At 43.0% G+C, this 71,900-nt stretch overlaps 1 protein-coding gene across 1 annotated transcript; it reads right to left on the reverse strand.

Moving 5' to 3' along the window:
* Positions 1-19,083: 19,083 nt before the first annotated feature.
* Positions 19,084-45,709, reverse strand: DPT (dermatopontin). Its single transcript, XM_009956222.2, has 4 exons — positions 45,408-45,709; positions 34,763-34,888; positions 24,927-25,034; positions 19,084-19,150 (listed from the first exon to the last, which is right to left on the reverse strand). Exons 1-4 carry the CDS (start codon positions 45,707-45,709, stop codon positions 19,084-19,086), a joined length of 603 nt encoding a protein of 200 aa, XP_009954524.1.
* Between the last annotated feature and the right edge of the window lie 26,191 nt (positions 45,710-71,900).

Below are 71,900 nucleotides of genomic sequence, written 5' to 3' on the forward strand. Positions count from 1 at the left end.
AAGTGACAAGGTTTAGTGGCTGACTAAGCCATTAGCTATTTTTAATGACCTGCTTGGCCTGTAACGGTACCTAAGGTACGAGTAATTGCTTTTCTCCACAGCAGAAGTCTGGGAACAGCTTCCCCTGGCGAGACCCTGTAGAATATTTTGAAAGTCCGTATGGTTTTGAGAGGTCATGTGACTGCAACACAGTTTTTCCAGACAGGGATTTTCCCAGTGTGATGAGGCTGAAGCCCGCCCTCCTCAGCAAGCATTGTGGGAAGGTGTTTTCACAAACTAGATTGCAGGTTTGGCTCCCAAAATGCAGGAGTGTCAAAATACGGGAGTTCAACATGTAAAAATAAGAAAATATCAGAAAGCTACACATTCTTTATCTTCATTATCAACACCTGTAGCTAGATAGCTTTCTTGGCCACCCAAGAAAGGAAGAAGAGAGGATCTCAGTGATATTCACTGCCAGGTGACTGACCTACTACTATCTGAGAGATCCCTTGACATTGGCCCTGGGTAATGCTGCCTTGTCTTTAAAACCTAAATCTGCAGTTCATCTGTTCCAGATACTGCTTCGTTTGAGAAAGTTATCTGAAACTGCTACCTTGTAAGGTGTCAGCTTTGTTAAGTAAAGCTGCTTTGATCTGAAATAAGTAGGTAAACTGCTCTGTAGGCGATTAGATTAAGAAGAAGATACATGATAAGAAGACAGTTATTCTTTCTGTTGCTAGCTGCATGATCTGCTCTGGCTGTTAATAACCAAACCGGATAGCTGTAATGTCATTGTCAACCAATCTGCTGTGCTGCAAGGTGAGGTTCAGTTGTGAGCAAGGTTTTGTCAGTTGGTGCTAATGAAACCAGGGAAATGTTAACAGTTTTCACCTGTATAGTGGGTTTCTTTTAAATTAATGTCACCTTGCTTATTTATTTTATTCAGGCCTGTAAAAATTAAGAAGCGCTGATTTATTCCTTCTGAAAGCCTCATGGGCTGGAAATGTGTAATGAGGTGATGTGGTTGAGTTTATAGGAGTTTACACTGGGTTTATGTATTGTTTTCTACACACTATAAAGTGTTATTCTTGCAGCCTTTTAGGAAAAAAGTATCATCAATGTTAAGTGCTACATTTTGGAAATAAATCAACCTTGCAATTGAATATGATGCCACCAAATGTGCTAAGCAAATCTCTATGCTGATTGTTTCTAAATGGACTGTGGTCACTCCTTGCAGACCTGAGAGGAATTAGTCATGGTTTGGACTAGGAACAGGTAAATAAATGAAAGACAAGAATATTGAAAAGGAAATTCCTGTGTTGGAGAGCTTGTAGCATTTGCATAAGAACAGATGCTAAAGGTAGAGATTCTGGTAAAGTTCAGACATATGGGTCTATTGGGTTCTGCAGAATGAGAGCTTTTCTTTCCCAGAGCTTTGCATTGGGTGCTAGATGGGCTTGTAACTTAAATTTAAATTCAGGAGTGGTAGCCAATTTTCAGATCACTTATGTGCTGCCTTTCCGTAAATCCCAGACTTCCTGTAAACTCGAATAGGGTTGGCTGTTTGCTGTATCATTTGTCTTTGAAAGTGCAAGAGAGACCATCCATTGAAACAGCTGCAAGATATCATGTCACATAGCTTCTCTAAGAGATCCCCCCCAGACAATCCAATACCTGCCCTCCCCTGTTCGCCACTCCTTTTCTGGGAAATAACACACTAGATCAGTTAGATTCAATATCTCATGAGAAAATGAAGTGCATTGCATATTGATAAGTAATGAGATTTCTTTTTGTATAAACTCACTTTTAGTAGAAACAAGGAATAAATTGTAATTGCAGGCCAGAGCTTTATAATTGATTTGGAGATATCAGGCTTTTTTTGAAAGTTTTTTTTTATCCCAATAAAGAGTTGTAACAGGTGACATGAGTTTTCATTTTGGTTTACATTTGTCATAATTTCTTGATGTTTGTTGAAAATTTTTTTTAAAAAAAAAAAAAAAAAAGGAAGAAAAACTAACTCCTTTGGTGGCCAAAACCAAATGGGTGAGTTCTGCTCTGGAAGACGTGCCATCCCATGGTACACGGGATAGCAGGGCCTCGGTTTGTGGAATACATAGTCTGTAAGCAAGTGGTGTTCCTGGTTGTGTGAATACAGCACTTGTGCAGCTCTATACTCTGTCCGTAGCTACTATTATACATCTCCTTTTTTTGTGTGAATTAATGGACAATTATGCTTGTAAAGACCTATAGCTGGGAGACAAGTGCCTCTCGGGGATCAGCTGATGGCCTGCTGGTGTCACCGTCAGCCTTGCCCAGGTGCTTTGCTCTTTCTGAAAACTGGAAAAGGTGCTCTGATGGTGTGTTAGAGGGCAACATGTGAGAACCACCCTCAGGAATATGCCATGAGAAACAGGGATGGTGTTCGTTGCATGTTGCTATCACAGTCTTTTCAAAATAAATCTGATATGCAAATAGAGGAAACATGCCTTAGGGCAGAGAGAGTGGGATTCCTGTTGCACTAACTCAGTATGATCCTGGCTAAATCCTCTCCCCTCACTTAGACTCATTTTCAGGAGCCATAGAATCAGCCGTTGAATAATATTTACTTCTGTTATCATGAGCTGTTAATGACTGGGAAATGCTTTGAGGTCTGTAGGCAAATGGCACCCGATTTATTGAATACAATGTGCTGCATAAAATGCCCCAGTGTTTGAAAGTGATAGATGAAAAAGGGCTGATTATAGAGACCTTTGAAGTCTGTGTTAAAGTTTTCACAGATTTCTGTGGGCTCTGGATCAGATAATCAGTGTGGAGGGAGGGGTGGGAGAGAAAAATTTATGCAAGGTCATCATCGACTTTTTTTTTTTTTTTAACAAGGAAGCAAGCTGGTGAACTTGTGATTAACTGCCCTTTCTCCTGGTCCTTAGAAAAAAGGAAGGTGAGGGAAATGTTATTAAGATCCCATTGATGTCCAGCCAGTTTTGGAACGGATCATGGAGCTCTCTGCGTCACAACTGTCTGAATTTCTGTCTGCAAATGGTGATCCACTGATGAACACACTCATAAAAATGGAAAGAACACTATGCTGCAGCCCCGCCTGGCAAATCCTCGCAAATAGACCCTCCAGCTACTCGGAGTCACGTTGCCTGGATTATTTCAAGGGTCAGTGCCCGGGTGAGGAATGTGACACCTTGGGCCATTTATGTAACCACCTAATCATATAACAGGTGAACAGGGAGCCCATGTACAGTGTAAACAAATCCCTTTGCCATTTTCCCCTGCATTGTCAGGCTAATTCTGATGAAAATATGCAAAGCCGAAGCCAGGGAATCAAGGCTTGGAGCTTGCTCAGAGCTTCAAGAGGAAGTGCTTCAGTAAGGGCACTTTCCAGCATGTTTCAGGTGAAGACTAAAATATTTCCCCCGCCTCCTCTGCCTCATTCATTAGTTCACTTCTGCGCCACCTCAGCTGGGTGCTCTGAGGGGAGGAGAGAGGGTGATTGACTCTGCAGCACGTGGCTTGGCACCAGGAGCTGTGGTCTGCCTGCAAATCATTATTTGGTCCCTGCTCAAGTTACAGTGTCTTGGTTTCTTATCTTTGAGCGGTGCATTATAGAGGAGGCTGTGTTCATTTCGTGCTTCCCGAAGGAGGAGCTGGGCATCTCCCTTGTCTCCACTACAGGCTTCTCTTTACCTGGGAGCCAGTTAAGCACTGGCTGCAGACATGGGAAGGGTGCCCCTGACTACACTTAGTCCCTGATGAGTGTGCACAGCAGCTGGTAATCAACAGCTTTTCTCTCCCAATGAAAAAAGAATGCAAAAGAAGAGCTCCTGCAACTACTTCCCATCATCAAAAAAGAACGTTTACAATGGGCACCTCTTAATTGTTCAAGACCATCAGTTTATTCAGCTGGTACTCACCATAGATCCCGGCATGTAGTTTACATCTTTTGCAGCTTCCTGTCCATTTAAGTGCAGCATACTGTTATACGTAGAAAACTCAACCTGATCTTTAAAAAAGAAAGACATTTCTCCAGGTTTACCAGGGCTCTACTGTAGTTATCGTCAATAAGAATGTTTAATAACTATTTGCACTTTCTTGAGGGAAATATGTATGTGTATGGAGAGGAACTGATTGATGCCAGCTGAATATTTTTTAGCCCAGTTTCATAAGTTGCTTGATTTCTTTTATGTGTGATTTCTCAGGCAAGCATTATTAGTCAGGTTAAAGGGAAAGAATAGAGAATTAATAGCTTAGGTTAAGCTGATCTCAGAAGGCATATAACTCTTACAGCTAATGTATTTGCCACATTTCCTAGTTGGCAACCAAAATGTCTTGTATCTGCACAGCACTTTGTCACTCTGCTGGGCTGTTTCCCTCTGTGCATGTAGTATTTATCATTGTGTTCATTAAATCAGCATCCTTTAATGGATCTTCACGTTGCTTGGGTTTTCCCTGTGTAATGAGTATCTTATGTCTTGTCTGCCTGGGTGCTATTTTTATATTAGGGGAAGATAAAGAACAAAACAAGCATCGGTGCCCTGATGCTGAATCACAGTGAGCAGGAGGTCTTGCTCAATATGTGCGTGTGTGTCTGCGAGTGTGTCTTCACGCTGCATCCCGAAGTCAAGCAAGAACTCGTCTTACACTCTGTACACGTATGCATCAGAATCATAGCGACTCCCTTAGATTAACACAGCTTCGTATTCTGTCTACATGTGGACACCAACCTAAAGCCTGCTGAATTCCTGGGGAGCTGGTTTGTCAGCTGAGATAGTCTTTATTATCTAGGACAGAGGCAGGAGAAGGGGAGTATCAGAAGCAAGTAGATGTGTAGGAGGAGTTTCTCCCAGCTAGTCTCAAGCAGTCAGTACTCCTGGAGGCCACACATGACCAAGGCAGAGGGAGAGAGACAGAAGTATTTTGGACCTCTAGGAGATCTGGGGGTGGATCTTCTTTATGTTACTGAAAATGCCCGTGGAAATCTCAGAAGGAGAGATACTCCATTGAGAATCAGTGACAATCATAGAGAATTGGGAAGATTTTCTCTTGTCCAGTCCTTTTTGAAGCACCCCGGGTACAGGCCTTCAGCACTCAAGCGCTCAAAACATCCAAGCTGTTTGCAGAAGCTGCCTGTATGTTTTACTGCTAAGCAACTGAGACTTTCTTTTTGCGTCCTTTGGTCTGTGCTAACCCGCCTTTACTGGAAACAGTGGTGAGAGAGTGGAAACAATTTGACAGGATTTGCAGAGAAGCGAGTGATGCTGTACTAAACCTGACTCTCAGTAAACCCACTAAGCCCTGTGGAAAGCCTTAGTTACAGCTTTGGAACCTTAGCTTTGGTGTTGAAAACTATGCCCATAATAGCTCAAAAATGAGGCAGTTTCTGCCTTAATGAGGATTTTCCATTGAGAATTCCTGTGCAAGGTCTGCCAGTGTCTGATGTGCTTAGCCTACTGTATGAAGGCTGCCTGGATCACCACTTGCTGTGCTTTTTATTTGCTCACTTCTGGGCCCAGTCCAGTGTCCCTGATGTCCCTCCATTGATTTCACGCTGCATTGGATTAAGCCCAGCAGTCGCCTAAGCATATTCATTTCATGGTTGTTTGTGGGTTTTGTTTTGGAGGTTATAAAGGTACTGACTGTTATAAATATCTTTATAGTTTGGCCTTATAAAAATGCAGTGCCTTTATCGTGTTCTTATGCCTTTATTATTATCAAGTTACCCCTTTTAAACACTCCATGGTTTAAAAGTGGAAAAACCTTCCATTACAAAAACATAGCAACCTCCTCCGTAGAAGTATATAATTTAATGTTAAGACATCAGCTGTGGAGCATTTTGGCTTGGTTTGTGAGCATTTACCCTAATCCATTAGCCAATGCCAGTTCCAGCGGGTGGGTCTTAGTTCGCACTACTCCACACCCAAAGTTTCTTTAGGCTCTGTGAAAAGCTGTGCTAACTAGAACAGTGACTATGCCCACATGTCACTAGCTGTCTATGGAGGCAAGTTTCAAGAACACGGAGCTAAAAAGGGTTCACATTTTCTTGGCTAAAGTATCAAGCAGTTTCATAGCAACATCTTCAAGTTACATCTAGCCTTGACCTTCAGTGTCTGGCTTGGGACTTTCCGGAGTGAGATTCTTTAAATGAACAGTACCAAGAGCTTGGAGCCCAGAGTCAGATCTCTTTCGTATGGGCTACCACAGGAGATGCACGTACAGTTGCACTATGTTTTTTAAGAGCCAGTTCCACAAAGAAGACTAAGTGCCCAGTTAGGTGCCTCGACACTTTCTTTCAAACACCACCCAGCAGCTGTTTTAGTTGGACATACCTGATTTCTGTATGTGTATAAATCTTCCAGGAAAATCCTGACTAACTTATGGTGCTGTGCACAAACCCATCTGCTTCGTTTCAGTTGGCTCCAACCTTAAAACCCAACAGGGTTCTCGGGCATCTTTCACCTGCAGAGCCCAATTATGTAGACATTCCCTGGGCTGTCGGTCTGGTTCACACTGTGCACAAGATAGCAGTGGTTAAGCTTACCTAGGGTGCACGTTGAACCAGCTGAAGGTCCCTCCGCTGCCCCATTTAGGGTAAGAATTTGCCCTCAGATTTTCCAGTTGCTGGAAACTATTAGGCTGCCTTATCTTCTGGCCTGCATTGCTTGTTTCGCTGAAGCCCCTCTCCTCTGCATGAAAAACTTGATGTTTGTTAAAGGAATTGCTTTTCGCACTGGATAATGTGGGTTGATCAAGTTACTCTCTCCTTCTTTGGGGGCCCAGTGGATGGTAACAGCATATATGGTGTTGTGGCTTGCACAAGAAGATTTTTTTTTTCTGAGATGAGTAAAAGCAATAGGCAAAACATTCCTGGGTCTGGGAGGAGGTTAAGCAGTGGTTAACCTTACCCAGTATCATAACCATGGAAGGCTCCCTGTGTTGAACAGGGCAAAACCAGGTGCACACACGTGCATGTGAAGTTCGCTACTTCCCAATAGCCTTCCCCGCCTGGGAGACCTTTCTTCCTTTACACGAAGAGCGACATGTGGGGCTGTATATGAATGCGCAAGAAACAGTTTTTCATCCACCAAATCAGCACTAGTAAGAAACTGTAATTAAGCATCTGCATCCTGTAGCATCCTTCCCTGATGGAGGGACTTGTTTTTTCCCTTCTGAGTAAAAACAGTGTGTTGTTGACTTTTTAAAGCATGCGTATGTGATCTCTTACTCCCTGGAATGAAAGGTGCAAGGTAAGCCAGAATAAAACAAAGGAAAATAACAGTGATTTATTATGGTGTTTTCAAGTTACAGGAATCTATTCTTACACCCTCTGAAGAGTGCAAAATGAAGTACATGAAATTACTTGGGTTACTAATAACAGCAATGCAAGTGGATCACAGCTTGCACTCTTCCTAAATACAAAGTGTATGTCTTATGTTCTAATACAAACTGGTGGATCTGGTCAGGGGGGATATGCCTGGCAGCATTTTAGATCAGTGTCTGTAAACCATTTTAATCCAAGTCTCACTTTGACCTTTAAGAACCTTTACCCTCCTTGGAGCCGTGGTTGTGTGGTGATGGCTGGGGAAAGTGTCCTTTGTACCATGTGTGTTACCTGCAGCACTTTAACAGCTGGTATCCCATGGATGAGATGTGCAGCCCTACTAATTCAGAGGCAGCCGAGTAGCTCCACAGCTCTGTCCTGAAAGACTCTAGCCCAGAAAATAGGTAAATGGCATGGCTGAAAAAGATGACACCTGCCTAGACCATTGGCATACCTTATCTCTTCAGCAAGTGATTCCTCAAGGGTGTAGACAGCCAAGTCCAGTTCATGACTGGCTCTGACACCATCTGCATGTGGTAGCTGGCCTAGCAGCAAAAGGCAAAGTAGGTGGGGTGTTGGTTGCTGGCCATATGTGAGTTGTTATACACCATCACTCCCAGAAGCAGTAGCCATATTTGATGTGTTAGAAATGGTCACCCAAACGGGGAACTTAGTGATGTTTGGTGCGTTGTGATGACTGTGCTGACTGGGAAGCTGCCATGCTGCTGTGGTAGCCCTGGAGGGACCTGTGGGGCAGCAGAGCCACAAGGAGCCAGGCACGATCCTCTTGGCATCAGTACTCTAGGCAAGCACAAAATGCCAGAGCATGGAGCCAGCACTACCACACTGTGATTCATCTGATCTGTCGTATTTAGTGGTATCTCTCTGCCTTCTCCTCATCATAGTATCTTAAAGCCTCACTGTTGTCATTGCATTTATTTGTGCACAATGCCAGCGATGATTACTATCCCTGATTTATGGAAGGAGAGATGAGATGCAAAGAGACACGGGGCATGTTTCATATGTCTAAGTTACACATGAAACAAAGCACAGCCTTAATGTTAACTGAGCTCTCCTGGAATCAAGCAAGCCGTGTTAGCTGAAGTATGTGCTTGGTTTAGTTAGCAGCCTGGGCACAATGGAAGTTTTCCTTTGAAAATACATGTTAGTATCTCTGTGTGGGGCTTTTAGGAGTATCATCCTGCTCAAAGCTTACAGAGTGATCTTTAGCCTTGTTCTGCAGTGTGGCATGGGAGCATAACACAAGTGACCTACTCAGCTTACATGGAGAGTGGGTGGCCAAGCAGAAGAGCTGGGCTTGAACCTCTAAAGTCCCTGGCTAGCACTTAAACCACCGGCTGCTCTTTCCATGGAGACTATTCAGAGTGGGACTGTTCATGGGGACATTCAAGAGGGTTTTTTGTGGGACTAATCACATCTCAATCCTGCTGTGGGTGCTTATTCCCCAGGACTCCCTTATTTTGTGGAGGTTTCTTTCTTACAACTATTCCTTCCCCTCTTTCTTTTCACTGTGAAACAGTCTGGCCTGACTCAGACATCTTTTTACCTTGCACAGCATTCAAGACACAAATTGCAGCTTGAACAGCTTCTTGGAGCATGGTTTTCTAAACAGGATAATGGATATGTTCCCTCAGTTGAAGAACTTAGAAGGAATCATTAAGGGCCTTTGCCCAGGAGGAGCCTAGATGATGATGCAAGTGTTTCTGCACTGTACGTTCAACCTGAACCCCCCCTAAGAAAGAGGCAGTTATAATTATTTTTGGTGGAATTATCTTCAGGTTTGTTATCCCGTACTCACACAAGCACTCTTCAGTTTTTAAGATTTCAGACAATTGACTGCTTCACTGGCAAAGCCTCATGATGAATATTCCTTCTTAATTTGTTTTTAATTGGAGTTTTCACACTTCATCAGTGTAACATTTAAAGAAAACATTAGCTTTCTTCCTACTGTCAAGTTGACTGCACATGGTTTTAGGGTATATATTTCTTCTCTCCTTCTCCCTGGCAGAGCTTACGCTATTTTAGGCATGTGCCTGGCTCTAGCATTCAAAGCTATGGCTGAGCTTGGCAGGGGGCATGGGGGAACCATGTCCATTGTACCAAGCTGATGCTTATAACGAGGCAGATGTCACCTTCTTATCCTTTCCCACCACCTATCAATATCAATCTCAATCTCAGTTTTTTTCATTGTCCATGCAGAAATCCGGGAAGTGCAGTATCTCGTTACAGGTGAGGAGTGACGAACACTGGGCATTTGTCTGCATTGTACACTGCACGGAGTACCACCTAGCAATGTGCAAGCGAATGCTAAGGAAACTAGCCGGGATACAGAAATACATCTAATAATGACACGATGGGCCGCAGTGGGCCAATTTACCTTCCTCCTCTGAAGCGTGTCAAACAGCATTAGGCTTTGTGTCAGGAAGAAGCAGGTCTCAGCGGAAAGGAAGACCCGATAATAGAAAATAGTCTGATGACAGCTATCTCTGAAGCACTAGCTGTTTTTTTATACTTTTTAATCAACTCAACAGGAGAAGCATGATGAAATGCATAATGCCAAGCTCTGGCCAACTGGAATTAGACTGCTCTAGCAAGTTCATTTCAAGATGCTCCAGTGTGTCAGCGCCACACTGCAGTCCGCGCTCTGTTATGTCTAAGACCCTTGGTGACAAATGGAGATGAAGGAAAACTCAGAACCAGCGTGGGAATTGAGGCATATCTTCCATGGCCTGTCCTTTTGGCTCTGAAAACATTTATATCTTGGTTTTCTTTAGTTCTGCACATCACACATTGCATCATTACCTTCTTTGCTTATTTGGCATGGTCCTCCAAGCAACAGACTGAAGGCTGAGTCAAATTTTTAATAGAGCAGGCAGGGCAATAATATATATTAGTCACTTGCTCTTTCTTTCTTTTTGATTGATCAAAAGAGTTAATTAATTGCTGCTGTAAACTTTCAGCTTGCAAAGATGTAACAGCAGCTCATTATTTTTGCAGGTATTCATACAGCACATTATGGAAATACGTTATTAGCTCTATTGAATATGTATATAGAATTTGAGTGTTGTGGTAAAAGTGAATGTATTTGACTTTGCAGAACCAGAGTTGTTTAAATCTAACTCAAGTAATGAGATCAACAGGCACAACAAATGGAGAACAAGTGCACACATATACTGTTTAACTAATTTGGTATCCTTCTATGATAAGGTCCCCTGCCCAGTGGTTGACAGCAGGCTCAGTAAGAGTCAGCAGTGTGTCCTGGCAGCCAAGAGGACAAACTGCATCCTGGGGTGCATTGAAGCATAACCAGCCAGTCAAAAGAGGTGAGTACACACCCTGTACTCAGCATTGGTGTGACTTCACTTTGAGTATCATGTGCAGTTCTGGGCCCCACAATTTAAGAAGGATGTTAAGGTACCTGAATGCATCCAGAGGAGGGCAACAAAGCTGGTCAAAGGGCTGGAAGGCATCTCCTATGAGGAGCAGCTAAGGACCTTATGCTCTCTACAGCTTCCTAGGGAGGGGAAGTGGAGAGGGAGGTGCGGAGCTCTTGTCCCTGATATCCTCTGACAGGACGTTTGGGAATGGTTCAGAGCTGTGCCAGACTGGGCATTAGGAAGCATTTCTTTACCGAGAGTGTGGTCAGACACTGGAACAGGCTTCCTAAAGAGGTGGTTGATGCCCCAAGCCTGGTAGGATTTATTGGGAATGGGAGTTGAGGCATGTCTTCCACGGCCTGTCCTTTTCACTCAGTGGTTTTGCCTCTGAAAGTCATACGTCTTGATTTCCATTTGGACAACGCCCTTAACAACACGCTTTAACTTTTGGTCAGGCAGTTGGGCAAGATGATCGTTGTAGGTCACTTCCAACTGAAACAGTCTATTCTGCTCTGTTACGTTCTGTTCCATTCTGTTCTGTTCTATTTTTTTCTCCATCCCTGAATTTCTCAGCTAAGTTTGCGAAATCTCTGCCAACCTATTAAGCCACTGGGTGTAGATGGCTGCTAGTATAAGGAAGGTCCGATAAAAGTAGAGTCAACCCAACTGTCAATTTAGAGAAGAACTCTTGGTATTAGAGAAAGGTTTGTTCAAAGGCACCGGAATTTTAATAATAAATAACACCAGTTATATGTTAAGCTTGTTTTTCAAGAACACATGGAGGTCCCACTGGATTGTGTTTAAATACCTGAAATTCCATATGGTGTCAATTTTTTCCCTGTTGATGTTAATGATTTTTGTTGTTTAGTCGTTACAATTGTTACTATGGTGTGAGGGGAAGAGGGTGAAATGGGCACCTCGGCAGGAGCCAGGTCAAACTAGTTATGTTGTGGAGCAGCTCATGGCATGCAGTGCTGTTTGGGCAGAGCACAGAGGCTGGATGGAGATAGTGGTGAGATTGGCCCTGAGCGAGCAGTGCGGGCATGTGCTCAGCTCATACCAAGCAGGTGAAGTTCCACTATTGCTGAGGAATCCAGCCCATTTGTACTAGCCAGGGCACCAGCTGGCAAATTCAGTTTAACAGGGGAAAATAATGACCTCAAGTCATGACAAACATTTCTTGCTTGTAATCCTGTGAATGTGCCATGTCTATATGAATTGGGTGCATAGCACTGATGCTGCCTCAGTCACCATTTCAGATTAATGCCATGGTGATCTATGTGTTTACTGTATCTGCTGAACAGCACTTCCTTACTCAAAGCCCCTTTTTCTCCTGTCTGCTTTGTTAAATAACGCAGAGAGTAACTGCAAATGATAGCTCAGGTTGTGGGCCTGTGAAGTCAGCGTTTGCTGTGCTGCAGTGTTAAGTGCAGAGTCTGTGACATGTATGCAGTAGTTCCCACTTGCATCAAAGGCAGATGTCAGACAGAGGCATCTGTAAAGCAGGTAAAGCTGAACCAGCAAAAGAGCAAACTGCAGACTGTGCTGCTAAAAAGGTTCAGATTTAGCATTTCTACATGGTAGAGAAGGATGTTTGCATCAGTCTTGTCTCATCTCATTCTCTTCCTGGACTGTAGTTCAAGAAATTGGAGTAGGTGACTACTTCCAACCTAGTGCAGCACCTTCAGCAAATAAAATCCTTGGAAAAATCTCCTCTTTGTGATACAGTCCAGCCTGTGAGCTGTAAAAATTGCAAGCCTCTTACAATTTTATAACTATTTGATTGCTGATCTTGAATTAATGTTATGATGACAAGTCAGTTTCTAGTAGAGAAGCGACGGCAACTAGCATTGCTTATGCCCTTTGTTACTTGCCTCGGCAGTACAGCTGTTGGTGAATAAGCCACAGACACTCAAGTATTCTCCTAGACCCCAAAGAGGTCCATCCAGGGAAGGTCAGAAATATGTGGCAGGAAAGAACTGTCTGTTGTTTGGGTAAGAGTTTTTCCAAGGCCACTTCAGATTTTCCATCAGTGCCGAATTTACTCTGAATAGGTAAAATCAAGATAAAGGAAGAAAGGAACTTTCCTTGTAAGATCGTGATCGGCATTCGTTTATCTGTTACAGCAGTACTACTTCACATCTTATTAAACCTGCTCCCCTGGATGGTGCCAGCTTAGGACTGGGAAAGATATGTGAGCTTTCTCCATGTGAGATGTCTCTATTTCCTTACACCAGGAACAGTGCAAACCTTATAAAAATTGGTGGAGAGGCTTCTGCTGTTATCAATGGGCTTTGGACCAAGACGCTGGGCAGTGGGGATATGCATCTGAAACTACACTATGATATGCTGGTTTAAGCTGTTGTCTTTTATTATTTTTATGGTGTTGCTTGTGGCTTGTTTGTATGTGACTTGACAGGCCAGGCAGGGAGAGAAGATTGCTGTCCCAAAATCTTTCAGTAGCTGTAATAATAACATGAGCACAGGAGAGAGATAGTGAAAGCACAGGAACAGACAACTTCAGTGCAAAATCACATGAAACTAAAGGAAAAGCAGCTTGACCATGAAAATGACAGAGGAGAAGCTAGCTGCTTGCCTCCCATGTTATAGTACCGTGGCTTGGGGCTACCAAGGTGACACCAACAAAAGGCCATTTTAGATGCTTTACAAGGCCATGTTCCCTGCCTTCTGAATGCAAACAGTAGTAAGGATTGAAGAGGAAAAAATACAGTGAGCTTGCCTAGATGGAAACCACTGGATGGGGATCACATTCACCCCTGGACATAGCTGTGGCATCTGTTAGATTGCAGTGGAAGGCAAAAGCACTTAATTTTGGAAGAGTTGTGTAATTACGGCAGTGTTTTTGCTGATGAATATATCCATTTCCAAGTCAAAGCTTGTTCACTTTAAGATGGGTCTGAACCTAAGCCAGGATCTTAAGTAACTCCAAACTTCTAAGTAGCTTGAGCAATGTGTTTATGTTAGCGGGAGCAAAACCTTGGATGCAGCTTCACACAACATGGTAAGCTAAAAGTTCAGCTTTGGGGCCAGATGTTGTGCTGAAGGTCCGTTTTCTTTAGTTTGTTGAGAATTTATTTGCTTTTGTTTTTGTTCTTGTCTTTTTCTTCATCTGTGATCACACCTCCTCCTTCTACTCACACTTCATTGTTAGCTTATTCCTTCTGTTCTCATCTCTGTTTTCTTTGGTCAGGAGTTAAAAGCTCCCAACGCAGATTACAAGAATTATATCAACATTATCAGTGGGTTCTGCTTCACTTGGCAAATCCTCTGCTTTTCAAGGACGCTATTTGATATACTGTGCTGGCTTTTTTCTTTGCAAAGTTATTTGGGGAGCTTTCTCCAAATTCTTGAAGTTTTGCTGGTATTAAATTATCCTAGTCATCTCATCTCCTAAGATAGAGGAGCATGCATTTATTTTAAGAAATTACATAATGGCATATTCTTCAGGTGGCTTCATGTCTCTCTTTTACTGTTTTTGCTTCAGTTCTTGTCATTCCCCTTAGTTTTCTCTCAGATAGAACCATCTCTTGTGCATTTCTGTCTTCTGTGTTTCCTACAACTTGGCCTGATCTTTTTAGGAACAGGTTCTGCAATGTGGTGACTCGTTTGATTCAGGCAAGACCTGGAGAATTTGATCCTGCGTGTAAACTAAAGCTCATGTCCTGCAGAAATGTAGCTGTGCCTTTTTTTACTTATGGGGTTTATCCCATTGACATGGCTTTAATGCTTAGCTCAGACTTGTAAATATGGGGTGTAACACAGCACAAGGGAAAAGCTCTCATTGAAGTCAGTGAGATAACGGCTGTTGTGAAGCTGATATATAGGTAGGAAATCTAGGTTTTATTCCTACAGCAAAACTACTTGATAAGAAGATAACTGAAGGTGGAGTGTGTCCTGATCTTCATGAGTTTAAGTCAGTTAGATTTTTATGTCTGAGAAAGCACGAACAGAATATGCAGTGCCTCATCCATTCCTATGTATCTTGGCACACTCTTTGATTGATTCCTTCTAACTCAAGGTCCAGTTTTTCCAGTCTTCCTTGTAGAGATGCACCAGCTAAGCTAAGATGCCTGACTGCATTGATTTTGGCCAAAGTTCACGAGCAGGCCCGTTGGTTTTGGTGGATAAAACTGAAATCAATGCTGTTCAGGTATGGAGCTTGGAAAGGCAGGCAGTTGTGCATGCCTTTCATTTTCAGCATGTGGGCGGCCCTGCTGCTTTTCTAAGCTCCTCGATGCATAGGTCCAGATTACTATGCAAGGCATCAGCTGCACACATACCAGTATCCTGAAACAGCGAGAAATAGGGTAGCAGTCCTCTGTGTAACTACTGTGTCTTGAAATGTACATCTAGGCACAAGTAGTGTTTTATGTTTGATAATGTGTTATTAGCAGAACTCCTCCTGTCTGCAGTTCACGCCAACAACTCTGGCACAAAGTGCCACTGCCAGTGATGTTCATACTCTCCGCTTGCAAACAGTGCTGTGGCCTCAAAGATGCAGGCCAGTACAGTAACATGCTGGTGCGATAAACATGGGCTTGGAATAAAGTTTAAAACCAAAAAAGGATTCAATGGCTGTGAGTCAAGGGTCAAGTGTAAGCAAGTTTTCCTAGGAGCCAGCTGGTCTTCTGCCAGGTCTTCTGCTTCATCCACAGACTAGTTTCCCTTCAGCTGTGTTGGCATCTCTCTGCTTGGGTGATGCCATGACTCTGTGCCAGGCTTATCATATATTACAAAGTCCTGAACACTGCACTGGAAGAGGTTGAAAGGTCTCTCTTGATTTTTCAGGAAATATGCCTTATTTCAACATGGCTATGAGTTTGCTATTTCTTTTTTTAATCAGTGCTGTGTGGCTAGGTCTGATATATTTATCATTAGTCTCATAGTATTTGATATCCTGTAAAACTAATCCCAGCTCTTGTTCTCAGGTGATTAAACAAGAATCTCAGTCTTCACTTTAAAAACACATTTCTAGACTCAGAGTTGTTGAGATGTAATTGAAAAATACTGTTTGAAGCACTTGAAAAATACTGAAAGTGAAAAATGTTGAAAAATATTTGAAGTGCTTATATACTCTGCAAACTTAGAAATCAGAATATGTGAAAAAAAAGAGCGCTTTTTTTTTTTTTTTCTACAGAAGTCTCATGTTTTTTAAGTTAATCTGGAGATTTGGAAGGAAGAGCAGTCAAGTCCTCCTCTTTGACTGTTTGGGGTTGATATAATTGTCTGTGTTTTCCCCAATTACTTATGGTGTTCACTTACTTGAACCTCACTTCAAGAGGAGTGAATCAAATGGAGGATATGGGTTTGGCTTAGCACCAGCCTTCACTGAGTTTCAGGTAAAAGCAGACCCACAAAGGTAGTCAGTGTTGATATTTCTCTTGCCCAGCTAGCCCACCCCACTTTTTCTTCTTCACCTTTTTATTTAGAGAAGCTCAAAAGGTTCTCCTTGTTTTTTGAAGTTTGCTGCATTTCCCTTTCTGAATGCAAAGATTACCCTGCCCTAGTTTATCTAAAAAAATCACTGACAATGGTGACAGTATGCCATCTGCAGCCCTTGTAGCATGACTGGGACAATGCTCAGCATTTATGAGAGTGCTTTTCTCTCAGATGTTTGAATTCAATCCATACTGTTGTTATTAAATAAATAAATAAGATTTTATTTCCTGATGTTTTATTTATTAAAAAATAAGGGTTTATTTAAAATGTTAGGCTTATATGGGACTTCAGTAATGAGTAGACTGTGTGTTGGCTCTCAGATCAGGGGTGGCTTTTACTCCATATAGTGTAGGTGGGGTGCTTCTGTGCCACGGGACACATGAGAATGAAGAAGTGCTGTGGGCTCCCTGTACCGGGTTTCTGCACTCAGTTGCACTTGATCTGAATAGGCACAGCTCTGTTCATTTCACTGCAGTGGCATCTGGTTTGTTAGCAGTGAAAGGTGGTTCAGGTTCGGTAAGGTGTCCTAAGCAGGTTTTGAAAGGCTCTCTTTTCCAGAATGGCTTTAATAAAGTCAAAGCAGGCTTGATCAAGTTTTGAAGCCAGAAAACTTTTGCAAGGCATGCTCATCGTCACCTTGCTCTGTGCTGAGGAATTTGGGATGGAACCTTATCAGCTTTGGAGCAATGTCTTCCCACATGCAGAGATTACCTAAACATTAGAAGTGGATGCTGCAACTTAGACAAAACTTAGATAAAGACCAAGTTCTGTTTGTAGCTTTGCTAACTAGGTGTCCTAGGACTTCACAGGAATCACTCTTTCTCTGCCTGTGTTCTGCTTTTTGGGTTGTTTTTTTTTTTTGGTCCACATCCCATTTCTGCCTTCCCCCAAGATACATTCTGTTTCCCGCCCACGCCTTTCCTCATCTGAGAATTACTTAACTTTCTGAAGAGGAGTCCTGTGAAATATATCCTACACAAATGCACTGCTGGGGTGGAGCTGGGAATAGAGCATGGGTGGAAGGAAGTGGCTGGGACAGGGATGAGGGAGAAAGGTGGTATATGGGACAATGTGACACTGCAGCTCCAGCGGACAACAGAGCAGAACTGCTTTGCCACTCCATGGCACTGTGGATCTAAATCAGCTTAAGCTGTCACCTCAGAGGCATCCCTGAGCCCATGGTGTGCACACAGAATTGAGAGCACCCTAAGTAGTCAAGATAAAGTTGTGTGGGAGGTGGGTGTCCATCTAGAGCAGGTGTTCCCAGAGATGAAACTTCTATACCTAATTATAGTGCCTGGCCTTTTCCATCAGCTCCCTAGCATGAGTGCCTTCTCCTGTGGTGCTCTCCTGTTTGGAGCTCCCTTGGCTTCCTTTGCCTGTCTACAGTGTCAGCTAACAAGCTTCTCCAGCTTCCCTAGGTCTCTTGATTTCTCTTTCCCACTGTTACTTGGATGTCTCAGCAGCTGGCTCTCACAGAAACTCCCTAATGGTCTCTGAGAATGACAGAGAGTTTCTTTGTGTGCAAATTAATTAGCTGGTGTAAGCAAAATCAAGAAAGGACAAGGCTACAGCAATGCAAAACTATTATTCTTTTATTGGACAAATGTAGTTTTGATGCTCACGCTTGAGGGTATGCTAGTAAATATGTTAAAATTGCTTGGAACATGGAAACTGACTGATTGACACCGCTGTTTCCTATGAAGCTTTAGAACCTTAAATTGGTACATGGGGTCATTGTGGCCCCTGAGCCAGCACCGCCAAAGCCACTGCTAAGTTTGCCATTGACTTCATCAGCTAAGAAACCAAGCCCTAAATTCTGGTTTTTCAAGAGTAAAAATCCTACCTCATATCTTCCTGGAAGAGATCAATAGTCTTTCTTGTGGGATTACAGCTGCACAAGTGCTGTGCAGTGTTGAAACATGGTCAGCTTATCCTTTACAGGGCATGAGATCTGCAAGTTGAAGGAACTGAGGTCACCTAAGTCATTAGCTTTATTTGTCTGTTCTAAGCCAAGAATATATTACGAAGGGCAGATGTATGTTGTACAGGCACCCATAGTGGAAACCCAATCCACCTGAAAAGTAGACTCCTGACTAGTGCAGTACACATATTTAGTGAGAGTGTGAGTGGCCTGACCTACTCCTGGGTTTGCCCAGAACAGAGCTCCTGTCTAGTTATATCATTAGAGACTTTCAAGACAATATGAAAGAGGCTCTCAGTAAAGCTGGGTTAGGCTTCTGTTTTTATTGACAGATCTACTCTAATTTTAATCAGGTATTGATGTCTTCCAGTGTTGTAAATACCTGGCTTTCCCCTGTGCAGGCAGACCTTTGTTGCAATGGAGTTACTCTGAGGGCTGTAACAGGTAACGCCAGATGCATTACATCAGAGACCTCCTGATGCCTCTTTCAGCACACTTTCCTCTACTAAACACTGAGAAGCTGGTAGGGATCTCTGTGTTGGTTTGAAGTACGAAGTAGAAGACAGGAAAGTCTAGTGGATGTTGGAAAGCTTATAGTATGTTTCCACCTCATTTGGAGTGACTGTGCTGGGATTATACGAAGTTACTATGTGAAAGGAAGTTGTATGTGTTCAGAATGGCTATATATATATAAAAAAAAGGTAACTGTGCACATACCATAGACTTGTGTATCATAAACTTGTATGTCATAAGCAGTTTTAGTTGGGGGATACAGCTGCTAGTGCAGCTTGAAGGAATCCTCCAAATTGCTGTTGCAAGCGCATGGGCTGGCAATTTATTTATTAGCTCCAGAGGGAAAGAATTATATCTTCAGCAGACAGCTGATGAGCCTTGGTACTTTTTCTGTGAGCCTAATTGCCCTTCTTCTGTAATCACTAACCCTCATTCTACACTGTCCGTCCCCAAGCTTTCCAAGTGGGGTATGCTCAATCTTTTTAAACATTTTGAAATGGGCAGTCATACTCTGTCATCCTGCAGACAATGAATTTCCACTGACGATCCCTGTGTGAAAGAGAGAGGAGAGAGATATTAGTGAGCCAGAACTGCAGAAGATAAGATTATGCAAGTAAGAATAACTTTATACCAGGTATTGTGGCAACAAAAAACATCTCTCTGCCATTAGCTGACTTTCATCTGAGTGCTTTGTGTTTTTATGGGCAGGAAGGAGATTAAGCATGTCTGATAGTTATAATTCCTTCACATTCCCTTACAAGGTAAGAAAATCAGCTCTTTGAATAATTAGGTCTCTGAGTATCCTTTAGAAGACAATGACTCTTGATGGTGATCAATCCTAAATTGACTTTGAATCAGTCACCAAGAGAAAAAAGATGGTTCTGTCAGAAGTTATTGTTGTGAGATATATTGCTCAGGAATGTGTACAAAGTAAAATACATGGGTGATTTTCAAGACATTTCTAAGTGGGGTGTTACCCACAGAGCCAAATTCACTCTTTTGTCTTTTTTTCTTTCCACTACCAGGTCTTCTAGCTAATGTCCTTTATTAAAGATGTGGAGTAGTCGATAGTGAAATTAAATTCACTTCTCATCCTTGATCTCCACAAGTCACATGTGAGTCAGAGTAATGTTTATGAGTGTAAGGAGAGTTTATGCTCTTCCTGGTTTGTAATTGGATGTCTGTATTCTCTATCAGGAGAGTGATACAGTACCTGCTAACAATTGTTAGTAGGAAGCATGGCTGGAGCAGCAGGATTCAACAGTGGAGGCCAGCCAGGAATTTAATGTAGAATAGCTGCAACAGGCTGCAAATTTCCACCTTAGCTTATTGTGCATTAAATTTTCCCTTGACAAAAAGGCATGAGTTCAGAGGATCAAAAGCTCCTGCTGTGGAGCAAATGTTCAATTTTGGCTGCTTGGTACTGGCCAACAGGAGTTTAGATCTAAAATACAGTCCTTGCAGACCACAGCCATTGTTTAAGTTGGTAATGGGTAGTACCCTGAGGTGTCTGAAAGGTTGGATTCTGCTGATAGTGATCTCCTAAACCTGAGGCATGGGACAGGTAATGCTGCTGGGGAGGTTCAATAGGAGCTTCCTTTACAAGACCTCTGCACAGTCCTGGTTTTCTGGTGGCTGCTCCAAACAGTGAGGGAACTGGTGCAGAACCTGCTGCCTCTCAGGGATGTGTGGAGGCACCTGAGTCCAGATTTCAGTGTTAACTGCTCTTACATGGTTTCGTTGACTGGGTGACTCTATCCTGGAATAAGATTAATTTTACTTTTGAGGTGTCTCATTTCAGATTTCATTAACTGAGTTCTTTTAATTGGAAATTTGCTATGCTACTTCACCAGTTTATGCTGAGTGTTGTTTGAAACCGAGTCTATCTCATACTCATCAGCAGGTCTGTGTTTAGTTATATAGTGTTTATTTTTTTGTTTCTTTAGGCCTTTCCTAGATTTTTTAAAATTGTGATTTCCTCATAAAACTGTTACCAAAGGTTAATGAAATGCAAGATTAATTTTTCAGTTTATTTTAGGAAGTCCTCATTTGGACTACATGTATGCTCTGCAAAGACAGTTATTACTCTTTTGGTCAGTAAGCTACCCAGAGAGACCAAAAAACCAGATGACTCATCTGTGGATTAACAGGTTTATATGGGTCAAAATTAAGGTCTGCTAAACTGGCACCCATTGTCCGAGAGACTTTTAGCTCAAAAGCTGAAGTCAAGTAATTTTTCTAATCAGGGTATTGTAAAGTTGAAAGTCACGTTCTTTAAAATAAATATATTTTATTTACCTGAATTAAGAACATGTTTTAAAATATTAGAATTATTTCCGAAGTTGTAATTTAAGCTTGAACTTGCAGATACTTTAGCATATATGCACATGATTGATGGCCAATAGGTTTATGCATTTAATTAATGTGTTAATTGATCTTTTTTTGCATTACTTGTGTTTGAAGCTAAGCATATACATCCACCTTTTCAGGATGCAGGCAATTACTTTGCACCACTGGTGCTGTGTGTTTAATTCAGCAGTTATCGGCCAGTTTGTAGATGGCTTACAAGTTTTTCAACGGGGGGGTGCATATCCTGTCAAGAATTGCTGTATGTGGCGTACTCTGGAATACAGATCCTTTACAGTTCCTTAACACCAGTTTATAGGTCCCCCTCAAATTGCTAATTTCATGCATTTTCTTTGGCTTGGGGAGTCGCTATTGAGTTGTCACTTTTACTCTCCAGCTGCCGTGTGCTGTCAGATTTGAATTTTTGACACTATAGGGAAAATATCTTTTATCTCCAACTATCGCCAAATAATCTGTTTCAAATTCAGTTAAAAAAATTCTAGGAATTCCTATTCATATTGAGTTTGACAAAATCCTCTTTCTTTGGTCATATGAAACTTATCAAGGACCTAAAATACCTTATAATTTAGCTCAGCTGAGGTCGGTAGATACCCAGCTTGTCCAGGCATTTCAAATGTACTTACTGCTGGGATATCTGGGTGTTGATCTGTCTTTCAGTGATGTCTGAACAGTTAAGAAATTACCAGCTATTCAGATCACCCAAATAAATGGAGCAGAGAATGGTTTTGTAAAAGTAATGAGCTTATGACAGTCTGCCTGTGCTATTTTTATACTGTGCAGTGAAGGGCAAGCTGTGGCACCCACCAAGCACGTCGGTAATCCCCACATCCCTGTCCAAGCTACTCACTGCAGGTTGGGCTGTGAATGCTCTGGTGGTGCTCTCTGGACTTGAGAGCCTGACCCAACCAGACCACAGCCCCATAACAAGGCTCCATGAGGGAACCATGCCATCATCACTTGGCATGTTTCAGATCTCAGGCTGAAGCTATTTTGAACCTATGTTGGTTTTTGGGTTAGGGTTTTTTTTTGGTTGTTTGGGGGCTTTATTTAAATTTTGGAATCTGTTTTGCCAAGGGTTTACAATGTCTATGTGGGCAGTTTCAGTCATCGTCTCCTTCTCTGAAATTTGACTGTATCAGTCTGTCTAACAAAAGATACTGCCTTTCCCTGCAGATATTCCCTTACTTACAACCATAGGTCATCCTGTCTGCACCACCACACTCCTGAATGTGCTCACAGAGATACTTCAGGCCTCTCCTAATTCTTTCCAGCTGCTTTGGTCTTGCTTTATAGACAATTGTTTCCTCCTTTTGATCCATTTAAAATGGGACTGAAAAATGTAAGTATTATCCACTTCTAAAGTCTGTTCTCCACAGATAAGCAGTTAAAACCTCTGATGATGGCCAGCAACTTCTTCATTCATTACTGGTACACAGGCAGGGAAACTCACAGAGTGATTTCAGAAAAGGAGGTGGGGATACCACCTTTCTAAACTTTCTACAGCTTTTCCCAGAGGCATTATGTGCTCTCTCAAATATCTGTGTATCACCAGTGACCTCAGTGATACAATGTCTTAGGGAATAGGAAGGGGAGATATGGTTTCTGCAAGTCTATTCAAAAAGTCTAAAAATACCTGTTTGAAGTGATTAGGAAAGCTTAAACCAAAATACCTTCAGAGGCTTTTTTTGTGCCTCTCATTAGCTCAAGAACATTGCCCATCTTGGGCTAAATAGTGTGGACACAAGTTCAATGTGGTTGAAAATGAAAAGCGGTCTCAAATCATCAGCATGTTTACACAGACGAGCTGCATGTGTGCGTGCTCCTGGTAGGCTGAGACTCAGAATAGCTTTTTCTGCTTGTATTCTGCCTCATTCAGCTGCAAAGAACCGTTTAGGATGACAATCTTTGCTGACATTTGAGAATATACCACTGAGGGGAGTTACAGCATGAATCTGAATTGTGAACTGGTATAGCAGGAATTTTTTTCACTTCATATGCTAGGCAGCAGAAGTTGGTTTTAGTCATTCTGGAAGCTGGGGGCCATAAAGTTCATTGGCACAGAAAAGTTTCCTAGATTGCAATTCATAAAATGTTTTCTCTGTAACACCTGCTACTATTGCAGGTTAATCTTTGCTGTGACAGCAGCGGTAGGACAAAAGTGTTGGTGACTTCTTCCCTTTCCAACCACTGTGGTCCCATGACCTGTGAAGATTTGTACTCCTGATGTACATCCCCATGATGCTGCCTCTGCTCCTGGCCAGTCCCCCCACTGCCACCCCGTTCTGAAGACTCTGTTAAGCCTTCAGCAGTCACAGACCAAAATCTGCTCAGAGGCATCTGTTACCTCAACTGCTCTGTTTTCCAGGCTCATCCTTGTGATTCCTGTCTTTTACCCTGGTCCACATCCGATGGAGGCTGGAATCCAGCTGCAAGGGAGCGCACTGTCTGCATTACCGCCCCTAATCTCTGCCATGGCCATGAGGAACAAGGATTAAGAACAGTACTGGGGAATATTTAAGAGAAAAAACCCACAACAGGGATGTCCCTTGCAATCTTGTAAATTCTTTATCTAAAGAGTTAAATAGATACCTTTGAGTCGATTAACTATGAAAGTTACTCTTCCACTTGTAGGAACAATTTGCAGACATGGCTTCCATTTGGTAATAAACAGGCTAAAGAATATTAGCCAGAAAATTACTTATGGACCTGCAGCAGTCTGACAATATGTTATCATTTCTGGAAAAGCCTCCTTATTTTAGGTAATCTTTTGGCTGAGGGATCCCTAGTGAACTATGGCAAGCTGAGTGCATCACAATGACAAACAAAAGCACCTTGGGTCCTTTGAGTGTTATTAGAGGCAACTTGAAATGTTGATGTTTAAACTCCCACTTTTGTCTTCTCTCCCTCCTTCTCCTGTAGCCAGTCTTGGCAGCGATAGGCCAGTGCAGCACACCTTGCCTTGCTGTCTGCGCGGTGTTTGACAAAAAATGCTCTAATATACTGGACTGAGATGTCTGATGAAAAACATCAGCAAAGAAATAGCTCACAGTTGATGCATTAGAGGTCAGCTGGAGAAGAAAGAATCATGGTTGCTCACCCACAGTCAGGTTTCAGTGACTGCTTAAGTCTCCTTAAACCTGCTCTGTTAGGATCTCTGTAGCTCTAGGCAGACAGCACTGTGGGGATTATGTTAAGTCCAAATTTTAAAACTTTGCAGTTCTGAGTAGTAAAGAGGGAGAGATGCTTCTTTTTAACTGAGCAAAGCAATTATGAATCCATTTGCATGACTGCAACTTCGCTAGCCATAGGGCATCACTCAAGCATATTAGCAAATGTTAAGTAATGACCAAGACTGATCAAGAAAATGTAGTTAACTCATTTTCTGGAAATGGGTCAAGGTGCCCTGCATTGCCTTAATTCCTGGTGTGGCCTCAAATCTGTTAGAATTGTGTTGCAATGGATTGGTCAGTTTACAGCATTCACATTGCAGTTTGTATGGTCTTATCTTTGCATGCTGGCAGATTCCCCCCTTCTCTGCAAAGAAAAGTGGGCCAAAGTAAGGCCCTAATTGCCTGAAAGGACAGAGTGTTCAGGCTCAGTTCTTACTTAGTTAGAGGAAACATGCTCCAGCTAGAGGTAGGCGAGAAACTGTGCTGAAGACCTATTACACTTTGCAGAGCTCAGATTTAGCCAAGCCTACCATTGCTGTATTTTTCACTACTCAGATGGACATGGCTGTGCATGAAGATGCCCTGTTCCTGGTACACCACCCTGCACAATTAGCCACATGCACTGTGAACTTTGGTCCTTGGAAGTACTGACTTGATGCTGAGTGCCACAGCAGATGATGTGTAGCCAATGCACTGTTTGGGGGAAATAGAAAAGGGAAAGGAAGACCTTTTACCTTCCCTTTTTTTTTTTTTTTTTTGAAAATAGTTGAAATAGATGAAAATCAAACCTGTCCACAGCAGAGAAAGTTGTGGTTGCCCCACGGATGTAATAGTCATAAGTGTACATCATCATGTCCATATCTTCTCCATAGTGTCCTGGATATTCTGTTGTTAACCTTTACATTAAGGAAAAAGAATAGAAAGTCTGGTTGACTGAATGCAACTCAAATAGTAGATTTTTCCTGCTTCTTTGAAAGTTCTTGTTCCTTCACAGCACCACAACATGTATTCTTGCCTAAGAGACTGCCTTTCTCTTCTACACAACTAATTCGTGTAGCTATTTCAATAAATTTCAGTAAGTTTAGAACAGTTAAGAGCAAGTTGGAGTATTATATGTATATACGTCTGCAGCTCTGGGATAAAAGTAGCCTGAACAAGAATGTAAAGCTTGTCTTCTGCTTACTTTTTATTGCAGGGATTTGCTTTGGCCTCTTGTGAGTCTGTTTGGTTTGCTGCTGTAGACTGCTGTAAATTTTGCCAAGTCAAATAACTAAAAGCATTTATCCATTTATGAATTATATTAAATATATGTAGCAATTATTACATTCCTCTTTGTTGTTTCCACTTTCTGTCTAATTTATAATGTACAAATATGGGCCTGGGCAATATTTGTGCAGTGTGTTTTATCTAAGAAGCTCAAAGTGCTTCTGCACTTACTAATCAAATTATGGTTGCTGCTTCCCTGGGAAATAGGGAAGTAATACTGTACTTGGTTTTACAGATAATGAACAGATGCAGGAAGGGGCTGGGACCTTGACCAGTACTTTATGTCAGCATTATGTCAGAGGTCAGGAATGGAAACCTGGCACTCAGTCTTTCCTGTATTACACCATTTTATGTGGGAGATGCTAGTGGAGTTGTGTCAGCTTCACTCCAAAACAGCACAGGGAAGCATTAGGTTCCTGGTAAGGGAGATGCTGTTCCCCGTGGAAATGGATGGCTAAGCTGCTATTGAGACTAGCAGGGTTAAGATGCCTTTACAGAAATCCTGACAGCTATTTTTCTGACTTAATTCATCCCAGCAGCAGTACTTGAATGACACTTGAAGGTGATCCTAGCACATCCCAGCCAAGCACTCATGTATGTTGACATTTTGTTAACTCAGTGGAGTGTGAGCACAAGCTTAAGTATTTTACTCACTAGGAATTGTTGGGGTGGTTTTAAGTTTTTAAAATGAGATGCTTTGGGGATATTTGGAGCCCAAACCTGTAACTGATGGAGTACTCAGAAACTGAAAGTTTACCTGAGAACTGAGGGACTCTGAAATATTACACAGAAATCAAGGCCTCAAGGAGATTTTTTTGCGTACATGAGTCTCCCATCAGTGAATATATGGATCTGAATCTGGGAACTTGAGAATATTTCTGGATCAATAGCCAGAGGCCAAGAGAAACTGGGGCTACATCTGTGCTATTAAATTAAACAACACCAGAGAATGTGTCTGGGCATTATAACTTGATTGCCTAGACATGTAAATTATTAAAACAGCCCCTGGGACAGTTTTAGCCCAGACCAACTAGCACAGTCTCAGCAGATACCTCAAAGACACAGTTTGTAAGTTAACACACGGTAGGTACCATTCCCAACAGACAGAATGTGGACACCCTGTTTTGGAAGCTAAGAAAGCTTAATGGCATGTCTGCTCCCTCTGCCAGAAGACAGTCCCCATATTTAGTTTACTAATTTGGAGCCTGAGTGTCTGATAGCACATCTTCAAAGATTCCTGGGTCATAACAAGTTTTTAAAATGTGGCATGAAGACCAGCTATAGACCAGGATTTCATTTTGCATTGCTCCATCAGCTCCAGGTTTTGGGACTTCTTTGGGCTACTATTATGAGGAAAACACTAAGATGTGTGTTTATATATGTTCCACCAAATGTGTTTCATAACATCTGTTTGGCATTCAGCAAGGAAAATGTTCTGTAATCTTCACAAGCAGTATGTGCTGGGCAGATGAGACTGTGCAAAACACAAGGTTAAAAAGCTGCTTTCAGCTCTACTCAGAGACAGAACTGAGAGTCAGTTCTTTGAACTTGTTTCATGAGCCTTTCAGTTGAAAAGTAAATCTGATGACAAGCTCCTGAACTACTGTGAAGGGTCTTGCAGACCTTTTGCAGAAGCAGGGAGTGTTATTCTGAAGTGAATGGATACAGTAGGGAGCCTTCATTTAGCTTCCCTCTCTTTTCTTTCTGCCTGCTGTCAGGCAGGCAGACTCCTCCCTCTCTACTATCTTCTCCACATTACCATTCAGCCTCTTAAGGCTCCTCCACTAAGAAATGTTCAAAAATAAAATATATGCAATTACTGAAAGGAAATTATTTGGGGACTTGAGCCGCTCTGAAGTTTGTCTTGTTACATAGACAAATGCCTACTGACTCCTTTTGTTCTGAAGAGAAAAATTATAAATAGTGGTGTGACAGCAGTGTTCAAGTTCACTTGGGTCTGTATGGTCTGTCTGTCTAATTCAGTTTTCTTGGATGTTTGCTGTACTCATTTATGAAACTGTTCCCTTAAGCCCAAGCATCTCAAGGTCATCTGGATTGCCTTGTATCCTTTAGAAGGAAATGCAATCGGTTGTCCGTATAGCAGAGCTCTGTGATGTTACCCAGGTCTTCTCTATTACCCCCAGTTTTGGAATCCTGGGGGTAAGTCGCACAAAATGTACCTGCACTGCAAGATGCTCTAGTGTTGAATGAGTAGGCGTGTTTGCTACGTGATTTTCTCATTATGGAGAAGGGTCTTTTAACTCAGCCATTAAGGGTCTTCTCAAAGTGGTCTGCCCAGCACAGGACAGTGGTTCCCTCAGCATTTGTTGTAGCTTGGTGTGTAACGTTATTATCAAGTGCTTAACTGAAAATATTAGATGTTTTACTCTCTAATGCGTAGCAACTGTGTGCCAACTGTGAACCAGCTATGAGGTCCCTACAGACAGGTAATTTATTTACAAACGTATGGCAACGTATGGTTTATACCTGAGAGGAGTCATGAAACAAGTGAGAGACACTTTTTGCCCTAGTTGGTGAGGGTTTGTCTGCCCACACAACTCTGGACTCCCAAGCAATCCAAGCCCAAGGGCAAGAGCCATTTGGGAAGAGCCGTCCACAGTAACCTGTATGAGGGCCCTGTAAGCACTTTTGGCATTGACCTCTTAGCTGGGGCTAAAACTGGGCTAGGGGAGCAGTGAGACTCTTGGGAATTGCCAAGTGCTGAGACAAAGTTGCTGCTGCTGTTTGGGATGATCTAAGGCCTCTAGGACCAAACTGTGGTGCTTGTGGTGCCTGAGAAAGGGAAAGTCCTGGAACATATAAGGGAAGGCCCTAGAAGAGAGGCTTGCAAAGCAGCTGTGAGAGGACCTGTGTTATACTGTTTGTAGGACCTAGGCACTGGAGAAATTTGGTACCAAACAAAACCTGAGGAGGCAGAGGATCTGTGTAAGGGCTAGCAGGGTGCATTTAGTGGGATCGTTTACTAAACCCAGATGTACACATAGGTGTTAAATTTTGGGAAGGACTCATAGGGAAGAAAATAGTAATGTGAGACCTTTAGCAAGAGGTAGTCTTTTCAGTCCATATGGTCCATTTGCAAGAATGAATACAGAAAACAGAGGAATTCTGGTTCAGCTTTGCAAATCCATTTCGGGTTAGTATCAGGTGTATGATATTTGGACACAAGAGACTTTGAGCACTAGTGGCATGTCAAGAGAGGAGAAAGCAGGTAATTCTACATTAAAGACTGGGAAAGAAAAGCTTGTGAGAAGGTTTGTAAGTGGTTTGGCATGTGTATGGGAGAACAGGAAAACCTGACAGAAAAAGCTGTTTTCATAATGAAGTTTTTAGCTGGTATAGAGTTGATGTGGGATGGTTTATCTTCTGACTGGTTTGCATCACTCCACCCATCCCCGTGTTTTTCTAATATACTTTACTATAATCCTATAAATCTTGCTCAGGGTAGGACATGTATTGAAAAAAGGCATTAAATCTTTAACAGGATTACTGTTGTTATTATTTTAGTATGAAACTAGTAATGTTTTTTTTTCCGTGGTGAAGACTACTATGTTAGAGATTAGTAGAAAACACAGGGTTACTCATATAGCATGGAGAAGAATGGTTTGTACTAATCAACAGTGATCCCTAGCACTCTTTCAATGATTGACTTCAGAAATAGTTATTATGAGTCTATTTTTTACCAATAAGAAGATCGAGTTGCACCAATGGCCTTATTAGTATTGTACAGCCTGCCCCGCAGAGAAGTAAATGGGAACTGTGGGTGTGCCTTACTTTAGGATGCCAAGCAGAATAAAGAAATTAGTCTTTTAAAATATCAGAGACAGTCGGTGGTAGACCTCATGGTTTCCTGCTCCAACTGTTGAATATACTTGTACCTTGCTAGTAAGTATGTTGTTTTGGAGTGCCTTACACTTTTCACTTCTTGTGCGATCACAGTGCTAACAAGATGAATGGCTTCTCTTTAACCTTCATTTTCTTTTTTGCTGCTCAACCCTTCGGCTAACAATGCCACAGCCAAAAGAAGGAGCTGTTCCATTTCAAGAGGAAAACATAAGCTTTGACATGAACTTTCTGTCCTTTGAGGACAAGGAGTGTACCCTGAATGGCCTTATTGTTTCAGATGCTATTTGCAAGTGCTTCAAGAATATGTAGAATTTTGTTTCAAGAGCCATGATCCTGCATGTTACATTCAGTGAACATGGGAATTATATGCCTCTTTAATCAATCTCAATTCTTTCTCCAGCTGGAAGACAGTGGTCATCACCTTTTAAAAAGCATACTATGCTGAAAAGCCAAAGAAGATCTTAGTAAACTTTCTACAAAAATTCCTGCGAGTGCTTCCAGCACAGATCCCAGATTGCTGGGCTGTCAGGGAACTAGAGGTGTTCTGGAGCTGCTCTGGAGATCAGCAGTTTTCTCATGTGGCCATGTCACATGCGTTTTGGGCTTGAGTTCAGGCTCCAAGGTCTGAGATCACAGATTCACCTAGACACATCACTGCTCTTTCCACTCTGTTGTAGTGAAAACCACAAACTCTCACAGGGTTGGGGAGACACAAGGCCAACACAGTGAGACCGCAGTTCTTGGAGGCCTACACAACCTAGTGCAATACAGATCCAAGCAGCAGCAGTGAGCTCAGGGCACCTTATGCCTGTTCCTCAAGAAAAGATATGTCTGAATAATGTTAGCCAGCTTTCCAATATTAAGCAAATGTGTTTCTCCTAAGATGTCTCTGGAAGATGGTCCTGGAGAGTGAACTGTAAGGTTGTATTTGGTGGGATATTAAAAAAAATAAGTGAAATACCTTTTCTTTTTCCTAAAAAAAAAAAAGAAAGGGGAAGGGGAATTGAGTTGCCTGGAAGTGCATTCTGAGTTCATCTCTTGGATTTATATCTCTGCTGTTGGTAGTCTCTGAGAAATGTGCATAGGATCTCATCAGTTTCAATATGGCTTTGGTGGCAAGTTGAGTTAAAAAAACAAGTAAGTTCTTTAAGCCCCATAACTCTTGGAAAATGTAATTGTTGCCTGGACAATGTCACCGTGACAGAGAGCAGCCACAGCCACAGCTCCAGACAGACCTTCTGGCACTTGGACTGCTAGTTGTTTGGAGAGGGGAAACCACCATAAACAGTCTGTGCAGACTTGGGGCTGCTCTGTGACATGTGTTTGCTTTTGAGAGTATGGAGTCAAGCTTTCAATTTCCTGGCAAAGAGAAAAATCTGAGCTCTAAAGGGACCACTTAGTAACAGCGTCTCTGCATCTGCAATAGATTTGCTTCCTTTATGGTTCAAATCAGCACAGTTTATTTTACTGTGGTAGCATTCTCTAGCCAGGTAAAATAATGGGAGTGTTTCTGCCTCCTGTGAGGAATGTTAATTATTTTCAGTATGGTAAAAATGTGCAGAATCCATGACAAGACTTGACACAGTGAGGAAGGAAACAAAGTACTCATAAAAAAAAAAGATTAAAAATAGCAAGTGCAAAACTATGAGACTGGAAAAGATTAGTCTATTTTCAATATGGGCTTACCACACAGGTAAAACTGGGAATTAATGATGAGAGGATGAGCTGTGAAACAGAACTGCTGTGCTTTAAGAGTAAGGATATAGATGCTACCAAGCAAAGTCCTTAAGCATGTATTTGGCTTTAATCGTGTTCTTAAGTTAAGCAAAATGTTTAAGTGTGGGTTTCAGTCAGCATGATGGTGTCGTGAATAAATATTCCAATAAGTAGTAGCAGGACTTGAAGAACACAGGAATGACCAAAACCAGATCAAATCCTAACAAACCATTTGCATGGCTTATTTACATGGGGAAAATACGTCTTTATTCATTGTAGGGAAGACCAGCTCACTTCAGGAGGAATGTAGTCCTGAAGAGGAAGAGCCCAGAGAAACCCTGCGTCAGGATCAGCTGTCATATGGCTTTTGTATTTGCCAGAAAGCCCTGTATGGAGACAACTAGAAGAAGAAAGGATCAAATACCCAAGGTGAGAGATCATTTAAAACAAAGAGTTTTGTTATGCCTCAGTATCGTCAGTTTTCTTAAAAATGTCTTTCTGCCCGTATTTTGTTTCATAATGAAGGATTCATTGCACATTAAAATTCAAGGCTGCTGAGAATTTCTGCAATGTGGATTGTCTTTGAATATGAATTTTCCTATGTGTTGTGCATCATCCATGAGGCACCACAGTCGTTGCATATTTCCATGGTATTACTTTTCCATATAGTACATATAGTAATAGATGACACTGCATGAATTGAAGCTGCTTCAACCAAGAAATAGGAGTCAGCAGCGTGTTAGTAGCCATTTTTCCACAGTTTGTTGACAGCTAGTTTCTGGAACAGAATAAATACCACTATAGGTTGGGGCAGTAACTGTAATAAATAATGATGCTGTATACACACACACATTTTTATTGTGTCTTATATGCATATACATTTTGAGGTCCTACCCATGGTAGCCCAGAACTGCTTTGCAGATTGTTTGGAAAACACATTCTCTCTGTCAAATGCATCTTAAACAGAGTGCAAGATACAGGCCAGAAGTGTGATGTGTGAACAAGGTTTTGTGACAATAACTTGGAAATGCCAATGGAAGTGAAGCTGTGAGTCAGATCTCCTGGGCTTAGGGAATGGGAATTTTATTTGCTGTACGCTGAAGTTTAAGAATACAGACAAGTCACATCTGTAGTATTAAAAGTGGGTCCAAAGCATGGGGTTTTGTGCTACCGCATTGGAGTTCATGTTGCTTATATGTTAGCATAACAACTGACACTCTGTCAGACACTGTCTAGGCAGGGTAAAGGGAATAAACAGAAAAGAAACCATTTGCAGCAGGCAGTAGGTGGGAGACCACTGTTTGGAGAGGAGAGTTTAGCTGCATGGTGTGGGCCCTCCAGCAGTCCTCCTATTTGGGATCACAGGATACCTGGCGGAAAAGGACCCCAACGGGTCTCTAGTACAGCCACCTGCTCAAAGCAGGGTCAACCACGAGGTCAGACTAGGTTGCTCAGGGCTTTATTCAGTCAAGTCTTGAAAACCTCCAAAGATGGAGCCTACACAGCCTCACCAGGCAACCTGCTCTACTTTCTTACTGTCCTAATAGAGGAAAAGGTTTTCTTTATATCCCTCTGAACAGCAATTCTGCCCTCAAGCATATCAGCTGTTGCCCTCAGTTTGATGTCATATGCAAACTTGGTGGGAGTGTGCTCTGTTGCCTCCTCAAGGTCATTGATAAAGAAGGTAAGTGGGATGGGTCCCAGGGTAGACCATTAGATACAGTGCTCCACTCGTAATGGCCATCCAGGTGGGGTGTCACCCTTTAAGCACTACTCTCTGAGCCTGTTAAACCACCAGGTTTTTACCCATCTAGTTGTCTGTCCATCCAGACCATAACATCCTAAGTTGGACTGTATGTAGACAGAGCTTCTATCTATCTACCTTGCTAATTCCAAAGGCAGAATGAGACCTTGGAAGAAATATATTGTGAGGAGGATCTTCAAGACAGTAAGGTCAAACAAGACTCTCAAGTAGAAGCAACTGTATGAGAGACTGTCCAGGTTGAGAGTGGAGGTGTCAAGTTAGGCCAGTAGCTTGAACAGAATGAACGGGGCTCCAGATAGAGTGACTGAGCGTGGTAATACAGGGTACAAAATGGTTTTATAATGAATCTATAATCATATACTATACACCAGAAGCTTTTCACAAGCCAGTTGACAGGTCTTCCCAGAGGTTTTAGAGGTGTCCCCTCCCAGAATAAGGTGAGCACATGGGATTTCTACTCTGCTTATAGGGAGAAACACTTCACTTCCCTTTGAAATGCTGCCTTTTCTGCATGGAAAGACAGTAGCAGCTGAACTGCATAAGTCATTCTTTTCCAAGCATCTAAATGGCGTGTTGTCACTGTTGGAATCAGAAGGGCATCTGTGTACAGCTGAGATGGAAACGCAAAACATCAGTAACTCCAAACATTTGCATTAGGATTTGCATTACTCTGAACGGCAATTTGCAAGGCAGAGACAAAGCTGTTCCCAGTTGTCAAGACGACGACATCTGAAGGAAGCAGAACTGTCAACAACAAAAGAGGTCAGAGTAGATTTCTGTTGTCTCTCTGAAAATACGTGCAATATTAAAGGAGTAAGAGAGACTGGAAGAAATGCTTAAAAGTTAGAGTGAGTTTCCCTCAGAGGGAAGAGCCTGGGCAGGTATGTAAATAAACTGCCAGGTAGAGAACATCCGTAGGCAGTGTAGGCTGGAAAGGGGGCAGAAGACTGTTCAAAGACTTTGTTACAGAGTTCCTGTCATTTAAAATCTTTAAAAATAATAGTAAAACCCCATTTCGTTTCCTCCTGGATGGAAGGAGACTGAAGGATGCAAAGTAAGGCACTGCTGTGTGTTTGGCCAGTAGCCAGCCAGCAGGACCAATGGACATGTAAATAGCCTGTATGGATCTCAATGGACAGTTTACTTCAAAGCTGATTTCTGGAAACAAAGATTCAAGCACAGATTTTTTTTTTTCTCCTATTTTAATTTTTTTTTTTTTTTTTTTTTTAAGTGCAGGTGGGTTATTCTTTGTATTAGGGAGAATAACTGGATTAATAGCCCTGAAACATAAGATAATGAGTTTGTTACACAAAATGGACAGGAGCAATATGAGCTTTCTCTACACAGTCTTCTGTCTCAATGTAGAGAAGCCACACCCGGGGACACAGGGAAGCTTGGGATGTGTAGCTCATTCTTCCATAGCCTCTGTGAGGTTGCCAGCACTAGTTGTGTTGAGGTGAGGCCACCTTTGGTTTAGGTTTGGACTATGATCAGTAGCTCATTTTGACTTTGGTCTTTAAATAACCTTGAGAGAGGGAGGAAGTTTTATGCACTACAAATACAAAAATTCCCAAGTTGTCAGCCAGAGGATATTTTTTTTTTCTGGGATAACTGGCAGTAAGTTCACTCCTGCAAGTCATTGTGGCACAGTAGTGTAGCACAGAGATGCTCTTACTCCTGCAAATGTGCTGGATTTATAGTGGGAGCTATACCACCACCTTTGAAATGCCGTTCCACTTTGGAGACTTTTGTCATGGTTTCCAGCATAGCTAGGCTGCCACTGGTACCCAGACCTGTTCATTTAGGGGTAGCTACTGCTGTAGCTGTGCCCTCATTCTCTTCCCTTTGCCATAGATCCTCAGGAGTTCTGTTATCAGGCTGGAAATAACTTGCTTAATCCCATAAAACACAGTTAATTTTTTCTCAGACAAGATATGGGCCAAGTGGCCAAAGACATTTATAGGGACTGCTGGGGAAAAGAGGCCAACGGGTTTGGTTTCTGCTTGAACTCACCAGCATGAATACGGGCATCTCCGGCTATAGCGGCAGCAGTAAAATTGCCATTCACGGTCAAGAACAGATGGAAAATACTGGCTCTGGAAACCGGCCACCAGCCCATTGTTTGAGCAGGTTTGATACCTAATAAAGAAGAGGAAGAAGAGAACACATAAGGAAAACATGATATTAAATTCCCTGATAATTTCAAGCATGTCTGAAAAGAGCATTAAAAATTTTGATTCAGGGTGGAAGCTAAGGGTTTGGCTGTGTAGAAGCACTGTATGTACAGGCTGTGTATTGAGTAACCATTCTGTATAAGAAAGCGGCAGCAGTTAGCTAATAATGTCTTAACATTTATGTTGCACTTAAATCTATTTAAACTGTTTTTAAGTATTTAATCATTCCAGTATTCTAGTCAGACAAGAAGATTGTTCTGGCGTTGACATTCTCAACTGTTTACAAGTCATGAGACTGACTTCAAAATAGTCCATTAATACTTTTATCTTTGACTATTGCTATTTGAGCATTTGAAGTTCACTGGAGTAATTTTATCAACTGCTTCTCTACAAAAAAGAAGCATTAGAAACTCTTCAATAAGAGAAGTTCAGCAATTTCTTTTATTTCATTTCTTTCTCAATTACCTGTCTCCAGGAGAAGGCAGACTTAATTAAAAACATTATAGGCTTGTGATGAAATCATGATTTGATAACAATCACATGAGGAAAACTGAGATTCAGATGTTCTGAAATTATAAGACTCGCATAAATTTTATGACTGGAAAAAAGAAAAGAAAAGAAAAGAAAAATCTGCTGCTTCATGCTTTCTGTGTACTTGGGAATTCTATCATACACATAAATCACTGCCTTCAAGTAGAATAGACCTGGTCTCTAAGCATGCAAATATATGCTTCTCTTTCTGCATACCCTACAAGCATCTGGACACTGATACCCAAAGTAATTCAAGCGATAATCGGTTTGAATACCTTGTTTCTTGGACACTAAAGAAAAGGAGGGCTCTCAAAACAGACAGCTCATTAACTCAGCTATTGAGTGCTCATTCTCTCAAGTGCCCTCCTAGTCTCATTGTTTTCCTATTGGAGAAAATTACAGGAATTCAGTTTCTTCAATTTCCTTTCCTTTTCTTTCTTTTTCGTTGATCAAGGAAAACTGGCAGCCTAGAGCTGTAGCAAACGTTCCTTGTGATACCATAAAATCAAATATGTTGATATATCCAAAAGACACTTTTAGAAGTAACTTTATCCTTCCGTCTTTGAACCAGAGGTCTCTTCCATATGTCCCTTCCACTGTGTGCTGTTGTTCAGACAAGAACATTTACAAGATTATTTATATTTGTTTGCATCCCTACGTCTCCCACGTAGCTGGGGCCACACATACTTGCTGTGCTTTGTGAGACTCTTTCAAGGACCTTCAGAGTTAAGCAATGATGGGGACTCTTGAGTTGCTATGGTATCACACCAAGTAAGGGAGTTTGGCTCTCGCTCAGAGGATTTCAGCAGGACTTTGATAGGAAGTTGCTCTGTTTTTTTGGCACATAGGCCATGGGAACATATGGCTAAGACTCTGTGTAAACATATTGGGTAGCTGCAGATGATTGGTGTTATCCCGATGGAAGAAAGGTTGATACACAGAAATATAGGGAGTGGTTGTACCTGTTGCAAGATGAGTGTTAATCTATGTAAAGTACAACCAAACTTGTGTGTCTCTGTCTTCTGCCTCTCTCCCTTCCCAGTGACATGCATTTCCACTACTCAAGTCTTTGTGCCCCTCTGAGATTTTGTAAATCTTTTGCACAGGTGCAGTAACAGGAGCATTTTGTTCCTCCTTTCCCTTTGCACTTCCTCTCAGAGGCTTGACATTACTCTGCAATTTCCTTTCCCCACTGATCAGCATCTGATATTCCTGCCCATATTTGTCTTTGCAGGAGTTCCTTCCTTCTCTTTTTCTCTCCCCACCTGCTCACATTCAGTCTGGGAACTCCTGCCCTCTTTCTCACTTTCTTTGCCCTACAACAGGTTTTATTTTCTTGACACCTCTACTGATATAGTCCAATTTTGATGAAAAGATTCATTTTGAGAGAGGGGTCACTGATAGACCCTTCTCTCTATAGTGGATTGGAAAAAATCTAGGTAACATAACACTCCTGTGTTTACATGCGTACATATTTGGGCACCAAACTTTAGGAAGGTTTGATTATTTTTGATCCTGATTCTATCTTCACATGAAAAATTTGTTTAAAAAAAATACTTGGAGTTGCCTTAAAAATTAATTTCTTAGATGGAGAGCATAACTGGATGTAAGTCATGTCTTATAATTAAATTGCCATTTTATTTTAAAAACATTCAAAGTAAAATTTGAAATATATCTTTAAGCTCATATTCACTTCTCCCTCTCTACTTCTGTCTCATACACAAAGTCCTACAACCTGTTATTCAAGCTCAATATTTGTTTCAGTGAAAGATAGTAGTGACATTGAAGTACTTTTCTTTAGCTTTCAGATAAGATTTTTTCCCTGATCTTTCTAATTTTCAAATTGAATCCAGATATTCCTCCAAAAATGAAGAGATGTTCTCAGAAATCGGAGTGCTTATTCGTGAGCTCCTATAAAATATTTTCTTCTTTTTCCTTTTCCCAGTTGGCCTCTTTCCTAAAAGCAGAAAGCATTTCTTCAAGGGAAACAAACAACAACCCCTTTCCACACACCTATTTAGTCAGATGCTCTATGCACTACTCTGAGGATTTCTTCTTTCTCTGTTGAATTCACTACTCCTATCACAGCAAATCCTCCAAACCAGTATAGTGAATAAAAACTATTGACTCAGGACTTTTGATTTACGGCCAAGTAAAAAAAATGCCTTTTTCACTAGACCCACTCTGTAACACTTTTATTACAGAGGGTAATTCAGTATTCAGAGTTAAGGTCACTGGATTCTCCTCACTCATGAAATCCTAAAATTGCCAAGAAGAGAGGAAGATACCTCTTAGCAGGTGAATGCAGAAGACGATGAGAAACCAGATGGGACTGTGTGGGATTAAACTTGGCAATGGATAGGTTGTTTTGTTTTTCTAGTTGGCTCAAGTTATGATGCATGAAGAGTGGCCTTTTGGATCTGGTACTGGGAGAAGAGGAGGTGAGCTAGCTGGTAGGTGGGGGAACGGGAAGATTGGTGGTGGTGAGGGTCAGGTTGGGAAGTTGAATGGGAAGTTGCCCTTCCCTTCCCTTATTTACATCTGTTGGAAATGACTGCAGTGTTTCATAGAAAGTAAGTAAACTATACAGCCTTATTTTGGGTGGAGTTTTGTGTAGCAGCAGGGATAGGCTAGCTGAGACTTTCCATGTCCTTATGCAATTGCTGCGGAAAGCCTCTCCTTTGCTGAACCTTCTTCTGAACTGGGTAACGAGTGTTGTACAGATGAGTTCTGTCATGGCAAGCAACCAAGTGTGCATCCATGTTATTAATTTTGTTCAGGTCAGGACTGCTTTCCATGTTCACTGGTGAGCTTTTATCTGTGAGAGCAAACTAGAGCTGGTTTGAAACAAACCCACTCAAAAAGCATATGTAGATTTTGGGTCCATGCATGAACTGTTTCTCCCTACAGATCCACTTAAATTGTGCCACATTGTTTGCGGACATTGATGTAGCCTCAGCGACCAAGTGTGTACCTCATTGACTCAACAGTTGCCTGCCAGGCTGAAAAGAAATACTGCTTGAACAGTGTAATTGTTTTGAGCAACAGCACCAATTGTGGTGACACTTCCTAATTATGCCTACATGTTATTTTTGCTCTGTGCTAGACAAAGCCACACAGTGTTATGCCCCATCTAATGCTGGTGCTGTGTTGTAAACCTCTCTCCAAGGCCTCCTGTCCCTCAGATATGTCAGGAATTAGCCTGAGCCGCATGTTGTCCTGAGGATGACAACCCAAAGAGGAAGCCTGTTCACTGCAAATCCACTCAGGGAAGCCCAAGGCAAGATGCAGTAAGTGGTGCTGTCGGAGCCTGTGTTGACCCCCTGCCACACTGACGGGGTAGCACCCCTTGAAGCTCTGTGGAAAGGTACGGAATCTGGCACACAGCTCAGTAGTCACTGAGTCATGCTGCATTAAGGGCGATTTGCTTGTTATAACAGGATAACCTGAGAGAGTCATTCTTTGTACTTCAAAAAAATCCTACTGCTTTTCTGTAGAGCAGATGGCTCCTGTAAAACTTGCATCATTAATTAATTTGTCAGACGTGGCAAACTGACCCAATAGAAAATAACGCTGTGTGCTTTCATCTGCAGTCCTCACTGGAGTACATACAGAGAGAGGTGGCCTAAGCTTAGGCAGCCAGTAAGACCACGGTTAGAGTGTGGGAGGCATTTTTAATGAGACATTAGACACCCTGTTTTCCTGGAGTGTTGTTTCACCAAAACCCATGACTTTCAATATGCAAAACTTAATTTCCTTTTGGTACAGCTGTGGAGGGGAGGCCCTGTCCTGCTCTCCTGAGCAAGCTATTTCTGTGGAGTGTCCTCCTCTGTGTAGTTTGGTTAGTCGCATGATGAAAGCTAATTTAATGGTCAGTCTGTTACAGAGGAGTGGGAAGAGATAAGTGGCAGAGGGCTGGCTCGGGACACTTGAAACACTGGCACTCAGATGAAGGGAATGACTTTTCTGTGTTTGATTAGGCCGTGCCAGTCTCCAATGGCCACTTCTACAAGGAGTCTCCACTATCTGTTGTGGGCTGGTGAGACATATCCTCGTGAATTCCATGTGCCAAAGGCAACCTCACTATCATCTTCAGCTATCTTTTTCTTTCATTTTGGAGTCAGTAATGACTTTCCTTCTCCTCTCTGCCCAAAGGGAAGGCAAAGCCCTAATCACCCTGTTGGTTTCTTCCTGACAGATGCTGATGAGGCCTCCCGATCTACAGAAACAGCCCTCTTCTCCTCAGATGCTCCCACTGGACTCAGTCCATTGCAGCTGTCCTAAAAGCTTGTAGCAGTATCCCTTTAACATAAACCTAGGGCTGTGAAGAAAATTAACTTGTTTGTGTAGATAGCACAAATGGGAACATTTTGAAAAGGCAGCTTGATTATCGGGTTTGGGTTATACAGCCTCAGATTTCAGACCTGGGATTGGTCAGAGACTGAGAACAAAAACAGTTCCTTGCAGATGTACTGGGGTGTGCTGCCAGTGCCTGAACAGGAGGCTCCTGCAGACACTTCCTTTGTTCGTGAGTCTGTCTTTGTGCCCAGTTTTGTGGGAAATAGGCTTGTGTGCCTACTTGAAGGATCAGTGTGTATGTTTGTGCGCTTAAGGCAAAGGAGAGTGAGAATGGGAGTGGGGAGGGAGAATCTAGGTACCTGTTTTTTCCAAGTCCCATCCAAACACTTTCTCAGAATTCTAAACAAGGAAAAGAGGCAATAAACATACATTAAATACCAGTTGGCTGGAAATGTTTCTGCTTTGTGCTTTATGGGTAACTGGGAGTAGATTGGGGATATGGCATGTTTCCATCTGTATTATGTGGTGTAAAACAAACATTTTCTCCTGGAAGGAAGAGTTGCTTGTCTTTCACTTGCAAGCTTTTGTTCATTTGTTTGTGTGATCCCTGTCCTTTGGTACGATCATTTTCAGACAAGAAAAATAGTTTTTCTTAAGTACCTTGTTCAAAGACTGGTCTGTAGAGACAAGTCTGGGGTATTCAGTGAAGAAGAGTCTCACCTGCAATCACTAAGACCTTACCTTTTCTTAGGTGGTGAAATATTTACCTAAGGTCAAACTTCCTCCGGTACAAATGGAGCTAAGAACATAAGCTTTATTCTGTCTGAAAAGGCAGGATTCCTTGAGATGTTGCAGCATATGAATCATTAGAAGGACAGTGTAGAATCAGGGGATGTCCTGAAGACTTTTCCCTACTCCAGACATGAGTATTTTGGTGACAAGTGGCATCCCTCAGGGATCCACGCTGGCACCAGTGCTGTTCAATATCTTCATCAATGACATAGACGGTGGGATTGAGTGCACTGTCAGCAAGTTTGCAGATGACACCAAGCTGAGTGATGTGGTTGACATGCCTGAGGGACAGGATGCCATCCAGAAGGTGGATGACATCCAGACGGACAAGCTTCAGAAGTGGGCCCGTGTGAACCTCATGAGGTTCAACAAGGCCAAGTGCAAGGTCCTGCGCCTGGGTCGGGACAACCCCTGGTATCAGTACAGGCTGGGGGATGAAGGGATTGAGAGCAGCCCTGCGGAGAAGGACTTGGGGGTGCTGGTGGAAGAAAAGCTGGACATGAGTCAGCAATGTGCACTCACAGCCCAGAAGGCCAACTGTGTCCTGGGGTGCATCAAAAGCAGTGTGGCCAGCAGGTTGAGGGAGGTGATTCTGCCCCTCTACTCTGCTCTGGCGAGACCCCACCTACAGTGCTGTGTTCAGCTTTGGGGCCTCCAGCACAAGAAGGACATGGACCTGCTCGAACAGGTCCAGAGGAGGGCCACAATGATGATCAGGAGGCTGGATCAGCTTCCCTATGAGGACAGGCTGAGAGAGTTGGGGTTGATCAGCCTGGAGAAGAGAAGGCTCCAGGGAGACCTTACAGCGGCCTTCCAGTACTTAAAGGGGGTTTATAAGAAAGGTAGGGACAATCTTTTTAGCAAGACTTGTTGTGATAGGACAAGGAGTAATGTTTTTAAACTAAAAGAGAGTAGATTTAGACTGGATATAAGGGAGACATTTTTTAAAATGAGAGTGGTGAGACACTGGAACAGGTTGTTCTACCGTGGGAGATGGTAGAATCCCCATCCCTGGAAACATTCAAGGTCAGGTTGGACAGGGCTCTGAGCAACCTGATCTAGCTAAAGGTGTGCCTTCCCATGGCAGGGGGGTTGGACTAGATGACCTTTAAGATCCCTTCCAACCCAAACTATTCTATGATTCTGTTTCCAAATTACCCAGGAACAGATTCTTCTCCCAGTATTGAATAAAATCTTGGTTAGCAGATAACCTCTGCAGGAGTAAGGTGTTGGGACAGATTCAACAAAGTCTTTGTACATGTACTTAACTTTAAACATATTCACAGATTAATGAAGCTGAGAAGGCATCCCTGGTCATCGCCAAATTTTTTCCTATGAATCTTGTAAAATGTTCACAGATTTCTCGTGTCCATTCAGGAAAACACAAAAGAACATGCTTTCTTCAGAAATGTATGTATATATATGCTTAACTTCAGGGATGCATTTATTAAGCAAAGCACCTATAGTTAGATATATTCTGAAATGCCAGTAGGTAATTCTAGGCAACTGTCAGAGGTGACTGGCCTTCATGAGTCTGCTTCTGGGGAGAGCTGGAATGCCACAGAAAGGAGGTTTTAGAGTACCTGTTTCTCTCCATTGACCCTGAAAGGGGGCAGAGGTCATAAACTAGGCATTGTGTTTAGATGCCTAATGTGTATCTGTGTAATTTCCTTCTTTCTATTGAATAATTTTTTTCATATCTGTAAGATGCAAAGTGTTACAGGTTTAATCCTAGGGTTCTGTACCTAGTGTTAGGAAGCAAACTTACCTAAACCAGCTCTGCCAGTGGTTCTCTCCTGCCCTCCAGTCCCCCAACTGTCCCACCTGTATGCTGCTCACATCCATTTCTGCCATTCCCGCCCCCCCCCCCCCCCCCCGCCCCCCCCTAGTGCTAATGGCCAAAGAAAAGAATGAGTGGAGGCTCGCTCTTCTCTCTGCTTTATATCCCCACTTCATTTTCTTTCTAAAGCTTTTCTTGGTTTCTTGTCTCTTCTCAAGAAACCTCTCTTGGGTTTGTCTCTGTTGTGCAGCTGCACAACAGTCAGGAATGGTGATTTGTGAAATGCCATAAACAACATTTGTCAGAGGTCATTTTTTGGTATTTCTGCCAGACTAGAGTTTCTGGGATGTGTCTGAGAAACTGGAGAGAATTCAGAGGATAGCTGTGTGTATGATCAGCGCTTGCTTAGGACTGTTGGAATATAAAACTTCCAAAGGAGAACTAGAAGAACAGAGATGTGTTTGGCCTGAAAGCAAAAGCATGGGTGAAGGTGCATAGGTGAGGGAAAGGCATAGCTGCTACCTATTAATAAGTTAAAGAGATTTTTACGAAGGATGAAGTGTGCTTGTTCTCATTACTCAGTGAAGGCAGGGCAAGGAATAAAAAGCCTCAATTATGGTAGAGGACATATAGCTTAAATTTTTGGAAAAACTTGGCGGCTTTGTAGTTATTGGTGGTACAAGCCATTGAATCTCCCCGGATGTGATGTGCGAGGTGAAATGAAATACCCCGTGAGGCAGGGATGAAGAGGGAATATTACAGTCCATCCTGTACAGATGGGGAATGGACTAGCGAGTCCAGCAGAGTGCTGTGTCAGCTGACATGAGGATGATGTATTGCTCACCAACAGATTGATTTGTCAGGAGATCAGCAGGGAAACAGAAGTGGCCAAACAGGAACTAGTGGTACAGATCATGACTCCTGTTTGTGGTCCTACTTAATTACTGAGTGAATCTCTTTAGAAATAGGGATGGCTCCAAATAGCACTGAAGAGAGGGAGAAGAGAGCGGCAGCTATGAGAAGTAAGACTGCCAAGAGAGAAGGTGCGGGATTGTCAAAGGACCCACAGGCTTCATCTGTGCCGTCACATTAATTTGTGGTTTGAGTTTGCACTCAGACACTCCAGGCTGGCTGCCTGCTGGCCCACACTTTCACTCCAGTCTGGGATGAGCCTGCTGGGTTCTTGGGCAGCAGCGTCTGGCCACAGTGAGGGATGTGCTGGCTTACAGCACGCCTCTCTCCATGAAGCACTGTAGATACAACCAGCTCAGCCCCGGATGCAGGAAACTGCAGAACACAGCCAGGTGCAGCTAGCTAAGATTTATGGAAACAGCCCAAGCAATTAGTAGCCCAAGTTCACCTTTACAAAAGGGTATGTGTTCCCTAATGACTTTGGTGTATTCCCCCCCTCCCCCAAAAAACAGATAAAGAAGGAGATCCATGCAGAGAAGATAGAGAGATGTAAGGATGTTGGACTGGAAAGGTGAGCTAGGGTAGAAATAACTAAAATAACTCCAAATGCTAGGAAAGAGAGTGAAACAGAGTTAAACACATTAAAGAGGGGTTGGAAAAGAAATACATTTGGAGAAAAGATAGGGGATAGGGTTGGCAATAGGAAAAAACGTAGGCAAGAAAAGACAAAGTGGAAAGTTTTTTTTAAAAGATGAAGAAAACGAGATTCAGGTACTACACTGTGGATGTAGTCATGCTAAGCATGCGCAGCATGGGGATGAATATGGCCCCACGGTTAGATAGCAGAAGAAAACGTTCTGTATAGACTTACAAAGTACCCTGTTTGTGAGAAGTGAACTTGAGCAATTGCTGCCAGGGATTTTTAGAAAGAGAATAATAATTTTGAACAACAGAAAGGTCTAATTCAAAATTACTGTGCAATAAGTACAAATTGCATCAATGTATGAAAAATGAAGAAGTTATACGGGATTATCACAGTGTCTTCTTTCTGCCTGTTTTGCAGCCCTCCCCCTTTCTTTTCAGTTCTTATCCCAAAATTAAGTATAGGGTCAATCTTTTTTTTCCTTAGCAATTGCATCAGCCATAGGCATGCATCACGTGGTAACTGAAAGAGTGTGAATAATTCAGAACAAAATTTTGAATCATTTAAAAAGCAGAGGCTTCACATTTCATTGCTAACCTGTTCCCAGATAACATGAAATTTACAAAAAACACATTGCAATTTCTGGAACAAACCCATTTCAACTATTTGAAAATATTCTTGCATTCGTTTCATTCTGTCCAAAGAACGTTTCAAACTCGGTATTTTTGAAAATTGTGTTTCACGTTTCATGAAAAAATCAGAAGATAATTAAGTACTGGGTATGTGCTGCCTAAACATGAAACACCATTTACAGAAATTATTGTGTCCATAAAGTGTGATCACCTTTGCCTCTAAGGTTGGTGGAAAATTTAATGTTTAGTTAACCAAAACTGACTGTATTAGGGAATTAACATGATCTTCTGCTAGCATTATCATGCATATATAATATATATGCCACCATCATCATTCGTTAGTGTGGATTCTTGGCTCCTGTAGTACCAGCATGACTAGAAAACAGCCTTTGACTGTGCCTAAGCCAAAAAGCTTAGCAACAAAAACAGAAAGAGAAAAGCCAGTGCAGTACAGAGATTTCTTTTTTTTCTAGTGATAAGAGCAGGAGGACAGAATGAAGAGTTTTACAGTGTGTTTCAGTGTGTGGCCTTTCAAGAGGGACTTTATCCTCTCCTCACGGGAGGTTGATGCCTCATTTTCCTCATCTGTGAAACAACAATAGCAAGACCAGACCGCTCAGCAGCTGAGGTTGTGAGTGATCAAACGACACGGCGTTTCTAAAGCACGCTGAGACCCTCCAGCAAGAAATTGCTACAGAGAAGGCAAATGTGATGCTGATCACCTCACACACATGCACAGTGATTAATGAGTCTCAGGCAGTTGTTCAGGGCAGTGAAGCCACTGGTTATGATGGCATTAATATGCTTTTGCATTGCTCTGACCGCACTATTAGCACCCGCATTCCACAGGGGGTATCAGGGCTGTGCCCTCCAGGTACAGTTGGGAGTATCCTACCATTCAGTTCCTGCCCTGTTGATCTCTTCCCACCAGCACTCTGTCGGCTCACCGAGGCTCTGGGCTGCTGGCATGCAGGCATAGTTCCACAGTCTGTCGGAGCCTTCCTTCTTGTTGAAAACACTCCTGACGGCCACAATCACCTGCCCGTGTGGGCACTGGAAGTTGAAACCCTGCCGGTACGCATTGGCCCATTCATCATTATCTCCATAGTTATAGGGACCGTAGGAATAGTCACCACCGTACTGGCCCCATGCCACGGTCACCAGAGGAAGAAACACACAGAGAAGGACGAGGTCCATCCTGATGATGTTCCTGGCTTAGAAATGCCTCACTGGTTTGTTGGGCTGGCCCTTTTATATTGTCTCTAACATTTGGCTTCCAGATGTTATGCTTCCAGATCCAAGTGCAATGTGTCATTGCTTAGCAAACCCTTCTCTGAGTTACAGACGCGTCCAATTACTTTTAAGGTGGAATTCTGCAAGTACATAAGTCTGCAGGCCATAAGAGCAGGGTCTTCCCACCACCACAAGCCATCTGTGATCCCTTGCTGCAGAGCTACTGTATAAAGCAAGATATACATTGTAGTACAACTGTCACAGACATCCCACTTTTATCCTCAAGACAGCAGTTAAGTTTGAAAACTACTTCATTTGAAATTAAAGCTCTCTTTGAAGTTGCCGCTTTCTATCATTAGTAACATGCAACAAAATGTGATTATGTGTGTGTGTCCCCACCCTCTTTTCCCTCAATATGTGTGACATGATTCTGCCAGTTCCTAGAAAGAACGGATTTGGGCAAGATGGGGGAATTCACTGCTCCTATTGTAAAAGATCCTTTAGACATTTTGGTTTGGTTGGAGGGCAGGTGGAGCCCGAATGACTGTGACTCCAGCTTGGCGTGGAAACAGCTCACCCTGAGAAGTAGAGCATCGTCATCTTCCATGCAGAACTGATTTTGGTATGACTGTATGTGAGCACTGTAAAACTATGGATTTGGCAGATGTTTTACTGTGAGGATAAAGCACAGGGAAATCACTGCAAAGGATCCAGAGACTGTTTCTTGCTGCAAGTTTCTCTTCCACTTTCTTCATTACCCATTTTCCCCATTTGGGCCATGCACACACACACACACACACACACACACACACACACACACACACGAATGGGTAAGCTTTTATTCTGTTGCTGATACCATCAGAAAGATCTGTGATGGGTAACAGTGGACTTGCTCTTCTCTAGGGATCTCCAAACCCACCACGCCTGGTCATTGCTTTGCAGGAGCATAAGCATCTCAAGAGGTGGGTGCCTTTACTAACCAGCCCCACATCTCAAAAGCTGCCTTCAGCCTTACCAACCAGGTGCTTTTGTGCCTTTAGCTAATGGCTTTTATGTAGCAGAGCCTTGTTTGACAAAACTGTAGGTGGGGGTTGAGCTCTTGGCCAGGAGCACAGTTCAGCACTATCTCAGTTGTCCACGCTCACAGCCAGTGCAGATCCACCTGAACCTGTCAGCTGAGAGTGGCTGATCTAGTTTCAGTGCTTCACCTCCAGCTGTCACAGCCCCAGATGACTGGGGAAGAGGGCTTATGGAGACAGCACAGAACAGCCCTTTCTGTGGAGCTGCCCTCCCCTAGATCTTATGTAGCAGTAAGTGACACAAAGTCTAAAGAGAGAGGAAATTTAAGTTTAAAAAAACATAGTTATCCAATGGTCACCAGAGTGCAGACTTGAACTGCATGATCTCATATGAGTTTTTCCGCTAACTCATTAGTGTATGTTTTTTCCCTCTCACTTCCTTAGACACAGTCACATCTGGGAGCACTGCACACTGCTGTATATGCCTGAGAGGCATTCTGGAAGACATTTTAGCAAGAGGCACCACATTATCATATATATATGATCCTCACCTCGCATAAACCTTTATGAGCTCCATTCCTTGGAAGGAAGTCCTCGCATAACCCACACAAAATCAGGGACAAGAGGGGATGAGATGGGGGAGGAGGGCTTTATGGAGAAGAGGGCGCAGTCTTCCTTTGCCTACCTGTGACATGCGTGTGAAGCTTCAAGGTGCCTGATATCACTTCCTTAAATGCAGTCTGCCCTGCCTGATCCCAGTCAGTGGATAGGGTTGCACTTCCATGCTGCACTGTGATCAAGAAGTGGTTTGGGTGGGGAAAAAAGCTGTGCAGGGAAGAAAGTGAACATGAGAGATGTGGAACTACATATCCCTGTAGCAGTCATGGCAGTGCAGACGCCCTGACCAGGGACTGCCTAAAAATCTACAGTTCTGTGTTTCTGGATCCGTGCTTTCTGGAAACTTTTAATATTAATTTTCATGCTTCATTCTGTTGCTGAACAAAAAACAGAAGAGAACAGAATTTCTTACAGGAGGGACATGATGGTTTTTAGTCACCTTGCAGAAGGGTGGTATTTGTGAGTGGGAGGAACTGTGATTTGAAAATTCCTGTAGGGGTTAAAAAAAGAGAATAGTGTGCAAACATGAATTTTGTTTCTGAGTAATGCTCGTTCAGCTCTTCAGTTCACAGCTGCTTGGTTCAGGGAGCAAAGCTGAGGCTACATGCGGCTTGTTTCGCTAACGTTTCTCACTATTGCTCCAACCCAGATAATTCCACTGATGTTGCCAGTGCTGAGAGTTGCAATTTTAGCTGTGTTTCCATTGACTGGCTGGCCTGTTAACTACTCTGCTTTACTCTGTTCTGGCCAGTGAATCAGACATAGCAGTTCAAAAGCCAGTGGCTAGAAGAGCTGCAAACTAGTCTGCAGCTCAGTGACTTCTGTTGGCTTCAGCTAGACTTTGCAATAGGAGAAAACTCAACGGTATTTAAAAATCAGTCCATCTCTGAAATGACTTACCCTTTAATTTGACTTTAAAAATGTCAGCTGCATGCCTTGCACATCCAATCTTCAGAAAAGCAGAGAGTGTCAATGATGTAGTAAATATGAGGTGTTAAGACCAACCTTTCATTATCAGTTCTTTGCTGTGGAATCTATGTTGGCTGGTAATTTTATTCTCTATCCGTTCTTAGAAATGCTGCATTTAATCCATACAAACAAGTATTTAATTTCTGACTTGTTCAATAATGGTGGATGAAGGTGATTATTCTTGATACCCCACCCCTGCCCCCGGCCTAACTTCAAAGTTAGCTCTGCTTTGAGCACAGTTTGGATTAGAGGCCTTAAGAGGAATGTCCTTTCCAACCTAAATTATTCTGTATTTCTCTCCTGCTGCAGATACTAGATGCAGTATTACTTAGTGCTGCAGGTATTATTAGTGCTTTGGAGCCATTAGGAGAAATGCTGCAGTATTCTCTTACCATGCCATGTTACAGCCATAAAATGCAGAGAAATTGCAGTGCTTTGAACTAGAATCACTGGTGCAGTAGTACTATTCGAATGAATAACAGTAGCCAGCTTAATGGCTTTTATTTTAGCACCCAAGCTCTATGGTAAAATAGGAAAAAAAAACGGAAAAGCTTTATTTATTATTTGGCAAACACAGAGACACTAGAGCTGCAATGAGAATAGCAAGGGTTCAGACTTGGTCAGTGACAGGTACAGCTAGACCTGTGTCTACAAAACTGGTTGCATGAAAGTAGTGTCATCTGGTTTTATTGGAGTAGCTGGGCTGCTGAAGTTCCTGTGTCTGCAAAGGTCTGACTCAGGGGCAACCATTTTTTTTACCCCACTGTGAGGGCAAAAGGGGCATATAAGTGTGTTATCCCACAGCACTCGGTCCTTTAGATGCACAAGAGTGATTCCATCCCATATTACTTAGGACTATAACCAGAAATGAAGCTTTGTGTTTTGTGCTGGTGAGGGAGGCTGAGTGTGTATCCCCAGAGCCAGGAAGTCCTCTGTACGCAAAACAGGTATGGCAGGAGCAGGGACAGTAGCAGCAGCAATATATGTCTGTTTCCAAGATAATGTAACATCATGGCATTTCACAGTGAAAGTGTTTTTCATGTCAGCTCATTGCATCAGTTAGGTCGCAGATTTTGAACACATTTTCCATATTTTATTACACATTGTCTCAGAGTGATGCTGGCAGTTCTGATAAAGCAGAGTGGCTTGGATGAGTCAGGGAGGCTGCACGATCTGGGAGCTGAATTCAATTACTGATTACTTTGCCATCTTTGCAGCGTGACTTTTTTTTTTTTTTTTTTGAAGAAGCTTCCTGCATTGTTAGTTTTTATAGAAGTGTGAGAATTTGGGGTGTCTTTATTATGTTTTTGAAATGAGGTTACAGAAGCCCTGGTAACGTGGAGAAGGATGAAGCTGCTAGAAAGCTGTGCTTCCCAAGGGACAAAGATATATCCCTGTCAACGTTTTATCTCAAAGTTATTATCTTCTTTCAGAGTAATATATGTGGTGAAGGCTGGAGTTCATTTGTCGAGACTTCCTACTGTTAGTTATATTTTTTCTAGCACCTTTAACTTAATGTTCTCAAAGCACTTTGGTTAAGTTCAATCACCTTCTTGAAAAGTAGAAAAGGTTAAAACCTCCTTATTTTACATGGTAGGTCCAGCGATCTGCCCAATGTCCACTAGTACCTCAGGGTAGAAAGAGATTTTAAACTCCAGCATCTAGACTGTCAGCATCAGGCGCCAGCCCTGGGAAGGCACACCTTTTCCCAATGCCTTCTTCCTGCCACTTCCCTACAGAGACGCTGGTTCAATTTCTACTTTGCGTGGCTCTTTCTTTGTAAAAGGGAAGTTACTACTTAAGATCCTGCAAGACTAGAGGATGTTGCAGAGCTGTTTTCTCCTTGGAAGTAGCTGTAGAAAATTCTGGTATGATACCACCTGGAATATTGCTGTGGAGAAAAAAAGTGCTAGCTGCAGTGCCACTTTTCCAAGGTTATCATAAGCCTTTGGATTACTTTTTTAATAGCTTTCTGTCTGCAAGTTTAGTGTTAAATCATAGGTTAAGTAGTAGAAGCAAACAGGAGATGCAAAACTTAAGTCATAAAGTCTCTGAGGAAAAGGTAAGGAAGCTGTACTGAGACATTAGTGAAGAAACAACTGAAACAAATTTTCCTGGTTTGGGAAACCGGCTAGGTGCCATGATAAATCATCTCTATCTGCAACTCTGAAATCTATTATTTTGAAAACATAGTTTTCAAGTAATCAGTGAACAACTGTTTCATAGATTGATCACATTTCCTAGATCAGATTACCCCCAAAAACTGGGTACAGAAGTGACAGTCACGGACCTTTGTGACAAACCTTTCCCTGCTCACACAAAGCTCTGAGCAGGGAAGAATTGTAGAGAGGAAAAGAGCTAAACTGTGCAAGGGGAGACATCAACTGCACCATTCCTGCAGACATCCTAGAATGTCTACACAGAATATTCTGCTGTTAAATAACCCAGGAGCGTATTGCCATCATTACTGATTTCACGAATCTCTCCCCAGAAATAATTACAAGTAGATTTACTAGGAGATATTTAGCCAGTTCTGATACAGCCATTCCTCAAATCTGGGCATGAGGAACTGTGCAACTTTGCTATTATGCACATATAGTAAGAAGTCATGCACAGCTTATGAACAGAAAATGATGCATTTTTTGTTCAGGTCTGCTAGTAGTGAGATGATTCCTGCTCTTTCACCTCCTGCGTGATTTAATCATAGTAATACAGGCTTTTGTCAGAGCAGTGATTTAACTACTCCTCCCCACTCTGCACATCAGGCTGTAAAAGTTGCCCTGCTCTAGTAAGTCTTACAATTTTTGCTGAGAAATTCATCCCTAAAGTTGCTGCAAATTACAGAGCTGTTGCAATTACGGTGACTCTTCCAGGATCATTACAATGAGGAAAAGCCAATTTGATGAGTGTTTGCCATTACAGTTTCAAATGTCAGGACAGGGCATGGCATTTTTCCAATTACATGTCACTGCTAAAAGCTAGGTGTTTTTTCCTAGTACTTTTCGCTAAAAAGGTCTTTTCTTACTGCTGTAGCTGTTGTTGTTACTGCTATTTCTTTTAGCATGTTTGCTTAAAATCCATAACAGGTGTCTAGCTACAGACCTGTATTAAGCCTAAACAGGAAGGGTGCAGTGTTTGAAGGTGAAGCTGCCAAAAGAAAAGAACAAAGCCTCGAGGCTACAGGAAATTCAGATGGCATTGATTCAGGAGACAGCCAGATGCTTCAGGCTGAGTCAGTGCTGGACCTCCTCACAGATTTAGCAGGCAGCATTTTACCAGGACCTTTTTATACATGAGCTGAGTAACTGAATCCACATTTCATCAAAGATCTCCTAATATTTTTTTAATATAATAGCTTTATATTTAGTCTTTGGGCTAAACTCAAGCTATCTCTGTGCTGTCTAGAAGTAGGTGGTTCCTACTTGATATAGGTGGAGAGCTTTCTTGGAAGGCCAGTCATCACCAGATCATCAGAGGCAAAAATGTTCTTAAACTTGATATGACTCCTTCAGAAAGAGATTTCTTCTCCGGTGGGCTTGTTGGACATTTGAGTGAAATCGGTACTAAACCTAATACATAAGGAGTTTTGAATAGATCTATGAAAAATTACCTTCTCCCTCTCTCAACCTGTTTTAAGTTTGGCCTCAAAATGTGTAGCTTCAGCTGGTTCTTGAAGCATTGAGAGAGTCTGTTGTGATAAAATGGGTAGGAAAAATGTTAAATTCTAATGCAGAAGTTAGAAAAAGCAATCAAAGTATTTTGAGGTATTCTTCGTAATCTGAGGAGAGGTGCAAAAGAGGCACAAATCCTATTTTGTTTATTTTGAAAGTGTCACACAAATCTTGTTTCCATGTATGGCTCAGTTTAATCCATGGGAAACCTTTTAGAAAAGGCCACAGCAGCCAGCTGCAGCATTTTCAAAATCCATGGACTACTGACCTGGGGCTTAATATAGACTACCCTTTTCCAGGGGTGTGACTGTAGCCATCCAACTCAACAGCATTAAGAGGTCAGTCAGCTGTGATCCTTGTCAGGAAAAGCAGCCGTTGTGGATGGTGAGCAGGTTTCTCCTTCAGAGAAGTTTGGTATCATTAGAAAGTTCTCACATGGCTTTCTCTAGCATAGACCGTGACCTACAGATCATAACATCGCTGTGAAATGCTGGAGGGAAAAATCTGAACTAATCACTCCTAATAACTCTGCACAGACCCACGGGGTAAGTCTGAGGTCAGGGCTGAATTGATCTTTGATGTGAGAATGGCAGTAGCTGTAATTCACTTGCTGGTCATGGGAATGGGACTGAGCCAAAACCAGTTTTCTCTGAGCTAGATAAGGGGTAGAGGGGGTGGGAATGTGACTTAGGAGTCTCTACGTTTTATATGCAAGGGACCCTATCTCTGCATAATCACTCAGGCCAGTGCAAAGCAAATGCTGAGTAGGAACACTCAGAGCTCGTGGTGTGTTATACTGGTTTTGTACTTTCTTTGTGCAGGCTTCTTTGTGTGAAAATAAAATCATCAGAGTTCAGAATACTCTTGCTTTAACAGTCACTAAAGCCGGGTGCTATCTGGCAGCCCGTGTTATGTGGGAAATGAAAAGAGATGCTTAGTTGGTCCCTCTTGGCCATATGGTTTGTGAATTTGGATATCTGGAGTGACAGTGTAGCCATTGAAACCTAGCTCCCAGCCCAGCTCCTGGTGCCCTCTGTCCATTTGCATTCTGGTAATGAGAATGATTTTTCTTTTCTTTAGTTTTTGCTTTTGTGGTTCTGCAGATGGTGGGGTGCAGGTGGCGGGGAGATGGGAAGAGAAAATTTGGGGAAGGGGCTTCTGACCTTCTGGATTTTCAGCCCCACTAAGCCATCCACCACTCCTCATATGACTGTCACCTCGCATTATTGTAATTAGCAGCTGCCAGCCCCACAGATTTGACAGTGGAATTGAAAAAGTCAGAGAAGGTCTCTGCCAGTTTAAAATTAACCCTGTCACTGCAGGACAGATTGTAGTAGAAGTAGCTCCTTCGCATTTGCATTGAGACAACCCAATGCTCCTGCTGTTGTAATCCACCTTCCTTGTCTCACTCTGCTTTGTTCTTCTCGTGTCCTCCCAGCTCCCAGGGACACTTCACACTCCTTCCTCCCCACATGCCACCCCCTCTTCTCTGGCTGTGAGAAGTGAAGCTGCTAAGGAAAGCGCTCAAGCCAACAGTCCCAGAGTCCGTGGGGGTGGATGATAAACATGGCTTTCCGTGGCTGTGCCAGGTGAGGTGCGTCTGCCCAGCCTCAGAAAAGACCCTGCTGCTCTGTGCACATCTCTCTTCTCCTTCCACCCTGCCTGGGACTTCTTCTCCCCCTGTGCGGGCACTGCAGAGTACAAAACCGCCTGGGTCCCTGCCCATTTGTGTGACCATTGGTTCATGCTGCTGTCTAAGACTCGCCATCTTTGCTGCTGTGGATACCTCAGCCAAGTGGATGAAAGCTAGGTCAGATCTGCCTCCTCATGCTACACGTTCCTCACCTTTGTAAAGGGATTATAGACTTTCTCCAGGTGTGACTGGCAACTGCTGTTGTCAAGGCCCTCGTTACATGGCATTTACAAATCTTGCTTCATTATCTTATAAGCAGGGGGTAGCCGGAGGTCATCCTTGTTGCTACTCTGATCAGCTAATTAGGAGCAGCTCCTGCTCACCTGCTGTGCAGAGGTGACAGCACAGTGACAGCTCAAAGGAAGGTTGCCTTCCCCTGGGAAATATCTGGGGGTTCAAGCAAAAAATTGGAACATGGAGAGTGCAACAATATCTGACACCGAATCTCTGTAGTCATCGTATCTGTTCAAACACATAGAGCACAGTCAAGTAACAAAGATCCTGATAGTCCTGCAGTTCAGCTGGGTGATGGACTATTTCAGTGCATGTGACAGGCAGGTTTGACGCTGCACTGGCTCAGATACCATTCTAATAGAGTTCGCATAAACCCAAAAATATATTTGCTTGACCTATTCTGCACCTTCCTGTATAGGTACAGGTGGTTTTTCCTCCCAAGATCATAAAAGCCAGTGCCCCTAGTCCTTTAGGATAAGGCCATACCCTTTTTTTGCAGTAGTTCCACACTGCCATACTGATCCATGGTGTGCTTCCCCCCATCCTCCTTGTTGTTGGAAGCAGTTACAACCGTCACTATTGCTACAAATTGCCTATTTCATAGTTCACCTTCTCTGTGGGGCTGGGGCAGATCAGCTTCTCCTCATCACAAGAAGCATAACTGAGAACCCCTGAAACATAGTTTCAGTATCTGGTCTTTACATGCTCAAGCCATGAAGTTTCTGAGCCTGCTCTCAGCTTTCAAACATGCAGATTTCCCTTCGCACCACACACCACCCATGCCTTCTGCCCGTCCACGTGGCGGGACATTTTTGTAAGACCACTCTTGTATTTTGTTGGTGTGCCTGACACCATGCTAGTTCCCAGCAGTAACTGTGTTCACCAAGCAGCAGGAAAATGCCTATATAGCTATTACTGCGTTTAGCTTTTCTGATCACATCAAATTCTGGTGGCTTGTCAACTACATCCACAGAATAATGCATCCTTTCCTTTCCTTTGTGCTATGATCTAGGTTATTTTATTGCATTGAGAGTTCCAACAGCTTTATTAGGGCAGCAGACTCCCCGTTTCTCTTCTCACCTTTAGCATATTTATTAGCCACTGCTCATCATCAGAGAATACTGTGTGTCTGTGGAAGAGTAGCTTTGAGAGTGCTTGTTGTTATTATTTGCTTTATACGGAGAAATGAAGAGAAAACAATTGCCAGTAAATGTAAAGATAGACATGGAAAGAATGAAGAAGAATCAGCAGAATCCTAAAAAGTCTCTGGAAACAAAGTTATGTGTTTGGGTTGTTCATAAGGTGAGGCATTAGAAAAGCAGGCATGACAGGCACTAGTGGAATAGTTTGTGCTTGTATTTTGTGACTGCCTTCAAGGAAATATGACATGATTAACAGAAATTTCTGCTCATTACTTAAATGCCTGGCTAAATTTTATGTCCACACAGTGCAATGCAAAGTGTCAGCACCCATTGGTTCTGCAGCTCATGATTTAAGCTAACTAGAAATGTGTGTGGATAAGTCTTACGCTACTAGGTTAAGCTGCCTCAGTAGCTGTGCCCAGTGATGCTTTCTGGTGAAGCGTGGAAAATGGAAGGGTTTGTCTTCAGTAGCCATCAAATCCTTGGCACTAGCTGAGGGAAATAAGGGCCAGAAGTGGCTGTTCTACTAAACATGGGCAGCAGCACCTCACCTTCCTCATGCTGCAACGGGCACAGCACAGTCCAGGTTGGAAGGCACCTCTGGAGGTTTCTGATTCAACTTCTTGTTTAAGTCAGGGTTGGCTGAAGATCTGGCCACGTTGCTCACAGCTTTATCCAGTCTTGAAAACCTCCAAGGATGGAGAATGCACAACCTCTTATTTTTCCACCCACAAACAGAAAGTGTAAGTTACAGTGCATGGCAATGTAGTATCTTTGTGACCAAAGGAATGTGGTAACAGAATCAAAGCTGCTGTTATTCTGCTACTTGTGCACTCCTCTACTCCGTAGCGGTCTTTATCACTGCCCTCTTCAAAGTGTTATATTGAAAATGGTATGTTTTTCGCTTTAGGAGGCATGTCCTGCCTCTGTGACCTTAGAATATTTAGCAGCACAGATGCAGATGCATACCACACATGCAGTGAAAGTCCAAAACTGTTTCTCAGCTTATATTAGGCACATTTACCAGCTCTCACCTGGTTACTTTTATGAAGGATGCAAAACCCAGCAGCTAAAAAGGGAGCATCAATGGCCTTTTATGTCAGCAATGGGTTAGATCAATTGCCTGGGGAACTATCACTGTCCCTGGCCCAGTAGTGCTGCAACCCTCCAGATGCCCTGGCAACCTTGCACCCAACAAAAGAACTGTGCTAATTGCTTGAAAACCTTTTTATATCTTCCTTCCAATGATATTTTCGTGTATTTAAACCTAAGCTTCAGAATACCAGCAGTTCAGCGGGAGTTGCTGGTTTAGTAAATCCTTGACACGCTGGGTTTAGTCACATCTCAAGCAGCTCTGCCACTAGGCTGTTTGTATCCTTTAGCAAATTACTTTGTCTCTTCGTGCTCCTGTTTGTCCTTCTGCTCATTTTTTGGTCTTTCTGGCCTGATGCTGTAAGCTCACTTCTTAAGGTACTGTCTCTTACTATGGATTTGACGATCAATGTCTTACAACTCCAAGCAAATGCCCATATTCCTCAGCTATTAACTGTTTGTTTCTTGCTTCTTGCTCTCTGTCTTTTCACAGGAAAACTCACAAGAGTCTCTGCCTTGTCCAATTTTGGAAGAAGATGAGGAAAAAAGCTTCCAGCTATTCAGCAGAAAATGAAAAATTGTTCCTTACCCAGCAGTTATAATAACTACTATGAGCCTGTTTCTCTAGATATATGATTTCCTGGCATTAAATGAATTTGACGTTTGCAGCTGCTTTTATTTCTTCCAAGAGCCTTGTCTCTTTTTTTCCCCACTTGAAGTACTGTTGTACTCTGAAAATTGTTGTTAATATTGTTGCCATGGGGTCTCCATATTTCTTATGTCAAGTTTACTCAGAGCACAAACATGTGGATTGACAGCAAAAAACTCCCTGGCTTTTGCAGCCTTTGGGTCATGATGGAAAAGGCCTTTGCTAATTCATAACCCTGCAAACCCAGATCTCAGAGTCTGCCTGAACACAGAAGTGATGGACGGCGATGAAGGAGAGCATGACGCACAGCACCGAGAATAGGCTGTGCAAGAAAAGCAGACAGCAGGCTTCTCTCCCTTGTCCCGCTCTTGCTGCTACGGAGGATTTATGACGTTGTAACAGGCTTTGCCGTGAGTTGAATATGAATAGCGCTTCTCCCGGACTGTAGTACAATCAGCATTTTTGCTGCATTGGCTTCATTGCTTTGCTTCACTACTCCAGTGAGCTGACTGGCAAAGTCCAAAGCTGCATGCTGAGAGCCCTGCAGTGCTGCAGGCAAAATAATGCCCAAGCTGCAGGAATAAGGAAATAATGTACCTCCTAAGTGCCCTTCACTTAGGTAGAGATTCCCTGGGGAACAGTGAAAAACCTGGAGAGGGTGTTGCTAAAATTCCTTCTTCGCTGTCATTCACTGCAGAGAAAATGATTTGCATATAGTTGCTTCTCTGTGAATTGCCTGATACAGTCTCTGCCCTCCGCAGCAGAGATTTGCTGTCTGCCTTCATACATCAGACAGATCCACATGCCCATAAACATGAGGCTGGGATGACGGGACCACTTACCATTTCATCAAGACGATACCCAATCAGAAAAAGCAATTTCATTGCAGTATATACCTCTCTTACCAGCTTACTCTATCCATTGTTGTCTCTTGCTTACAGTCTAAATATGAGACTCTCTAGTAAGGATCATTAGGTGTTCACAGTGCTGAACACAATGGGATCCTGATCTTCCTTCATCAATCACTATCACCATCACATCAGCATTTATTTGTTTACTCTGTGTGTTCTTTCAGTAGGAAGCTCTGCTGGGAACCATAGTGGTATTAAGGATAGAGCACTGCTTTTCTCAGCTATGCCTCCTTTTAAGAATATGAATGGCTTGGCTCTTTATGGCACCCAAAACGGTATTTTTCCACAGCTACCAGTGATTATTTTCTGAGTTGGCTTTTCTCTTTTATGCCTCTCTGATTCTTTTTTATTGTAATATTTTATAGCTTTCTAGCACTTTCCACCTAAGGATCTTGAGACATTTATATCTCATAAGTACAGAATCATTATATCTCTGTGGGATGTGGGAAACTGAGGAAAAGCGTGGTGAGGTTTACTTCTCGACAAGGTCATGCACTGACTTTATAGCAAAATTGGCAATTAAAAAAAACAGGTCACTAGCATTTCTTCCCCTGTTTTTAGCCGTTCCCTTCCTTTGTGCGTAATCTCCGTCCTGTCTTCCTTTCCTTCTACCATTTTGCCTCTGTCTTACCCTTTCTTTCAGCAGGTCTAATCCCTAAAAGTGAGGTTTGTTTTCCTGATTTTTGAATCTGGATCTGATCCCCAGCCACTCATTTCATGTATGTGTACGCCATAGAGCACTCACACACTGCCAGTCCTGCTTCTCTTTTACATGCTAACATCTAGGAATTTCCATAGCAAACTTCTAGCTATATCAGGGACCTTGGACACTGGCAGTAATTCTCATCTCTTGTGCTTTTTTACCTATGGCCCATTATAGTGCTGGCATTTAACTTTGTGTTACAGGCCATTAGTGTTTTGCTTTGCAAATAGGTCGTTCTGAAATGTTGTGGAGCCTGCAGTGTGTGTAGACTTGGAGAACAATGTTCCCTGGGCCCTTCTGGCCTCGGTATTTGTCGTGTGACTATCTGCAGTAGTATGTGGGATGAGGGCCATCTTTTCCCAGGCTGTATTTCGACAGAGATTCCTAATACAAATTCTCTTTCTGTTATTTCCACATTGAAAAAAAATCCTCCAAATGCTTCCTGGATGAAATCTTCAGTGTTTGCCCTGCAGTGCACCCCAAAAAGACAGTCATCTATGTATGATGCAGCTAGATAAAGGGAAGTGTTTAGGGTCTGAGTGGGTTTTTTTGGGTTGCCTTTTTTTTTTTTTTAACCCTTCCCAAAAAATAACATAACTTCTGCATGTGCTTATTTCCAAAAGCTCTGGGCAATGTGCTCTGTGAAGTAAGAATAGCCAATTCAAAATTCCAATTTCAATAGGATGGGCACTCTTTGTATGTTAGGCACTGTGTAAATGCCTTTTCTGGATAGATTTGTTATCCTGTTTTTAATACAGTGAAACAAGGGCCAGCTGCTAAGGAGGAGGGGAGGCTCTTTGCCAATGTAAGGACACCAGGAAAGCTGTCTGCCAATTTCAATAAGAGAAGAATAATTTTCTTCCATTGCTACTCCTCTACTCTTTTCCAGTGCTTCTGCTCCTTCAACAGTTGCTCCTGGATAGAGGTAGGAGTTCAGTCTCCAAAATGAACCAGTTCTCGCTCACTTCACTAAGGCTGTCAGCAGAGCTGAGTTATGCCTCGTGACAGTGGTTTTGTGTTGTGGATAGCTATTCTCTATGCACTGGGTTGCTATAAGCAGGCTTATAGCCCCTTTCCCCTTTAGCCTGCTCAATGCAACAGGCACGCTGCAGATGACTAAGGCTGAGATTACTTGGCTGTACATATCTTCCCTAAAATGACTTAAACCCCTGTCGGTCTCCTAAAAGCACCGCAAAATCTTTGAAACTATGTCTTTCATCTGAGTGCGCTCAGAGGAAAAATTGTTGACTTTAAAGATCTATTTTTCTTCTCACTTGTTTTACATCACCAGTTATTTGTATAAACGAGGCAAGGCGAAACAGCCGTAAGAAAGAGCAGCCCCATGCTGATAAGCTGGCTACCAGCTGATCCAACTTTGCAGCATGATCCAATTAGCCCTACCCAAGATTAGCATCAGTGACTGAAGTAACAACATGCATCGGAGATTCTCAAGGGATTCAGCCAATACTAAGTAGATCAACAGCCTCATGTTAGACAATCTGGTACTGGTGGAAATGGAGGATTTCAGGTGGGACAAGAAATGAGCTCCCTGCTATGCTACTTTCCACAAGAGTAGAGGCTGTCACAGCCTTATCCTGAACACACAATTACTCATCCATACATGTCTGTCCCACTTCTTACAAGATGCTAGTTACATTCTGCCTTACTCAGAATTTCCCAAGCACGCTTCATTTGCAAAAGCAATCCTCCCTGCTTTCTAACCTGGACTGCTCCTAAATGAGTAGATGTGTTACTGTGCTGGGGGAAAATATGCCCTGTCTGCGGAGCAGAGAGTATACTAGGAATGGCCAGGCCAATGTCAGCTATGCTAACTGATGGAGTGATGAAACTTGTCCCAGTTGCTTAACTGGTGTCATTCATATGTATTAAACTATAGTCTAACGGTGGAGTATTAATCTGGAGACAGGGGCTTCTCATCAGCTTGGAAATCCATGTACAGGTGGCGAAACAGCATCTGAAGTTGGCCTCTTGTTCCCCCTTAAAGTTTTAAGTGCATTTCAGCTTTTGAAGCTAAACCACTCTGCTGGAGGACTGCCCAGTCTTGCTTTGGCTTGCCTCTTTCCCTGGATTCCCGCCACGTAAGAGATGTTAGCTACTTTGGTTGTGTTTTAGAAACATGGAAAATGTGGCTCATGTAAGCTTATGTTAATGGATTGCTGGACTCTTCAGGCTGATGTTGTGTTTTGCATTCTGCGTTTCGTGTTCAAGAAGGCAATTTGGTTTTCCCCTTGTCTGAACCTCTTCCCTCTTGTTTGTTTGCAAAGAGAACTCTTTTGCAGAGGTGGCAGGATTTGTCAAGAGTAGGAAGGGAAAGGGGCTTACCATGTAGGTGTGACATTTTCTGGAGCTTTGCAGCAGGATCTGGTTTTGCTGCTCTCTGATGTCCTCTTTTGCTGTTCTTTTGACTGATGTCTGTTAATGCTTACTCACTAGCCAGCAATGCTTAAGCTATCTCATGGTTTGTTGGATTCCGCTGACTATCACCGTGCAGCAACCCACAGCAGCCTTGGTTTTGTAACGTCAGAGTGAGAAGGAAGTTGTCTAACAGAAGCACTTCTTAACAGAGCTTTTGAACAGACAGCCACAACAACTCTTATCCTGTTGTAGGTAAAGATATGCTCATTAGGTAATAGGTGTGCAAAAAGTAGTTTATTTAATAAAATAACCATATATATTTATATATCCCTCCCTATTTATGTATCTCCTTCCTGAAGTGATATATATATATCACTTCAAAATTAGGGACTGTCAGTGATTATCTGTGGACCATTTTTATGTGAGGCCCTTGGGCATATGGCAAGTTTCTCTCCATACTACAAGGCATGGGCTCCCCACATCCCTAAGGTTACTTGCCATAAGTATGGTTATGCTAAGGTAATGCATGGCTTCACTGTTTCACTTCTCCCCTCCTTTGTTTGGGTGTGATTTCCTGCCAAAGGTATGGTGATATCATCTTGGTATCAGACAGGCTCCAGGGAAAGAGGGTTGGCTTAAGAGCTGGCTTGTGAGACAGTTTATTTTTCATTTGGCCTTTGCATACTTCAACTGCTTCAGCCATTTTTTGTTTGTAGGGCACTGGCAAACTTCCTAGGCGGATGTTAAGATGTGAACACCGGGAAGAGTGGTGAAGTGCGCAGCTCCTGTCCCATACTGTGGCCCTAATTGTTCTGAAGAATTACATACTTTGTCAAGTCCTGTTTGTAATTCCTCTCTTGATTCAGCCTCTTTTCCACCAGAGGGAAGGGAAGGTGAACAGCTTAATTTGCATAGCTCTTGAGGGCAAAAATTCTCAGAAAATTTAGGGCCTTGACATGGTGATTTTATATGCATGTGGATGTCTTGTCAGCCCACGGTCACCCCACAGAGATAGCATTTCCCTGAATGAATAGGTAAGGCCTATGTGCACAGGGTGTATGAAGTGCTTTTCATTTCTGAAGATATGAAATGCTCTTGAAACAAACCCTGGCCCAACAGAAATCAAGAGGAAATCTCCCAGTGACATCTATGGGGCCAAAGTATTACAAAACTTGACCTAGAAATGGCTGAAATCTAGATGGGCCAGATTTTTCTAAACTGCTAATAGGGTGCTATAGAGAAGGATCTTTTTTCTTAGCTTAGTTTGCTGTGAGAATACATTTTGCTTTAGAAATAGTCTTCCCTTGGTGACTAGCTCAAGAGGGGATCATAACCACCCACTTGGTAAGAGACTCTACAGCTATGTGAGATGAGACCATAAAGCTCTTCTTCAGGCAGCTTGGAGTCTCATGGAAAAATCCTGAAGCACCTGTCTGAAAAGACTAGGGAGAAACCCAAGTCCAGATCTTGGATTCAGCTGCCCTGCTGGTTTTTCAGGGTTCAAATTTCAAGCCTGAAATAGGATCCAAATAGAGGCAAATGGTCATTCTCTCCATAGAGAAGACCTGAAATTGCAGGCTGGCATTTCCCTGACCTATGAGTTGTTCCCACTGCTGTGTTTTGTGGCATCAGCCTGTCTCACCAGCAGCATTAGGTCAAAGGAGACCCAGAGGCCTCCCTGTCATCAACAAAGGAGTTGTGCTTTCTTCCCCGACACATCACTCGTGCGCATGACCAGGCTCTTGAGATAATGTTGGCCTAGGAGGATTGCTCAGACATGCGGGTCACAGGGAAGCCAAAGCATATAACCTTGGAATGAGTCAGCCTCAGCACCTCTGTGAGACTGACCTTTGGAGATAAACAGAAAGAAGGAAAGACAGGCCATGAGTGCGATTGTCAATCACTTGTGTGTGTACGCGTGTGAGCAAATCTGCGGGTAAGAAGCTGAAAGCAGAACTGCCGCTGTGCTTGCCAGGCAATAGCAGTAGCTGCACTGGCCCTGGGGGTGGGAGGAAAGGGTAAAGGCAACTTCAGACCTGAAAAGTGCCACCATGGGGACTGGACTGGATTGACACCATGTTGTCTCATTGACTTCTGTGCTGTGCAGCCATGGTGATTGCAGCCGTATTTAACCCAAGTTTTTTTTTCTTCCTCCAGGGGAGGAGAGGGGCCAGGAAAGAATCACATACATTCGTTCAGGGGCCTCTGAACTGAGTTTCTCACTGCAGTATGAGTGGGGGGTGTTTGATACCCACTGCGGAGGGCTGCATGGGATTTGCTTGTGTGAGTGGGGGGAAAAGGTTCACTCTGTGCCAGGCAGGGTGGCACCAACAGGAATTAGGGGAAAGAAGGAGGTGGAACTAAAACTGGCAGCCTAATCCCAAAAAAGGTGTATTTCTTAGGAACTACATGAGTAGTGGTTAACAACTGGATCAAGATGAGTCATATGGACAAAGGGCAGTAATGGGACAGTTTCTACCACAAATTTCTCTGTAGCTCTTGCACAGATCAAGAGAGACCTTCAGCATTCATTCCTGGGAACAATAACTTGGAAGCCTGCCTCTCCTCTTTATTAGAGCAGTATGAATCAGGACTGGATCTGTTGAAGTCAGTGCGGTTGTCCTGACATAGTGAAACAGAGGATGAAGACACATAAATCCATCAGCCAGGAAAGGGACAGCCCTGAAGACTTAAAGATATGCTGAAATGACTGACACTAGGGGCAGTAAGACTGCAATTTTTTCCCACAGCACTATTCAGGCAACCTTGACCTTTAGGGAAAATTACTTTGGGAGGACTGCACTATCCCCATATCTGTTTTGGCTCATGGTTGCTCTGCACCATCAGCCAGCAGGAGGGCTGGTGTGAAGCGCCTGGCATCAGGGTACCCAGCAAGACACCCTGCTCTTGTCCCAGCACTGACCAAAGGGTACCTGTGCAGTGTGAGTAGCTCTGAAGGAGCAGTCAGCAGCAGGGACTGGTGAAGCCCTTTCCTTGCTAACCTTGAGGACGGGCAAGGACTTGCAGGGATTTGTACTGTTTAGTCTCCTTGTTTGCTCCTAACTCTCCCTGCTGGATAACCAGCTGCTGAAGCTGAGGTTAACCTCTTGGGCAAAATTTGCCTTCCACTTTCTAGCTGGTCACCTGGGTGCTTTCATTTCCCACTGTCGCACACGTCAAGGCTGGCTGGACAGTGCAGACCAGAGCAGAGCTACATGTCCACAGAGCACCCAGGAGTGAGCCCAGAGTAGCAAACACAGCTGATTCTGCTTGCATTTGCAACATGTTATGCCCACTGCAAGGAGAGGGCTTGAGATGCTTGTAGGATCTTTTTAATACCAATGACAAAGATGATATTTTCTTCTCCCCCAGATATACACTGTCCTAGGCTGTAGCTTTGCCTAATTTCCTGGGAGCCCAGGCCCTGGTGGGAACCGGTTGGCACTGTGGTATTGTGTCTCTCCACAACACTAATTAGCCTTCATTGACTTCGTTCTCCACTGACTCTGGCCTCCTATCGACAGCTTCAGGGAGACTTGGATGTAAGGTGTCCCCTTCTATTCCTCTGTCCGTAGGAACAGTTGGTGATGGGTCTTGGAGGACCAGGAGAGATATGAAATTCCCACTTGCTCTCCATTTCTAGTCTCCCCTTCCTCCTCTTACCAGATTAGGAGATGTCTGTATTTCAGATATATTTTTTTCCATTTTCATGGAGAATGTCTGCTAGTGTTTTCTGGTTGACTACATTCATTTTAGAGAGCAATCTTATGATTTTGTCATTCGTTGTGGCCTTCTGTTCCCTCTAGTGGTGGCTGGTCTCTCTGTAAGCCATACTTACACAGGGAGTTTGTTTTAGGTTTGAACCTGCTTTCAAGATCTAATTTACCCTCAATCTGTGTTGTTCACCACAGATATTCACTAAGAGGTCAAGGAGACATTTAATCCAAGCTCTGGAGTTTGGGTATAGTCCTTCTGCAGGCCTGAACTTCACATAACCTGGTGTGTCCAGCACCAGTCCACCAGCAGGTGTCCCAGAAGCCCATTGTTTTCTCACCACAGTAGGCACAGGATCTCTTGTACCTGGACTTGGATCTTCTGAAGAGCAGCGTGGATGCTGTGCCACAAGCAGGATACAGCCAAACTAAAAGCACAATGTACAAAAGGAAAGCATGTGGATCGTGGGACTTGGTGTGCTTGAGCCACGATCTTCACCTCACCACGTAGATACTGTCCTTTCAGGGGCTGAGGAGCCTGCTGTCGCCTTGGTAATTGGAGCCAGCTCTGTTAGCACAATCAGGAGAGCTTAATCCAGTGTAGTCCAGAGGATTAAGAATGAGTCCCTGGAGCACTGCGCGAGAAGGGGTGATTTCAAGGATGACGTGAGGCAGATATTTTATTTTGTGTCATGTTTAGCCAACACAGGAGTACTGGACTGAGACAGTTGGCTGCTTATCTTTCCCCCGTGCTGCAAAGAGAGCATTATCTTTCTTATATCCCAGAAGCCCTTCGTCTTTGAAAGGGACAAGATCTTAACTGGGGACTACCAGTTCCCTATTAGCAGTACTGTCAGCAGACAGTAGTTTATCAGGCTCTTGCAATGGAAATGAAACCTCTGTCTAAAACAAAAGCGTTAATAAAGTTGTACTAGTCCCTGACATAAGCACGGGAGTATGTGCTAGCACCATCTAGCCAGCATCCCCATCATTGCATCACCAGCTACCTATTTCTCCCTTTTTCCCCATCTTCCAGCTCAATGCAAGTAGTTGTCCTCTATTTTGAGCTACAACTCTTATTTACTGCCTTGTAACCTTTGTCCTCTGGCATTATTGCATTATGCTCCCCCACTCCCCATCGTCTTTCAGGGAGAGGCTGTAAACTTGCAGGCAAAGCCATCAACTATGTCCCAGTACTTAGGAGTGAGGAGGAAGGGAGTTGTTCTCGTAATATCCCAAACCTTAGACCCTCCTCCAAGGTTGAAGCCAGAGTATTTGTGCACTCTGCTTACAGTAAGTACCTGAAACGTGAAAATGGCTACAGGGCATGCATTGAAGCAGCCCTTGGGGAAGCTCTAGCTTGACACAAGACACAGTCCATCAGCCCTAAAAGCAGGGAGCTGTGAAGTCATCTTTGCTACTTGCCATCTCCAGGTGGGGTAGCCCAGGGCATGGCTCATATCATAAAATCATAGAACAGTCAGCGGGACTCAACTGTCTCATTTCAAGACCATGTGTCCAAAGCAGCAGGGGAAGGGCCAGATGAGCAGCAAGTGCTCACCTGAGGCAAGGAATCACCATAGCCTAGGCAGTGCTGTGGGGCCGGCCATCCTTGCGCGCCATCTAAGCAGTGCCCTGTTTTGTGCCACGGAGGCTGTCCTGGCAGCCCACTCTGTTTTGGAGCTTGCACAGCTCCTGAGCTTATCTCCTGGCCTCCTTTTTGGGGTGTGCTCTGCCTGGGCAGTGACATGGAGGTAGTACAGCAGTGTGTGAGTGAGGGCAGGATATCCCTGCAAGCCCTCGATCCTTGTCCCCAGCGTGTGAAGGTCGCTGGTTCTTGGGTAAATTTCCATTGGATGCGGCACTCTCCTGTTGCGACTCAGCATTTCTGACACCCGACTGCAGCTTCTCTTTCTCATTCGATCATTTTCTTGGTTAGGGGAACTTACAGCCGTTACTAGAGTGATTTGGCCACTGTCCAACAGTGTGTATTACTCACACATTTCTCTGCTAGCAAAAGGCTTTTCTTTTTTCACTGTCTGGTTGCAGCCTCTTCCTATCTTCATCATTAGATAGCTTAGAAGGTCAGTGCTAAAAGAGAAGTCTCGGAGGCTTTTTTTACAACCCAGAGCAAGGGAGGGCCAGGGGGGAGGGGAAGGGTGAGAGGGAAGGGAGAGTATGCCCAACTGAATTGATTCTTCACTAGGATTGCCTCTGATATAGCTGAAAACACGATCCCGGAAAATGGGATATTTATAGAAACTGTACTGCCCCAGTTGGGTAAATCTCAAGGTCATCTGATGATCACTGCGAAAGGAATGGCCAGATACTGCTGCTGTTGCCTCGGCATCATGAGACTGTAAGACCTTCAATTCAGCACTGAAATCTGCATACAAAATGGGATCCTACTCCCTCTCCCTAACAACCATCTCTCCTGAAACCGCATTAAGGAAATACACAGCCCAGCAGTGAGGCTGCTCAAAATGCCTACATGGCTTTGGTGGGGGTTTTTTGGTTTGGGTTTTTTTTTGTGGGTTTTTTTGGGGGTTTTTTTGGTTGTTTTTTTTTTTTTCTGTGAGAACATTAAGCTGTTAACTCTAATTCTCTTGGAGGTAGAGGTCTGCAATTTGTTTCACATATAGGGCATCTCCAGAGTTTGCCTGAACAAGTGAAGGACCAAGTACTTGCCTGAAGCCAGTTCTTTCATTTTTAAGCTCTTCCCATCCCTTGAGCAAATTCTGCATGGAGGTGCTGGATGCCAGAGTCCCCAGAGCAAAAAGAGGAGCAGAGGACTCCTGTTTTCACTACATCTGTTATATTCCTGCACAAAGACAAGTCCTGACCTCATTGTCAGATGAACACATTCTTTCCACTGTCCTCATGCCCCCAAAAGTACTAGCTGTCAAAGAAACCTGTGGTTATGCAAGGTTATGACCACAGCTATTTCACTCTGGCCCAAACAACTGTCCAGGTCTAAAAAGTGAGGGGTGTCCACTGTAGAGCGGAATCAAGGAGGCACTGTCCTGAGGCAGCTACCCAATTCTGAAAATTCAAAAAACTCTCCCCTTCCAAATCATCAAAGGCAAACGAAATATGACTTCCAGACAATCTTCCTGAATTGCCTTTCCTGAGCACAGAGCAACATCTTCCCTAATATTTCTGTTTCTGACATAACTTTTCTCCAGTGGTGGTGCCTGAAGAGCCTTTAAGTTTTGTGTACAAGGTTAATAGGGTAAATTAGGGTAATTATTCGTATCTTCAAACATTTATTCTGCTGTGAACCAAAATGCTTGATTGCAGTGAGAGTATTGTAGCCAACACAATGCAATGCAAAGCAGTACTAAAAGCCAAAAGCAGACTGTGCCACTGTGGTCTGCAATGAATGTGAGAATAATTGTGTGGCAGCTGCAACAAGGAGGATGCAAAGCATACAGCAAAGGTGAATGCTCACAACAGTACACCACATGAAGGGTAAATTTTTGCTGTTGCATGACCTTGGGTCAAATTAAGCTAGGCCAAACAAATACAAGTACGCCAAGCTGTACTGGAGCATGTCCTTTGAAAAGGTGTGCTCGCTCAGGTGAGGCTGTAGGACTTCTGCAATCACCTCCCAGGTCCTCAGCCCTGCAGTGCCCTGGAGATTTTCTTTTGGGTAGCTGGAAGCATAGAAATACTAGAAATACTACCTGCCCATCAGACTGCATTGCAGGTGGACTTAAACCTCGTATGTACTGTCTTAGTGAGGGGTCATTTCTGATGCAGAAGTTGTGTGTAGGTAGCTGACCAAGAATATGCAGCCCAAGGGAAGTTATGGAAAAGCACTGGAAGACTAGCAGTTTTGAACAGAGTAGCTAACAACCTGACCCTGAGCCAAGCTGAATGGCTCATTAATCTTAGGCAGTAGGTTTTTGTGGGTCAAAGGGAAATGGATAAGGAAAAATGCTGTGGAAAAGCTTAACTTAATGTTGCAGGTGAAGGTGAACACTGAGTGTCAACACGCAGTGCTGCACAAAAAGATGCACAAATATGAAGGGGAGATATAGGGCAAGACAGTCCAAAGCATTTGACCTCCAAATTTCCAGACTGAACCTCCCTGCTTTGGGAAGGAAAAATATATATAGGCTTAAAGGTAGATCCTATGAGAAAAGCAGTGTTTGCTTGCCCCTCTGAAGAGTACAGCCTGTAAGCGGTATGAATTCCTAGTCTAGGATGGTCTTTCTTGCTAGGACTTGTGTGAAATTGAATCCATTCTAGAGGATTCATACCAGAAGGCTGCAGCTAATACAGATGACATTCTCAGGGATTAGAAAGATGATTTTTTCATGGGCCAGATTACTTTAGAGACATTGGTGCTATCATATCAAGGTGAATCCTATTACCCATCCAGGAGTACACATGGCAAATATGAGCACCACCGGGGTATGAAATGCAGAGGCATCTTACTTATATGGGAGGAGATGGTTAAATGCATCAGTGGGAGAGAAGCCTCTAAGTACATTGTTTGTCTTTTTAAACTTCACAAGTTTAGGGCAGAGGTTTTCTGTCTTGTGTTCAGTGTTGTCTTTCTTAGCCGTATTTTGGAGAATGTAGGATTGGCTTTTTCTTAGTGAGGCCCAGCTCAAAGAGGCAAAGGGTGCATGAAGCACCCAAAATATGGCTCCTTGTACGAACTCTACATTATTTCTTGATAGGTGTTTTAACTTTTCATTTGAATGCTCTCAAAAGGGAAATACATTATCTTGATCTGCCGGCTACCCTGATGATTACTGCACTGCTGAGATGCCAGGTGTCTTCAGGTGGCCTCACAGAGGTGTCTGGTAAACAAGAAAGACAGAGCTGTAGCTCAAACATTTTGGAAGCCTTTGTCTGCTATTTTTTTCTCTTATTTATTAACACTTCTTCTTCAAGAACTGTAATGTGATCATCACTATGCTTATGCCCCAATCCATGTGATCGAGGCATGAGCAAATTTCTCTTCTTAGGTCCTGTCCTTTACATGTAGCACCAACTCCATATTCACTCTCTCCTGCTGGACGTGGGAGCAAGAATATGTCCATAAGTTTTTAACAGTGGGACAACCATTCCCAACAGTGCAGAACGCTAAAAGGGCCCTACGCAGAGTATACAGGTTAGGGGCATACCAGGTAAGAGGGACATAATCTATTCATTCACTCCCTCTAACACTGTTTTGTGCCTTTTAAATTCTACAAAGTCACAAGAGGCTCCTCCTGCTATGCACATTTTTGAAAGACCTCCAAGCAGAATGACCTCCTTCTCTGTTCCCTTGGTGAGAGGACACCCTTCTGCCTACAGTGAAATGAAGCAAATAATAGCATCTGCTAGTCCAGGGGCATCTTTCAGCAGTGTAAGCTTACAGGTTTTGCCTGGTATTTTCCCTCTTCCTAAAGCGTATGTTAATGATTTTGACCTTTCTAGTAATTTGATTCCAAAAACAGTGTTGCAGCAGCTGAGCCCTAAGCTGTCATTTTGAAGAGAAAATTCTTATCAGTCTGAAATCAAAGCAAACGGCTGCTTGTTCAAGCCTGTGTGGAGATCCCCTTACGTATGGAGATCTTCCCCTCTCGTCTCTCTGTGTCCTCAGCTCTGGGACTGCTGTCAAGAAGTTCCAGTCTCGTTGGCCAATGTAAGGATACATCTGTGGCCAATTCTTTGCAGCAGTGTAGTGTAACAAAGCTCTAGGAGAGCCAAACTGGTTGAATATTTTGAGGGCATACCAAAGGAATCCTTGTGCACAGGTACCTGGGATAGAGCAGGGGGATGTGTGTGAAAATGTTTGTTCATGGTGTGCAATAGTTGAAAGGACATTTAGGCTGCTTGCAGATAAACCAGAAAGTGCTCCCTGCTTTCCTTAAGCAGAAGCTGGCTCATGCGAAAGGTCTCCTTCCAGATCTGTTTTCCCTTGGCTTCTCCCACAATGTGAATAATCCCTAACATTTCTGTGACTCAGTGGATTTGCGATGGAAATCACGGCAATATTTTCAGAGTCCCAGTCTAATACCTGAGCCCCAACAGGATTCTTGCCTCCACATCTCTGGCATTTTGCATAGTTATGTAATGCCTCTTACTCACGGCACTGAAATCAGGAGTATGTCCGCGTAGTGAGGAACTAGTGAAATTCAGGGTAAAATCCAAACCTCCCTTTTCTTCGCTCTTGAAAACCTTTTCATTCATGTTTGAGTTTGCAACTTTTTTTTAAAATGTGATTTGCAGATAGCTTGCTGTATTGGCGGGACCAGTAAGGTCACAGCTTTATTTTTAACTTCTTGCTTTTGCATTGCAAAATTGGAGTTACTGTGTAGAAAGAAAGTCCGATCAGCTGCTTCACAAGACTAACATGAGTACCTGCCTTCAGCTTGGCTGTTTCATTCCCTCTTCCCCTGGTCCCCTTCCTCCTGTTCCCTAAATGCTTATTAAGAACAGCAATTGGAAGAGCAGGTGTGTAAAAAAGAGAAAGAAGAAATCTCATCCATACAACCCCCTAAGCCCATGGCTGTATTTCTTGTATCAACTGAATAGATATTCCTCATAAAACTGATAATTAAAATCATTTGGGAGGCTCACTGCTCAGTGAAGAGCAATGTCTCAATGTCTGTTCTCAAAGCAGTTTCTGGTTGCTTGTTTATGAAAAGTGTCCTTTCTGCTGTGCATGACAGAGGTGGTTCTCCCAGGTTAGATGGAGCATTCACAGCCGTGTGCAGAGGCCACAGAGCCTCATCATGGGGCAGGTACACTGGGGAATGGTCACAAGAGGACTATTCATTAGTTTTTGTGTCATATTCAGAGAGGGGATTTTACCTGGCTAACTGAAAGGTAGCGGTAATGCACTCTGTGGTGAGTTCACTTATATGAATGCAAATAGGATCTGAAAGTGGTAGGCGTGCATGTCTTGCATGTCTGCACCATCTGCATTCTCTGGGCTATAATCACCTTTTCTGAGGGGTTGTTTCAGCCACTACTGCTTGTCTGTAATAATCATAGTAGCACTGACTGCACTGTTCATGTATTTGTACAACCATGGTCTCCCATAGTGAAATCTGCCTTCCTTAAGGCTACAGACTTGAAAGCAGACCCACCTGCACATTGCCGTGCCAGCAGCTGTAGAGCAGGCGGAGAAGGCAGAGCCAGAAAAGCAGTCATGCATTGCAAAGCCATTATCAGGCTCTATTTCACAGGTGAAGAAACTGAGACAGATGGAGGGAAAGTGAATTGCTCGAAGTGGTATGAATAGTATCACTGGCTAAGCCTGGCTTAGGCCAGGTTCTGTGCAACATGCAATAAACTGGGCTGCAGCATCCCTGGGCTCCCTGCACTTGCCCCAGAGAAACTCGCTGTGGATGGTTGGTG

Source organism: Leptosomus discolor, chromosome 1 (genome assembly GCF_034619465.1).
Source record: "Leptosomus discolor isolate bLepDis1 chromosome 1, bLepDis1.hap2, whole genome shotgun sequence".
Lineage (NCBI taxonomy): Eukaryota > Metazoa > Chordata > Aves > Leptosomiformes > Leptosomidae > Leptosomus > Leptosomus discolor.

What these genes read in the sequence shown, in the direction of transcription:
- DPT (XM_009956222.2), bottom strand. Translation starts at nt 45,709, where the DNA reads ATGGACCTCGTCCTTCTCTGTGTGTTTCTTCCTCTGGTGACCGTGGCA. An exon ending in AACAGGGCAGGAACTGAATG is followed by an intron (nt 34,889 to 45,407) that starts GTAGGATACTCC and finishes CTTCTTTATTAG; the next exon opens with GTATCAAACCTGCTCAAACA. An exon ending in AGATGCCCGTATTCATGCTG is followed by an intron (nt 25,035 to 34,762) that starts GTGAGTTCAAGC and finishes CTTAATGTAAAG; the next exon opens with GTTAACAACAGAATATCCAG.